The sequence below is a fragment of the Gossypium raimondii genome, chromosome 3 (assembly GCF_025698545.1).
Source record: "Gossypium raimondii isolate GPD5lz chromosome 3, ASM2569854v1, whole genome shotgun sequence".
NCBI lineage: Eukaryota > Viridiplantae > Streptophyta > Magnoliopsida > Malvales > Malvaceae > Gossypium > Gossypium raimondii.
Window position 1 is genome coordinate 31,476,156 of NC_068567.1, and position 66,889 is coordinate 31,543,044.

The 66,889-nt window shown below is 33.9% G+C and overlaps 1 protein-coding gene and 2 non-coding genes across 3 annotated transcripts; 1 reads left to right on the top strand and 2 right to left on the bottom strand.

Annotated features, from left to right (window-relative positions):
• Positions 1-25,516: 25,516 nt before the first annotated feature.
• LOC128040113 (small nucleolar RNA R71) lies at positions 25,517-25,622 on the bottom strand. The gene has a single exon (XR_008194773.1). It is a non-coding gene; the product is annotated as a small nucleolar RNA R71 (small nucleolar RNA).
• A 10,375-nt stretch (positions 25,623-35,997) lies between these two features.
• Positions 35,998-36,104, bottom strand: LOC128040248 (small nucleolar RNA R71). The gene has a single exon (XR_008194906.1). It is a non-coding gene; the product is annotated as a small nucleolar RNA R71 (small nucleolar RNA).
• A 15,097-nt stretch (positions 36,105-51,201) lies between these two features.
• Positions 51,202-51,579, top strand: LOC105795815 (uncharacterized). Its single transcript, XM_012625472.1, has one exon. The coding sequence runs from the start codon at positions 51,202-51,204 to the stop codon at positions 51,577-51,579; it is 378 nt and encodes a 125-aa protein (XP_012480926.1).
• Positions 51,580-66,889: the final 15,310 nt, after the last annotated feature.

The window sequence follows — 66,889 nt, forward strand, 5'->3', positions numbered from 1 at the left end:
AAAATTTCATGTAACATAGTCTATTTACTAGCTCGTTGAACCACTTGGAATACTAAGGATACTCGGGTCTTCTATCTGATAATAGCATGCCAAAGCCATGTCCCAGACGTGGTCTTACAGGAGACCTCTCATCTCGGTACCAACGCCATGTCCCAGACATGGTCTTACGTGGGACCTTTCATAACCTCAATAATGCCAATGTCATGTCCTAGACATGGTCATACATGGGGTCTCTTCCCCCTAATGTCATGACATTTGTATCCGATACATTCCTAATGTTTCAACGGGACTTTTTAACACTGATTCTCTATGATCTCATACTTGAGTCAACATTAAATAATTTCATGAAATAAGTACATAATTGCTGGAAACTAAAAACATTAATAATAAGTATTGAAATATTGCATTTATTTACCGTAAACTTACCTCGGTACAAAATCCGATCAAATCTAGTAACTTAGTCCTCAACCTTTTTCTTTCCCCGATCTAACTCTGGATTTTGTTCCTCTTGATCTATAATAGCAAATTTAGCTTATTTAATACTCAAATTCATCAAAACTGTCCTTGACTCGAACTTTGGCAAAATTACAATTTTGCCCCTAAACTTTTTCATATTTACGCTTTTGCCCCAAAGCTCGGAAATTAAACTTCATCCCTTATTCTTATGTCTTATGATATGCTGAACATCTTTCTTTTCTATGGCAACATCAAATTCCCATTCTAACATTTACTTATGAACATTAGGTATTTTTACCGATTGTGTCATTTTACTCGTTTTCACTTAAAATCACCTAGCAAAAGTTGTTTAACATAATTCAAACTTCATATTCTATCATAAAACATCAAAATAAACACATTTCACCTATGGGTATTTTTCCAAATATGAACCCTAACATGAATTAATGGTAGAATAAGCTAAACCGAGCTACGATGACTCCAAAAACGTAAAAAAAATTAAAAACGGGGATTGGATGCACTTACTATGAGCTTGAGAAAGTGAAGAAACCTTAGTTGTGGAGTCCCTTGAAGTTTCAGCCCTTATGGAAGAAGATGAGCACATTTTGCCATCTTTTTCCCTTTTAATTCTTTTTATTACCAAATGACTAAAATTCCCTTCATTAAAACTTTAGTTATTTTTATCTATGCATGCCCATTTTTGTCCATAAAAATATAATGGTCTTATTACCATTTAAGGACCTCTACTTCAATTATGCACTTCAATTAAATCCTTTATCATCTAAAGCTCATATTTACCCACTTTTGCAATTAAACCCTAATATGCAATTCAGACATGCAATCGCTAAAATTTCTTATCGGTATTCTAACACATGAATCCAATCAATCAATAAATCATAAAAATTAATCACAATAAACTTTTCTATCTCAGATTTGTGGTTTCACAACTACTGTTCCATTTAGGCCCTATTCCAAGATGTTACATTTCTCCCCCCGTTAGGGATTTTCGTCCCCGAAAATCTTACCTGTAAAGAGATTTGGGTACTGTTTTTGCATAGCCTCTTTGGGCTCCCATGTAGGCTCGTCTACCCCATGCCTATTCCATAATACTTTCACAAGTGCAATACTTTTGTTTCTTAGTGGCTTGGCCTTTCGAGCTAGAATCTTTATCGGTTCCTCACCGTAAGTCATGTCTGGCTGAATCTCAACCTCTGTCTGAGAAATCACGTGTGGCAGATCTGAACGATAACGACGTAACATAGACACATAGAATACATCATGAATCTTCTCTAACTCAGTCGGCAAAGCTAACCGATATGCTAAGGGCCCAAATTTTTCAGTCACCTCGAATGGTCCAATAAAACATGGACTTAGTTTGTCTTTTTTTCCAAATCTGAGAACTTTCTTCCATGATGATACTTTAAAAAATACCCTGTCACTAACCAGAAACTCAATCTCTTTTCTTTTCAAATCTGCATAGGATTTTTGTCTATCTGAAACTACTTTCAAGCAATCTCTAATGCCTTTTACTTTCTCTTCTGTTTCTTTGACTAGATCAACCCCGTAAATCTTATTTTCCCTAAGCTCTGTCCAATACAAAGGCGTACGACACTTATGCCCATACAAAGCTTCATAAGGTGCCTTCTTCAAACTCGACTAATAACTATTATTATAGGCAAACTCTACCAACGTCAAATATTTCTCCCAACTACCTTGAAATTCTAAAACACAACATCTGAGCATATCCTCAAGTATCTGAGGGTGGAAAGCTGTACTGAAACTCAACTATTTTTGTATCACTATTTATGTCTGCTCAAGTATCTGAGGGTGGAAAGCTGACTCATCTGAATTAACCCGGATAATATCACTATTTTTGTATTTCAACTCAATGTATTTCTTTTCGCAATTCAATATCACATCATGGGCAGTCAACCAATCCATACCAAGAATCACATCAAATTCATCAAATGGCAATAGCATAAGATCGGCCAGAAAACAGTGACCTCTAATCATCAAAAGGTAATTTTTACATACTTTGTTTACTAACACATACTGGCCTAATGGATTCGATACTTTAATCACAAATTCGGTAGATTCTATAGGCATGTTCATATTAGGCATCAATCTCATGCAAACATAGGAATGGGTCGAACTCGGATCAATCAAAGCAATAACACTAGTATCATAAAGAGAAAATGTACCCATAATCACATCGGGGGAGGATGCCTCTTCGTGAGTGCGAATAGCATAAGTCCTTGAAGGTGCTCTAGCATCTGGTCTAGTTGCTGAGTTTTTGGACGTACCCCTGTTACTTGCTTCAACTCCCAGATTCCTCTTTGGTCTGCCTCTAGTGGGAGCATTTCCTGATCTTACATTCGGTATTACTTCTCTTTTAACTGTTTGGAGACAATCTCGAATAAAATGATCTAGTGCACCACATCTTAAAAAGAATTTTCATTTGCTCGGTACTCACCGAGATGACGTCTACCACATTGAGCACACTCTGGTCTAGGTGGTCGAGTACTACCCACACTTGCGACTGTAGTAGTCTGAGCTCTTGAACCCGCAAATCTTCTACCTCGGATAGGATAACTGGCTGAAAAATTTGATCTAATAGAGAACTCTCTAGGCCTCTTCTTCGTGTCTTGAACCTCAATTTCAGCTTTACCCTTTTCTTTTTCTTTTAACAACTCCTCTGCCTTACAGGCTCTTTCAACTAGAACAACAAATTCTTTTATCTCTAGAATGTCAATTGACAATCGGATATCATCATTGAGCCCATCCTCAAATCTTTTGCACATGATAGCCTCCGTAGACACACACTCTCGAGCATAATTGCTGAGTCTAACAAATTCACGTTCATACTCGATTACAGTCTTCTTACTCTGCTTTAACTCAAGGAACTCTTTTTTTTTCTGGTCAATAAACCTCTGACTGATATACTTTTTACGGAACTCCTCCTGAAAGAAATCCCAAGTAACTCTCTCGCTCGGTACGACACAAGAGTCTTCCACCAATAATAGGCTAAATCTCTAAGGAGTGAGGCAACACACTTCATGCATTCCTCAGGTGTACAGGATAACTCATTAAAGACTCCTATAGTATTCTCGAGCCAAAATTCTACTCTCTCTACATCATCATTTTTAGTAGCCCGAAACTCTTCAGCCCCTTATTTTCTGATCTTATCAACTGGGTGGCCTTTCTCTTATAACTGTACTTGTGACTAGGGAGCTACATAGGGGATCAGAGAATCATGAGGGGCAGGAGGTCTAACAGTCGGATTCGTACGAATGAACTTGGCAAACCAATCATTCATAGCTTGGAAGAAGACTTCTCGAGCCCCTCCTCCCTGATTAACTATAACGGGCCTTTCACTACTATCTGGTGGCACCGTCCCTTTTGCGGGAGTAGGCGCGTTACTCTCTACATCATCTGCACCAGTTCGTTCGGGATCCATAACTATAAAAGAAAAACATTTTAAAATCGTCAAGAGTCATCACATTATCAAAATACAAGTATGACATGTATAGCTATACTCTTATTCATACTGATTATTTTGAGAACCGAATAAAATCTTGCTCTAATACTAATAAATGTAACACCCCTTACCCGAGACCTTTGCCAAGATCGAGCATGAGGCGTTACCTAACTTAACTTACTAGTACGGAGCATAAAAATTTGCTTTTAAAATTAATTCGCTCACATTCAATCAATATGTCACTAAAAAGGGCCCTCGAGACCCTAAAACATGCAACGAAAATGGTTCGGGTCCAAACCGGAAACATAAAAGATTTTCTGAATACTTAAATAAATTAAAATAATTTATTTCACTATTCACAATAAAACTGCCCACTTGCGTGATAGTTACTAATTTAATTATAACTCGAGTTACGAAACTTGAAATTTAGATTCATAAAATTTTCCTAAAACTAGACTCATATATTTTCTTATCATAAAATTTCTAGAATTTTTGGGTTATCCAAATAGTACAGTTAATTCGTTAAAGTCTCCCCTATTTCACTGTCTGATGGTTCTAACCTCTATTAACTAGAAATCAATTATCTCATTGTACGAGCTTCATATGGTGCTTTCGCTTGTTTCTATTAAAAATAGACTCACCAAGAATCTAGACATATAAATTATGACTCATAATTCTTTCTGTACAATTTTTAATGATTTCCTAAATTTAGAACAGGGGACTTCAAAAACCATTCTGACCCTGTCTCACTAAAATTAAAATATTACAAAATATAAAATTCTTTTTCCTACAACGTTTCTTTCATGTGAAAATAGACTCGATAAGATTTAATTCTATATCTCATTCACTCTCTAATTCCATTTATACTATCCTTGGTGATTTTTCAAAATCACGTCAATGCTGCTGTCCAAAAACTATTTCATTACAAATTTTTACTCTTTTATAATTTCTTTGTATTAACTATCATTTAGACATACATAACACCAAAACATGTTCTTAAATAGCCATTCCAATAACTAATCATTATCGAGTATTTACATGCTATTTATTAGCCATATCATAAGGGCACACGCACAAAATGACTAAGTCCCTATACATGCCATAACTTAAAACGTTTCGAATCACAAAATACCGAGATGGTTTGTTGATAGTGTGAAACGATCTCCGACGCCCTTACGATCCCCGAATTGGCTTGGTGATACTATAAAAAGAAGGAAAGTAAAGGGGGTAAGCATAAAGCTTAGTAAGTTTACAAGCAAATAAATAACAACATTTATCATAAATAATTATAGTCATAAATTATCATCAAGTATCATGATCTTTACTTTCTTCTTTACTTACTCTCTTACTTGTTTACTTACTTGCTTACCTAAATAATTCATGATTATAACTTACTCCTCCCGTGCTGAATTTTTTTTCTTAACTGATAACTGAGATATTCTTAACCCTTATAACTCACCTGAACCTATTTGTTATGCTTTTACCTGAACTTTCATGTAACATAGTCTATTTACTAGCCCGTTGAACCACTTGGAATACTAAGGATACTCGGGTCTCCTATCTGAGAATAACATGCCAAAGCCATGTCCTAGACATGGTCTTACATGGGGTGTTTCCTTTACTACAAATGCCATATCCCAGATATGGTCTTATATGAGAGTTCTCATATCGGTGCCCATGCCATGTCCCAGACATGGTCTTATGGGGGACCTCTCATCTCGGTACCAACGCCATGTCCCAGACATGGTCTTACGTGGGACCTTTCATAACCTCAATAATGCCAATGCCATGTCCTAGACATGGTCTTACATGGAGTCTCCTCCCCCTAATGTCATGACATTTGTATTCGATACATTCCTAATGTTTCAACGAGACTTTTTAACACTGATTCTCTATCATCTCATACTTGAGTCAGAATTAACTAATTTCATGAAATAAGTACATAATTGCTGGAAAATAAAAACATTAATAATAATTATTGAAATATTGCATTTATTTACCGTAAACTTACCTCGGTACAAAATACGATCAAATCTAGCAACTTAGTCCTCAACCTTTTTCTTTCCCCGGTCTAAATCTAAATTTCGTTCCTCTTGATCTATAATAGCAAATTTAGCTTGTTTAATACTCACATTCATCAAAACAGTCCTTGACTCTAACTTTGGCAAAATTATGATTTTTCTTCTAAAATTTTACATATTTACACTTTTTCCCCAAAGCTCGGAAATTAAAATTCATTCTTTATTCTTATGTCTTATGATATGCTGAACATCTTTCCTTTTTATGGCAACATCAAATTCCCACTCTAACATTTACTTATGAACATTAGGTATTTTTACCGATTATGTCGTTTTACTCGTTTTCACTTAAAATCACCTAGCAAAAGTTGTTTAACATAATTTCAAACTTCATATTCTACCATAAAACATCAAAATAAACACATTTCACCTATGGGTATTTTTCCAAATATGAACCCTGACATGAATTAATGGTAGAATAAGCTAAACCGAGCTACGATGACTCCAAAAACGTAAAAAAAACATTAAAAACGGGGCTTGGATGCACTTACTATGAGCTTGAGAAAGTGAAGAAACCTTAGTTGTGGAGTCCCTTGAAGTTTCGGCCCTTATGGAAGAAGATGAGCACATTTTGCCATCTTTTTCCCTTTTAATTCTTTTTATTACCAAATGACTAAAATGCCCTTCATTAAAACTTTAGTTATTTTTATCTATGCATGCCCATTTTTGTCTATGAAAATATAATGGTCTTATTACCATTTAAGGACCTCTACTTCAATTATGCAGTTCAATTAAATCCTTTATCATCTAAAGCTCATATTTACCCACTTTTGCAATTAAACCCTAATATGCAATTCAGACATGCAATCGCTAAAATTTCTTATCGGTATTCTAACACATGAATCCAATCAGTTGATAAATCATAAAAATTAATCACAATAAACTTTTCTATCTCAAATTTGTGGTTTCACAACTACTGTTCCATTTAGGCCCTATTCCGAGATGTTACATTTCTCCCCTCTTTAGGGATGTTACAAAAGGAGCCATTTAAAATATAACGTCACTTGACCAATTCAACAGCAACCATCAAAGCATTAAAACGCCAAAAGTTCATCAACCAAAACACCACATTTACAAGCCAAACATAATGACCATTTCATCAAACACAATTCACATATACATGCCATTATAACCATTACTTAAAACATCAAATCTACCGATATAGTCGCTGGATAGTGTGATAAGTCTCCGACGAGCTTCCAAACCAATCGAGCTTTCGTTAATCTATAAAACATAGAAAAGAACGACAACGTAAACATATAATGCTTAGTAAGCTCGTAAATCATGAACAAAGCTTACCAATTCAATGCATAATCATAAAAAATGCACATGAATCAATCCAACACAAACTTGGCACAAGCCTAAACATCACCAACAACACAAGTTAGTGCTTAATCACATATCTTAGCAAAAATCACCACATGGTAATATAGCTTTCATGAATATAGCATATAAGCATTCATACTTTTCATAAACATGGCTATACACACTTTGATAATCAACAATTCATACCTTTCCATAAATTCATTACATTGCCAATTGAAACACTTATTGTTCCTTCCCTTTACATCCCATTAAACCACTTAGAATAATATTGGATACGTGGGAATCTCACACAATGTGTGCTAACATATGTTTGAAGCCATTACTTTCCTTTTCCTTTACATAAATGATCTCTCGAGCCATAAATGGGTTTGCTCACACAAGCTGTCGGTTGGAACGTGGCTACACGGTACTGCTCACACAAGCTATCGAGTATCCACAACAAATGCTGGAACCCAACCATCGGTAGGACATTCAGGACTAGCACCCGAAATATGGTAACTCTAATGACATGTCATTTGTATCCTATATATTCTTAAGGTTCAAACGGGGCTTGATAGTCGTTGAAACGTCGTTGGATTTCCGTCGTGACATGGTATGATAAATAACATAATAGCATTTAAATCAAATAACATTAAAATGCTATTTAAACATACAAACTTACCTTGATCACAAAATGATGAAATAGGATCGACTAGTCCAACACTTTATCTTTCCCTCGATCTAAATCCTTACGAGGCTTAACTTGATCTAAATAATCAAATTCAATCCATTCAATAATCATTCCATTCAATTCAATAAAAAAATCATATTTTTGAAAATTACACTTTTTCTCCTATTATTTTGATTTCACTACAATTTAGTCCTCAAGCTCGTAATTTAAAATTCATGCAATTTCATCCCTACCCAAGCTAGCCAAATTTCATATAGGTCCATATCAACTCATACAATTCATTATTTCACAATTTTCACCATTTATTTTTCACATTTTATAAATAAATCCCTAATTGATAATTTCAACAAAATTACTTTCTGAAGTTTTTATTTATCAACAAGGATTTATTTTCTTCTATCAAACATAAAAAATCACATGAATACATTCATGACAAAACCCTAACTTTTTAAAAAATTTTAAATTAGTCCCTGGGTTCCAACATTTTTGCGGATACTCGACAGCTTGAAACCTCTTCAATAGAGTTTCTAAGTTTTATTGTCGGTGGATGAAACCTTGTTTGGAAGACATCATTTTGTTATTATTTATTTCACTTAGCTTATTTATTAATTTACTTATTTATCCTTTGATTTTAACTTAAAATTATCTTATTCATGCCCATAAATGTCCACTCATATTTCAAATAGTCTAATTACTATTTAAGTACTCTTAATTTAAGGTGCTATAGCTATTTAATACCTTTAGCTACTAGAAATCTACTTTTGCACCTTTTACGATTTAGTCCTTTTTACTTAATTAAGCATGCAAACGTTAAAATTTCTTAACGAAATTTTTATACGTCTACTATTATACCATAGAAATTAAAATAATAATAAAATAAATATTTTCACATTAGATTTGTGGTCCTAAAACCACTATTCCAATTTCACTAAAAAACGAGCTGTTACAGATAATTTGGCCTGATATTCAATTAAATTACTTTCCAAACTTCAGGATGGGCTTGTGGGCATCTTAATGGGCCATTTTTTCAAGAACTTGTTCTTATGATTCTTTTTCTCTCAAAATTGGCTTGTTTAAGCTCATACATGAAATACAAGGCACCTTGGCTGCAAGATTTCTTGGACCAAGATTTCCAAGATTTGAAATCTTGATTTTCTTGATTCTTGAAATTATCTAAAACAAAAAAATTGGACCAAGATTTGATTTCTTGAATTTCTTGAAAATAAGAAAGTGAATCTTGATTTTCTTTTTCGATAATGTGCGCATCTTGGGCCTTGGTAACGAAGTCTTGGATGGTCCTGTTCAATCTTGCTCGAATTTGCTTGTCCTTCGACCTTGTTATTGGGCCTTGAGGAAATTTGAGCCATCACGTTCATGAGCCTGATTTTTGTCCTTGAGACTCACATCAATAGATGTTATTATAAACTAAGGAAATTATAAAAAGAATAAGAGAGAATGGTAGAAAAATGAAAAGATAATTCAACTTTTGCTTGGGATTTTATAAAACTTATGCCTGCCCTCTATTTATAGGGTCTCAATTACCATAAGTTAAAAAAACAAAAATAAGAGAGTTGAGATACCTTATAATTTCTTTAGAGGTTACAAGCGAATAAATTCTTAGGGGTTTGAAGAGTTATATGGATACCCATTTACCAATGGATTTACAACACTCCTGCATTAGATGTCCATCAACAAAAAAGTGTCTCATTAAAACCTAAGAAAGGAAAAAGAGTACACAATCTCCTATTACAAGTAGCCTTGTTAAAAACCTTTACTAGAAAATCCAATGAAACAAAACCTTAATTAAAGGAAAAAAGTATAGTGTGTTTTAGACTCCCCCTAATGGCAACATCACAATACACCTTTGAGTCGATGCATTCCAATATTGTATATTAATGTTTTAAACATTATGGTTGGCAATGCCTTGGTAAAAAGATTAGCTAAATTATCATTATAATGAGTTTGTTGAAATTCTATATCACCTTTCTTCTAAAGATCATGAGTGAAGAATAATTTTGGTTAAATATTATTCATTCTATCACTTTTGATGCTAGCACCCTTCGATTGAGCTATACGTGTTACATTAGCTTCGTATAAGATAGTTGACATCTTATTTTGTAGAGGCAAATCACATATCTTCTAGACATGTTGGATCAACAACCTTAACACACTCTCAACTTGCCTCGTGCATTGCAATTATTTTTACATGAGTTGAAAAGGCGACAACTGATGTCTGTTTTGTTGAACGCAGTACCTCTATACATGTAAATAAATATCTCATTTGAAGCTGACCATTATGTGGTTCCGATAAATATCTAACATCGATATAACTAACTAATAGAGATCTTGAATCACTTTGAATAAAATACCCCATACTAACAATTCCAATGAGATATCTAAATACATGTTTAGTCCCATTCCAGTGTCTACGTGTTAGAGAAGAACTAAATATTTTTGACAAGCTTACAACGAATGTTATATGAAGTCGTGTGTTGTTTGTAAGATACATCAATGCCCATATGACGCTTACATATGGTGCATCAGGACCAAGAAACTCTTGTTATGTTTTGCAGGGATGAAATTAGTCTTTATTCACATCTAATGATCTTACAACCATCAGGGCACTCAATGAATGTGCTTTACCCATGTAAAATTTATTTAGGATCTTTTCTGTATAAGTTAACTGATGGACATGAATTCTATCTTTTAAATGCTCAACCTACAAGTCGAGACAAACTTTGTTTTTTCAAAAATATTTCATTTTAAATTCTTTCTTTAAATAATTTACTGTATTTTAAAGCTCTTTGGGAGTTCCAAAAATATTTAAATCGTCAACATAAACAACAATTATCACAAAATTTGACTTTTTTTTATAAAAATGATGGAAAAATTGGATCATTTTATAACCACCTTTCAACATATATTCACTAAGACGATTGTGTTACATATGTCCAAATTATTTTAATCCATATAAGGATTTCTTTAATCTAATCGAGCAATTTTCTCGAGAAACTCTATATATTTCTATAATTTTAAATCCTTTATGGATTTTCATATAATTTCACTACCAAATGAGCCATACAAATAGGTTGTAACAACATCCATTAGATACATGTCAAGTTTTTCACGTACTGCCAAACTAATAAGATATCGAAATGTGATTGCATCCACCATAAAAAAATGTCTTTTCATAGTTAATGTCAGACCTTTGTGGAAATCCTTGTGCTAAAAGACATGTTTTATATCTTATGACTTCATTTTTTCTAATTTTGTTTTTACACAAATACTCGTTTATATCCTACTAGATTTACATATTTAGGTGTTTGGACTACAAGTCCAAAAACCTCGCGTTTAGTGAGTGGCTTCAATTCTACTTGAATTGCATCTTTTCAATTTGGCCAATTTTTTCTATTTCTACATTTGTCAACAAATTTAGGCTTAGGATCCTTGTTCTCTATTTATATTTCAATAACAACATTATAAGAAAAAAATGTTACCGATAAATATATTTTTTCAATTCCATCTTTTTCCTGAAGTTACATAATTTATCGAGATTTCTTCATTACCAATATTTTTAGGTACTTGAGCCTCTTTTGGGGGATTCTTGATTAGTTATTTCCTTGGCCTCTTCTTGGACACTTTGCCTCCATAATATGATCATCTTGAATGTTTGCTCTTATAGTTTTATGAGGATTTTTCTCATCTTAAGGCATGTATTACATTCTTTGGCATTAAGGGCACGTTTGGTTCGCTGTAATGGAATAGAGGCGTAATGGAATAGAGACGTAATGGATTAGAGGCATAATGGATTAGAGGCGTAATAGCAATTCAATTGTTTGGTTGAATGTAATAGAATAGAGGTGTAATAGTATTCTTGTGTTTGGTTGAATGGAATAGAGGTGTAATAGCATAAGGGAAAAAACTAAAATGACTAGAATACCCTTAGCAGAAATTTGTTTAGGTAAATGATTATTGTTATTGTTATTAAATTTTAATAAGATTATTAATATCAATAATAAATAATTTAATCATATTTTAACATAATTATTTTTAAATATATTTTAATTAAAATATATAATTTAATAAAATTCTTAATAATCAATATTCTTATCTGAATTTACTAAAATAATAATATATGATACTATAAAATATATTTTAACATAATTATTATTAAATATAATTTAATAAAAATATATAATTTAATAAAATTCTTAATATTAAATATTCTTATATGAATTTTCTAAAATCATACTATATAATACTATAAAATATAATTTAACATAATTATTATTAAATATAATTTAATAAAATTCTTAATATTAAATATTCTTATATGAATTTAATAAAATTATAATATATAATACTATATAATATAATTTAAAAGAATTATTATTAAATATAATTTAATAAAATATATAATTTAATAAAATTCTTAATATTAAATATTCTTATATGAATTTTCTAAAATCATACTATATAATACTATAAAATATAATTTAACATAATTATTATTAAATATAATTTAATAAAATTCTTAATATTAAATATTCTTATATGAATTTAATAAAATTATAATATATAATACTATATAATATAATTTAAAAGAATTATTATTAAATATAATTTAATAAAATATATAATTTAATAAAATTCTTAATATTAAATATTCTTATATGAATTTAATAAAATCATAATATATAATACTATATAATATAGATTAATAATGTAGATACTTGCTAAGAAAACATGGATTAAACAAATGTCATGCATAGGCTTCTTCCAAAAAATTTTCTATGAACAATCATATAGGCATAAAGCAACCATGGTAAACTATGAAAAAAAAGATCTATATGTTATCAAGCGACAAATTTGTGTTTGTAATTACTAATATGTATTCAAAATAATAATGTGTTTTCCATTTGTCAAAATTTGTGGTAAAGATCTAAGTTCGCTCTAACACCTCCACCTCCACCTCAAACTCAAATCTTTCTTCTTTTCCAACCCTCTAAACCCTCCCCACTATAAAGATTATTTTTGCAACGTAAAGAATCAAAGACAAATCGGTTTCAGATGTGAAGAAGAAAGCGTAAACTTCAAGTTAGGTGAGAAATCCTTCTTAGCTCAAGATCGTAAATTTTATGACATTCGCCTTACCACAAGCCAATAGCCTTCCACCGGATGCCTCATACTCAAAGCTAGATTATAATATTCACCACCAATATCGAAACCATATCCCCACCATTTTGCTAGTGGTACATAGCCCGCCCATAGAATACAAAAGGGATCCAATTCCATAATGAGTAATGCCTCCCATTAGGTTGGAGAGGAATGATAGAACAAGGGCTCCCAAATACGATGGAGTGCCCAAAGCGGTAGCCACAGACAAGAAGGTCAAAACATGGCACCAATATGAGCAGCTCCATTGGCAAAGAAGTAATGCAGTAGAAATAGAGAAGAACCGAATGCCAAATGACATTTGCCATGAAAGACCTAATCCACCTACGACACTGTAAAATGAGTAGATCATTGACATGAAAGGCAATTCCAAACATCTGAATTTTAATTTCCATCGGACACATGCTACAAGCTTCAGAAAAAGGTTCCTAGTGTGATTACCAAAGCGAAGCATTGAATACAAGCAGATGTCGAACAACTTAGCCTAAAAGAAAAGGAACATCCTAGGGCATTGTTTAATAAGACTCAAATGGACACGCCAAAGTAATATGAAAATATTAATAGAACATGAAAACAGAACTAGAGAGAGACAAATAATCATACTGACTAGATATATATATTACAATGTAGAGCACAAGTAGTTCAATAGTTTGCATTATTTAAGACAAGATATAAATAGCCAATGGTATTCTGGTTTTTCCTTTCTATTTTCCTTTTGAGAAAACATGTGATCCCAAGTATTTCCAGAAAAAGCAAAGCACCGCATGTAGATTATGGTGATGGCTCTTTGGTGATTCCATAAAAAGTTTTAGTAAAATTGGACATGGCAGAGAGAAAATAAGACGAAAGTACAAGGAAAACAGGACAAACCTTAACAACGGTTTGACTAAACCATGAGATGAGACCATATTTGTTCAAATACCCAGCGATAGCGATGAGTTCTGCATGCATATTCTAGAGAAACAACTAGTATACAAATCACTTACCATACAAAAGTTAAACTAGAAAGCAGTAAACAGAGTGACATTAAAGTGAACTTGAAACAACCAACACTGACTCATAAAACAGATACTTAAGCCTTAGCAACAGCCTTCTAGTGACATTTACATGCAATCGCAAGCAATTGGCTTTGAGAAATGAAGTAGACTAGGGTCATTTCTCATTTACAAACATTATAGACAAACATTGCAAGTACTTCTTGATTCGGGTTTTCAGCTCTGGCACCAAATAACTAACAAAGTTAAACAACATAACAAAAAAAAAACAAACTATCATGATTTATCCAAACAAATATATACATATATCATGATTTAGTTTCCCTTCCTTTCTCAACAACCAAACAAATAATTTCCAAATAAAAAAAAAGTAAATTCTAGCAAAGAAGAAGCATAGATTAAATCCTCACTCAGTTCCTTTGTACAACAGCAATACATAGGACAGATGCATTTAGAAGCAAAATTTATACTAAAAGTAGAATTTGGATGCTATAGAATAGATGCCAAAAGATTTACAATTATAGGTTTTTCACTTCACTTGAATCTGAAAACACTTGCAAGCAATCAGGATTTTGAACTTTGCAGAAAAGCTCACCAATCTCACAAATAGTTTACAAAGTAATGGTACCATGAAAAAAACAACACACACACACACACACACACATCTTGTCGTCCGTATTTACGGTCCGGAATAGCCAACAAATCGAGCACATCCTGAACCAAAAACCTTTCTCGTTCTTTGGTGGTGCTGCCTTGATTTCCCTCTTGGCAACGAGATCAGCCATGAACTCAACAACAACCTAATGTAGAAAGAAGTTGAATGAGTTAATAGCTCATAAGAAATAAAAGTAGAGTCGCTCAAAAGAAATGTCTCATCCATACATAGAGCAAAAGAAAGGGAGGCAGAGAAAATAAGGTACTTCGCCATAGTTTTTAAGTTTATAAATGTATTACAAATAAATGGAAACAAGCAAACATAAAATCAAATCTAGTCACTTAAATTACAATAAAACAGATGGGAATTATGAGTATAATCATATGACTAGATATTGCAAAATGACAAAAATAAAAGTATGGTGCAATAAGCAAAAGTTGAAACCTAATTTTAAACATCAAATATTTCGTCTCATATCCAACAAATTAGCACAACGGATTAACAAAAGGCATTAGCTTTCCATTTTGCACTGTCACACATTTTCCATAGAGGGAAAAAAGAATAGGGGAAATTTTAGAACTTGATTGTAACTAAAAAGTATTCCAACATTTGTTATCCCCGTTACATATGAAGAATATAGAACAAGTGCAAGTGACCATAAATAGCTATGCATTTCAATGCATTTCAATGCCCAATTAGATAACCAATAATAAAAAGCCCATGTTTGACTGAAATTGAGAACCACTACCATATAAGGATATTTGCACAATCAAGAAACAAATTGCCAAGATAATGAGAAATTTCTTAAGAGGGGCCATTCAAATATTTCTGTTTCAGTAATGAATGTTCACCATTTTAAATGCAACAATGGAATACCAGAATATTTTAAACACAAACTTGGGCTCACAAGTGAAACATCATAAGTTTAGGTTTTAGGTGGCTTGTTGCTTAGCGGGTGAAGCACCAAAAGAGGCATCAATGTGGATCACAATCTTTTAGAATTACTTTCTTCTAACCGAAAAAAAGGTCTTTCTCTTGATAAATCACACAAAATCCTCAATATCACCAAAGAACATTCTACATTAAGATCATCTTACCCACATTCCCGGTTGAATTCTCCTTCACAATACATACCAAAAGCTTCAAGAATTACTACTAAAAGAGCAGTCAATATCTTGATTATCATCTCATAAGGAAGCATACAAATCTATTAAAAAGGAAACCAACAACAAAAAAAAATTAAGTATTTCATTTTCTTCAAGCTAAAGAGAACTTACATATTGAACAATGCCAAACTTGACAACTTGGTAAAACCATCGACCAAGTTTCCATGGTTTTAGGACATATTTCATAGGAAATGAGTGCTTAATAGTTCCTTTTCACAACTGTGTCCCAATAGTGGAGTTTTAGAATTTGCACGTCCCAAGATTCTCATGAAAGCAATTGTCCTCTCTTCCCCACCTTAAAGCGAAATTGAAGGAAATATTCCAAAAGAAAATAAATTTTCTCAACATCACCATAACTATAAACAATATTAACGCCGAAAAATGAAGAGCATTAGAAAATAAAAGGGAGAAGAACAACGCAAAATGAAATAAACATAATTTAGGTTGAAGATTCACCTTCTTCCTCTGGTTGATCGAGAAGCACGATCCAGGAAGAAGGAAGAAACAACAAGAAATAAGAAACTCTTCCACCAGAATCCAAACCTCTCAAAATCCTAAACTCTCTGTTTTAATTTCTAAGAGAGAAAAACTATAAGAAATACTAAAATTAAAGCTACGTCAACAATGGTATCATGAGAAAGAAAATTAAATATCCGAATTAAGTAAAAAGAGAGAAAATCTAAAGGAGAGACAAATAAGGGACAATGTTGAAGACAATGTTGAAAAATCTAAATGAGAGAAAATTAAAACAGAGAAAGCCAAGACAATGTTGAAGCAAAGATTCATACACAAAATCGGCCTCCGATGAAGACAATGTTGAGGATTTGTTATGAAAGCAGAAGAAATGAGGACAGAGCAATACCGATGGAAGAAGAAAAATCTGTGAGGGTAAAAAAAGAAATGAAAATAAGAAATGGGTAAGGATTCTCAAATCGGCGCTGGATGGGGGTATTATCTATTACGGGACCGGGTGTATTAGGGAAGGAACAGATTTGGGATGTAATGGCAAGACAACCAACCAAACAACGGATTAAGGGGGATTAAGTGGGGCCCACCGATTAGGGGTGTATTGGCATAGCCAATACACCCAACCAAACATGGTGTAATAGTTTGTCTTATAGGAACATCAATCCGTATTGGAGCATTTTCAGTTGGTATGTGAGATTCTGTAACTCTCTTTAGGTCAGTGAATGCATTTGACAGTTGATTGACAATATTTTGCAAATGTATTGTCCTTTGAACTTCATGTTCACTTTGACTTGTATAAGGACATAATTGAGATAACAATAACTCATTATATGTAATTTCTTTTACTAATTATTGTTTTCTCTCCCTTAATGTTGGGAATGTAGTTTCTATTGGATCTAGTACCCAAAGTATAGTATTTTCGTCTATGCATAATCGTAGTTTTTGACAAATTGGTTTAATAATATTCATTAATTACATTAATACCCTTATACATTTTCCTCAATGATTTTTGCATGCAAAGGAAATATTGACTTGCTAATTATCTAACGTTTAAATAATACTAAGCGGTATTACATGGTCGGATCGAAATACGAAAAGCCAACTTATATTAGTAGATAATCTAAACTATATTTTAGCACTACTTATCACCCGTAGACGAATGGACCATAATATGCTTCGAGCCTACGTAATTGATTTTGAAGCAGGCTGGGAACATTAGTCACCGTTGACTAAATTTATGTATAATAACATTTTCCAGTCGAGCATTCAAATGGCTCCGTATGAAGCATTATGCGGTTGAAGGTGTAGAACACCTATTTGCTGATCAAATTTGAGTGAAAAAAAGGTTATTGGGTCAGAATTCATTCAAGAAACAAAAGATACAGTAAAATGATCAGAGATAGATTGAAACAAAATTTTAATAGAAAAAAATTGTATGTGGATCTAAAACATCGAGATATTGAGTTCTCTGTGGGCGATAAAGTGTTTCTAAAATTTTCTCCGTGGAAGAAAGTTTTACGATTCAACTGAAAGGGAAAGTTGAGTCCTCGATTTATCAACCATATGAAATCACTGAAAGGGTTGAACTAGTTGCATATCAGTTAGCATTACAAGTTGAACTACAGAAAATACACGATGTATTTCATGTGCCGATGCTTAGGAGATATCATTCGGATCTGTCTCATGTTACTTCGATGGAAGAAATCAAAATTCAGCCTAATTTTTCTTACAAGGAAGAACTGATTGAAATTCTAGCTCGTGAAGTGAAAGAATTATGAAATAAACACGTCCCACTCGTGAAATGTAACACCCCTTACCCGTATTCGACACCAGAATAGGGTACGAGGCATTACCAGAACACATACACTTGTAAACGTATTGAACCGAGTTATAAAATTTCATCTAAATTAAAATTTTCAAATTATTAACATACTTTTATAATTCTTCACTATATATCCTCAAAATATTATATTCATAATATATAGGGCCTACTAGACCCGATACATACTCATGCAATTCAATGCTTAATTTCTTTTTCATTCATTTCACAATTTCTCATGCTTACAATTCAAATCATATCACTAGCAATTTTATTTTAATTCACTTACAATTCAATATCATTAAGATCAATACTAATATGTATTTACCATTTAACTCAATGTTTATCGATTATACCATTCATTAACACATTTATGAAATTCTCAATTTTGCAATGAAAATATCATTTTAGCTTAAATAACAACATTAATTCAACTCATCATCCTCTTTTTTCGTCATTTTACACTTCAAGTTTGAACTTATTATATCATTACCTTTCCACACTCGTCTCCTATGCTTATCACACAAGACATAAACATATCATTCAACCATAGTTGCAAGCTAGTGTATTGAAACATAATTCTTTTTGGAACTAACCATATGATAAACCATTTCACTAGAGATTACATAATTTAAACTTTACCTCCCCTTTCATGATCACAAGAATATTTTCATTTAGGCACTTAATATTTCAATGCATAACTTATAGATTTAACTTGGCATAATCCCGCCACAACTTGGCCAAAGCCTAAGCATGTATACCAAATATGCCAGCCAAATAAACATATAACATAAGCATTATAAGCATGGATGAGCACAATATTTATTCATGTATCAAACTTACTAACATGTGTTAACTCAATAGCCATTCATGACATTCCTTCATTCCAAATCATATACCAAATATACCATACACACATACTATGAAACTTTATTTTCCCACTTGAGCTTAAACCATGACCAATAATGCACAAATATATGCGTCATTTCTATTTCATCGTTTATCAATTATAATCGAGTGTATTACCAATTATACACAAATCATTCATATATTTCCAAATTTTTCCTCCACCTCCTCTCCATTCCTCATCCTTAATGTGTATAACACACTTAAACAACATTATACATACTTTCAATATTTTCCCATATGTATATTCAAGCTAACTATTTAAGTCAAAGTCAATGATTTATTTATATCTCGAGCTATAGAGCTCAAAATTAAGATTCGTTAATTTTTCCCAAAACTAGACTCACATATATTCTTACCATAAAATTTTTAGAATTTTTGGCTTAGCCAATAAGTACAGTTTATTCTTTAAAGTTTTCCCTGTTTCACTGTTCAACAGTTCTGACCCTTCTTCACTAAAAATTAAATATCTCATTGTATGAATTAAGATAATGTTCTAGTTTGTTTCTTTTAAAAGTAAACTCATTCATAATTCTAAAATATAAATTTTAGACAATAATTATTTTTGTACAATATTTAACAATTTTCCAAAGTTAGAACAAGGATTACGAAATCATTCGAACTTGTCTCACTAAAATTCAAATATCTCAAAATATATAACCCTTGTGCTTATATCTCAAAATATATAACCCTTTTACTTACTCTATTTCTTTTTATGTGAAAATAGACTCATTCAGATTTAATTCCACATCTCATTCAGCTTCTAATTCAATTTCCACTATTTTTAGTGATTTTTCAAATTCACACAACTGTTGTTGTCCTAAACTGTTTTGTTGGTAAATTTACTCTTTCATAATTTCATTATTTCATTTCATTATACCAAAGGGTCGATTAAATATCAAGCACATTGTTCATCACATGGTCTTATTCGATTACACTTAATCGTTATGTGATCACATTTATTTTCATTTAGCCAATTTCCTGATGATCACTTCGGAATAATAACCGTTACACGGTGGATCAACATATAGCACCACCCTTATAATCAATTATATTCGATGGAATAAACACATAGCAACCACCTTTATTTTTAATGACTTCCGGTGGAGTCAGCACATAGCAACCACCTTTATAATCAATGGTAACCGGTGGAATCAACACATAGCAACCACCTTTATAATCAATGATACTCAGTATACGTAGAAGCCTGCATATAGTACTACACACATGACAATTACTATCACTTTCACATAGTGGGGCCTGCATACAATCCGTGCCACACATGTGATCATTACTGTCACTTCATTTGTATCTTTTCTATTCCGGAGGTTCAACGGGGACATTTTTTTCACTTTTTCTCACTTTTCTTTTTCACTGATCAAAGTCAATTTCTCATCTTTCTTGATTTATAATCACACATTAAAGTTATAAACACTCACATTATTCAATCTACTCCAAAAATCAAACTTTGGAAAAATTATATTTTTGCCCCTAGAGTTTCACAAAATTATGATTTTGCCCCTAGGCTCGTAAAATAATTTTTATTCAATTTCGTTGCATTTTAGGCCCAGCCGAACCATTTTCATAACTATAGTAGTCCACAATACTCACTTATTTACACACTTGTGACATATTTTATAACTTTTACAAATTAATCATTTTAGGCATTTTCATCGAAAATCACTTAGTAAAAGACGTTCATCACACCCCAAACATTCATATTCTTCCATAAAACATCAAAATACATGCATATCATTCATGGGTAAATTTTTAAACACAAAACCTAGTTCAAAATAATGGTAGAAATAGCTAGATCTTGTTACGAGGATTCAAAAACGTAAAAATCATTAAAAACGGGGCTAGAACGGACTTCCAATCGAGATTGGATGCTTGAAAAACCCTAGTCATGGTTCCTTCATGCAAAATTTTTCCATGTCTTGAAGATTGACAAAAATTGGCTTTTAATTTTGTTTTTAATTCATTTTAATAACTAAATGACCAAAATACCCTTAATGAAAAACTTTGGAAACATGCCTAACCATGTCCATTTTGTCCACCAACTTAAACAATGGTCTAATTACCATATAAGCACCTCCAGCTTAAAATTTCATAACAATTGGACACTTCTAACATGTAGAACTCAATTGTTGCACTTTTTACAATTTAGTCCTTTTTATTGAATTGAGTGCCCAAACGTCGAAATTTTCGAACGAAATTTTCACAAAAATATTTTGTGAAATTATAGACCATAAAAATATAATAAAAATATTTTTTTCCTCGTTGAATTTGTGGTCTCGAAACCACTGTTCTGACTAGGCCCAAAATCGGGCTGTTACATGAAAGTCTTGTCGTGTAGTCATATTAAGGAAAAAGTGACTTGGGAACCGAAGGAGACAATAAGATCCCAGTATCCCCACCTCTTTTTAGGTAAATTTCGGGGATGAAATTTCTTTAGAGGGACAATTGTAACGACTCGAAAGTCAATGGTGTTGGAAATTATGGTTCAAAACCTTTTTTTTTGTAAACTAGACTTGGAAATATTTTTATTAAATATTTACTGAGTTATATTAGAATTGAATTAAATTTCGGTTAGGTAATTTTGTTGAATTAGTGCTTAAATAGGGTTCAATGACTAAATATAAAAGTGTCAAAAGTTCAATTCTTAAGGAATCTTTAATTAGAATTCAAGTAATGGGCTTATATAGCAATTATACCCTTAGATTATATATAGTGGTTGGTTGAGGAATTAAAACATATATGTTTTTATGTTATAAAACATTAATTAAAAAACATAATAAAAATAAAATAGAAATAAAATATGATTAAACAAAGTGGGTGGAGAAAGAAACATTTTATTCCATCTTCCTTCATGCAACCGAACTAAGGGAGGAAAAACAAGAACTAAAAGCATAGCCTTAGGGTTTTCCATTTTCAAAGCTTTAATTGGTTAGTTTAATTTAGTCATTTTCTTATAATTTTTATGTTTTCGGAATTCCAAGAGCTTAAGCTAGCTGACCCATATAGTATTTTTCGGAACTATTAGAGATTGGGGATGTTACCATTGATGAATAGTTGAATATTTAGGTGTTAATTTGATAAATTTTAATTTTAGAGTTGAAAAAGGGTTAAATTGTAATGTCAATTGATGGTTTTGTTCAATAGGGACTAAAATGCACAAATTTCAAAATTTATGGTAAAGGTGAGAAATAGGAGGTCCAATAAGGACTATAGTGAAATCAATATTAAAAATGAGGGTTAGAATTAAAAGTTATGTTAGTTTTGATTTTAGAGACTGAATTGAATAAAATGGTGAAGTTGCTTACATTAGTAATTGAATGTGAAAGTGTTTGTATATTGATAAATTTTTATGTTTGTCTTAATCCGTAGCTAATGTCGACCCATATTCCTCAAAAAAGAAAGGAAAAGCCAAAGTCATCGATGAATAGTTTAGAGTTTACGATTTGTGTTTCTATAATTCGAACTACTTGTAATTGCTGCATATTGAATTGTTTGTGCATGGGAAGAACATAAGGTGAGACACTTTGTTATAACGAGTTGCATTGGATTGATTTGAATTGAATATTGTTCATGAGGACTAAAGTGAAACTATGTGAAAATGTGTAAGGTTATATAAATGTGACATTGAATAAATATTAAGATGATTTATGCTGTTGTATGTATGGATAAGTGATTTCATGATGAAAATTCATTTAAATTGAAAATTGGTTGATAATGAAATGAGTAGTGAACAACCTATTAACTGTTCGGGTAGATATGGATATAGTTGGTGTAAACTCTAAATTATATAGAGTTTTTATAGTTCTTTACGACACCTTTTTACTTAAAAATTATGTTAATCCTGAATTTTTGATAATTAATTGGGTGAATTTTGTTTATATTGAGATAATGAGCATGATTTAATAAAGCATGCGCTTTATGCTTTATGTATTAATTTTTTCATAATTTAATTAATTCATGTTACATATTAATTTCCTCTATTTAATTATTGTAGTGGGACCATAGAGTTAATAATTTGTGAAGCTTATTTTAACTTTGCATGGACATGAGCTTTATTCTACCTTAGTTGGATGGCAAAGGCATGCAAATTGGGTCAAGAGGAAGTCACTTTGATCTAGTTAAAGATGATTTAATCAAAGGACAAGTATGACAGCTAATTGGGTCACAAAATCGTCTAAACAAGGGGGAAAGAAGCCCAATTCGGCAAGGGCATATGAGCAACCCAAAATTAGCTTTTGGGAGAATTATTCAGAGGTCCCTACACTTAGAAAACAATTAAAAATCACCACACAACTTTTACCCATGAAACCGTCCACCTCCTTGCTTGATTTATGCATGAAATCAAGCATGAATCAAGCAACCAACAACCTCCCCTTTCCACAATTCATGGCCGGCCAAGAGTGAGAGAAACCTAAGGGAATTTGAAACTATTTTTAGGAAACCTATTAGTTATCCCTCAAGTATAAATAGACCTCCTATTCACCTTTCATAACATATCTCATATCTCATCTCTCATTTCCTCTCATCATTCACTAACTTCTCATTTTTCTTTTCACTTCCATTTCTCTCTCATGCATAAATCCCCCATTTAACTAGCAATTCCTTAAAAAATTCTCTCTTGGCTAGCCACCTTGAGGAGCATCTTGCAAATGAGCTATTACGAGGATCAGAAGAAGCCACCGTGATCAATTTCGGAGGACTACCAAAATTACTTCAGAGTTTCTTCTTCCTTAATCTTTATTGTTGTTCAACATGTTTGCAATTTGCTTTGATGTTTTTTCATTAAAGGTGATAGCTTAATTTTGTTTAGCTAGAATGATTACATTAATTTGATGAAGTTTATTTGAATTATTTTCATGATGTTTTGTGCCTCAATCGTTCATGCTTTCAATTAAAATCATTCATGTATTTCATTCATTAATATGTGATTTGATGCATTAAAATTAGTCGATCAGTCCTGGCCAGATGGCGATTAATGGACGCAATAATTGGAAGGTGCATGCTTAATTTAGATCATGATCTGATTAGATTAAAGGCTCGTAATAACTCAGGAGAACTCTATTACCTTGCATAACTTTTAGGGTATTGTGATTAAATTGTTTCAAACTTGATTTGTCCCTGTTGCTTCACATAAACTCTAAGAAACCCTTAGTTAAATATGATCATGGTAGTATGCATGTTTTTCTAAGTAAAAGATTCCGAAAGGACTTAATATTGGTTTCAAAGTTAATGAAAGATCGAGTTGCCATGGAATATTTTTGGGAATATTATGAACATGATGAAAATGAACTAAGTTAAATGATGTAATTATTCTAGCCTATTCATGTCTTCGTTTTTGAAATATTTTGAATTCTGCTGCTAAATCCACCTTATACATTTTAATTGTTCATTTCATTTGCATTTAGGTTAACTTGCATCTAGGTAATTATTTTACTTAACATCAACGAATCAAAATTATTGTGTTTTTCTTAACAAATTGTTAATATTAAGTTTGCAAAATATTGATTAACATATACAGTCCCTGTGGAGACGATAACTCTTATACTTATTGCTTGATAACGACTGTGTACACTTGCACAAACCCCATCGTTACAAGTTTTTGGCACTGTTGTCAAGGACTATTGCCTTAATCATTGTTCTGAAATTATTCTTTGCAATTTGGTTTTTATTTTTCTATTTTAATTCTAAATTTACTAATTAAATTTTTTATTTGTTATTCTTTATTTTTTTTGTGATTTTATTCTTAGGTGTTTATGAACATAGATTGAATCATCGATTTATTACTTGTAGACCCTAAAATCGATTAGACATTTAGACAAAGAATACAAGAAAGATTCGCCCAAAGACAATCTGCGAAAATGGACCTTGGAAATCAAAATGATGTTCAAGGGAATGGAGCCGCTAATGTTCACAATCCAATCCTTATTGCTAATGATAGGGATCAAGCTATAAGGTAGTACGTTGTGCCCCTTTTTAATGAGTTAAATCTGACAATTAGGAGACCGGAGATTGAGGCATCATAGTTTGAACTGAAGCTTGTGATGCTTCAAATAATGGGCCAATTTAGTGGAATGCCCACAGAAGATCCATACCTTCACGCTGGACTATTCATGGAGGTGAGCAATTCTTTTAAGATAGTTGGTGTAATTGAAGACACATTTAGGTTGAAGTTTTTTCCATACTCATTGCAAGATCAAGATCTAGCACAAGCATGACTTAATTTGTTGCCACCACATTCAATTTCAACTTTGCAAGAATTAGTTGAGTGCTTTTTGGTAAAATATTTCCCACCTAGCAAAAATGTTAAGTTGCGAAATGAGATCACTATTTTTCAGCAAATGGATGATGAGTCCCTATATAAGGCATAGGAAAGATTCTAGGAGTTACTTTGTAGATTTCCTCACCACGGGATTCCACATTGCATCCAATTGGAGGCGTTTTATAATGGTCTCAACGCACACACAAGGTTGGTGGTAGATGCTTTTACGAATGGTGCTCTCTTGTCAAAGTCTTATAATTAGGCTTACGAGATCATCGAAAGAATAGCCAGTAAGAATTACCAGTGGCCGACAAATCGATCAATGTTAAGAAGATGAGTAGCTAGAGTGCATGAAGTAGATGCCCTCACTTCACTCTCAGCCCAGGTATATTCTATCTCTTCAATGCTGAAATTGTTTACTAATAACGATTTTAATCATGTTACAGCTCAGCCACTGAGTCAATTCAATATTGTTTCCTGCATATATTGTGGGGATAGCCATTCTTTCGAGACCTGTCCATAAAATCCTGAGTCTGTTTACTAGGTAAGGAATCAACACCAAAATAGAAGTGGACAAGGACCATAGTCCAATTTTTACAACCTTTCATGATGAAACCATCCAAAATTTTCTTGGAGTAACCAAGGAGGAAGACCGAACAACACCCATATGCAGTATAGACCAAATCAATCCCAAGGGTTTAATCAACAAGTTTAAAAACCACCACAAGTTGAATCATCTAACAATTTGGAGAATTTGTTGAAGGTGTACATGGAAAATAATGACGCGTTAATCCAAAGGCAAGAAACAACGTTGAAAAATTTTGAGAACCAAATGGGTCAGTTAGCTACAGAGCTTCATAATAGATTGCAAGGAGCCTTGCCGAACGATACAGAAAATCCAAGAAATTTGGGTAAGGAAGATTACAAGGTAGTTTCTTTACGGAGTGGTAAGACTTTGGAACTCAAGGAAGTAGTGGTTGAAGATGGATCTATTGAGAAGGAGGAAAGTCAACTAATAGTTGAAGTTCATGTCTCAGAGTAGCTAGAACTTATAAAGTTTGATGAGGTAAAATCTAAACTAGTGAATTTTGATAAGCTAATATCTTCTTTAGATACATATTTATCTCCTTAGAAAAGTTGTCTAGTCCAAGCCAAATTTTCATCACCTCCATATCCACAAAAATCTAGCCACATACGTGGAAACAAGAGGTGCAATTCAAGAAGTTTTTGGATGTTCCAAAGCAACTTCACATCAATATACCATTGGTGGAGACTTTAGAAAAAAATGCCCAACTATGTCAGGTTCATGAAGGACATTCTGTATAAGAAGAAGAGACTCAGTGAGTACGAGACTGTAGCACTAACGAAGGAGTGCAATGTGTTCATATAGAACAAACTACCTCAGAAAATGAAGGACCCTGTAAGCTTTACTATACCCTGTAATATTGGAGAATCTTACCATGGTAAAGCTTTATGCGATCTAGGGGCAAGCATTAACTTGATGCCCAAGTCTATTTTCAAGATGTTGGGGGTAGGTGAAGTAAAATCCACAATTGTGACACTTCAACTGGCGGATCGATTTTTAGCATACCTAGAAGGAAAAATAGAGGATGTTCTGGTACGTGTAGATAGTTTATTTTTCTTGCTGATTTCATTGCCTTAGATTTTGATGTAGATAAAGAAGTGCCGATCATCCTGGGGAGACCGTTAGTAGCAGAACTAACGAAACACCAAGAGGAGCAGCTGATTGAAATTTTAAAGAAATTTAAAAAGGCGATTGGTTGGACTATAACTAATATTCTAGGAATAAACACGTCCTTCTGTATGCACAAAATTATCCTAGAGGAGGGTGAAAGAGGTAGAATCAATGAGCAAAGGAGACTCAATCCAATAATTAAAGAGGTAGTTTGAAAGGAAGTTATCAAGTGGTTAGATGAGGGAATTATCTACCCCATTTCAGATAATTCATGGGTAAGTCTGGTACAGTGTGTACCAAAGAAAGGTGAAATCACGATTATTGAGAATAAACGTAATGAGTTAATCCTGACAAGGATGATCATAGGTTGGAGAATTTGTATTGGCTACAAAAAATTGAACAAAGCCAAGCGGAAGGACCATTTTCCGCTACCTTTTTATGGATCAGATGTTAGACCGACTGGTAGGTAACGAATATTACTGGTTTTTTAAATGGATATTCGAGACATAATCAAATAGTTGCAGCCCCGAAAGACCAATGGAAAATGACTTTTACTTGCCCGTACGATACGTTTGCTTTTAGGCGAATGCCTTTTGGTTTTTGTATTGCACCTACTACATTTCAGCGATGCATGATGGCAATATTTACTGATATGGTATTAAATTTTGTTGAGGTATTCATGGATGGTTTTCTGTTTTTGGTAATACTTATGATGTTTGTTTGAGTCGTTTAGCTAAGGTACTAAAAAGATGCGAAGAGACAAATCTTGTCCTTAATTGGGAGAAATACCATTTTGCAGTTTAACGTTAAAAATACAAAAATCTGACAAATAGAACAAAAACCAAAATAAAGGCCAAAAACAAAGTTACCGTCCAAAAATTCCAAAATAGTTAAAAACTTAAACTATCTTATTTAATTAACCAAGAACCCAATCTAAGCTTCCGTACGCCTACCGATCTTATGATTTCTGAATACTTGAGAGGGTAAAACAAAAGGGTGAGCTAACAAGCTTGGCGTGTAACTAAACTTAAATAGAGAACACACATAACACAATAAACAAATCAAAGTATTGCAGAGAATTTTCTAACGATCAATTGACTAGAACTGAGAATGCATCATTATGTCAATGCAGTATTTTTTAGAAAAAACATAATGAAGATTTTTTAGAAAATTTCCTACACATTCTGCTACACATCAAATCTGACACATACAGCCACATTGCCCAAATAACCCAGACCGTGTGACACACACAATCTGACACATAGCCGTGTGGCTTATGTAGTCTGCCATACGGCCGTGTGACGTCGACAGTGCACTTTTCGGCATCGCGTCGTTCGCTATTTTTTAAGTTTTTTGATACACACCTGATCGTTTTCTAATACACGTTGCTACGACACACTTAGAGACTTCTAAACGACAATGTCAAAAAGATTAATTAGCATGATTTTACCAAATCCGATTCACTAATTTATCACAATCAAAGGCAATCGAAGCTAATTACAGAAAAATCAGCCCCTAACAACGACGAACAAACACTTACCCTTGCACAAACAGCAGCTAACGACAATCAATTCCATGGTGGAATATTCGTCTCCAAACTTCCACCTAAATAGAACCAAAATTAAACCATAATATAGCAAGTTCCCCATCCAAAAATGTAAAACCCTTCAGCAAAATACCAAACTTAAAAAAATCCTTACCACCCACGATTAACACTGGCCAAAATGAAAAATGGCACTAATACATGTTAAGTCAAATTGAAAATGAAGAAGCAGTAAAGTGACAGAAATAATGATAGTTAACAAAAAGAGAATAGCACCCAAAACACTACGACGGAGGAAGAAAATCTATAGAAATCAAATAAGGAAAATTGAGAAAAAGAATTGACAAAGAAATTTCAACAGCAAAAGCAAAACTAATGTTCAAGAAATAAGGGGGAAAAACAAAATGGGAAACAATGGAGAAAGTGGGGAACGACAAATAGGGAGGGACCTTTTGTGTTTTTTTTAAATGATATCACACAAGATTCAAACATGGGACCCCTGAAAAAGTTAAGGCCTTACCACTGAACCAACAAGCTCATTATTTCTAACAATTGAGCGAAATGAATTTTTAAGCTAGATAGTCAAAGATAAGGGGTTTAGGCAAGAATAACAAAAATGAAAGGAAAATGATTCAAACTCAGAACCTCTCACACACAAGCACAACACTTAACCACTAAAGCAAGTCAATTCACTTGACAAAATTTTCACAATCTTAACTCAAAAACGGGATGTAACCACTCTTAGTTTCACTAACCCGGTTTTTGGGATGTGACAATATTGATGTTGTATTATTATATTTTTTATGGAAAAGTTAATTTTTTAAGAATATCTTGACATTTAAGAATATCGAGTTTAGGGTAATACTTTAATTTACATGTATAGCATCTCGGCCCTAAAAACATATTCTAAAATGTATATTTCCCATAAAATATAATAATACTAAAAAATAATTCAAATTATTAATTAATAATGGTAACCTTACTTTAGGAATTTTTTCTAAAACATAAAGGAGAAAATTTGATATAATGTTGGTGCAAAGTCTCATGCATCATGAGTGAATAATAATATGTCACCTCATCATTAAATAAAAAAAATAGTAACAACTTAATTTAATTATAATTAAATACTAATAATTTTATTTACATATAATTAATTATAAATAAATTTTAGAACCTTAAACGTGAGAACTTAAAACTTAGACCTTAAACCTAAAATTCTAAATTCGAGAGTTATCAATTTTTATTTATAATAGTTAGGTTTAATGTTTAATTATGTTTAAATAAAATTATTAGTATTTATTTACAAGTCCTCTATATTTTTGCTTCATTTAATAACGGTTGATATAAGGAACTTATACACCGATAATGAAATCAAATATTTAAAAAAAAATCAAAGTTTTGATGGGAATGGATACGCACATGGACTTGTTAGAAGGCAAAATTCAATCCCAAAGAAATAAAAGCCACTTACTACAATTTTCACTTTTCAACTTTAAACATTACTATACTTTTGTTTTGTTCAACAATACATGTTTTGTTTTCCCTTTATTATTAAGGCATTAATGTGTTTGAACAAAAAAAAAGGAAAAGAAGCATTAATGTCTACTTTATGGACGTAAGCCTACCTAAGTATATGTGGGACGATTCCATAAACAAATGCCATATGCGGGATGACACATTAGTCATCAGTCAACATGCATTTTCCAATTAGCCGTTAGTATATGCTATATTTACAATTTAATTATATGCCTACTACCACATATGCTATAGATAATAAGAATATGAATATTCGAAATGGGATGGAATGGAATTTTTTTAAAGAAACCATGAATCAAGAATTAATGACATGTTTGATCTTCTAGATAAACCGGTAAAATAAAAGAATATTTTATTATTTATTGAAATTAATTATCAAAATAAAAATTTATAAAATATTTAATCAGAACAAAAGGGAATGAATAAAAGTAATTTTATTGTTAGCGTATTGATCAGAGTAATCATCTTACAATTCAAAGTTGTAAGAATTTTTAACTTATGATGTCTGTATTGATAAAATTTACTTTTATCTGTAATGTTTGAGTTGTAAAAAGTGAGATGGATATAAAAGACAAAGATGGAGACTTGGAGATAAAAGGACATTGTTGAATTTTGAGATAAAAAGTGGGGTTTGCATTTTGCAATAATATTTAATTTGTAAAAAATTAGGTAAACCAAAAAGGTGAGAGAATTCTTGGTTAGTGACTGAGTCATAACCTGACAAAGCGCATATTGTAACATGAAATGATGATAAATAAGAGAACACAATGGGCAAATTGCTACTTAGTAAATAATCCAATATTGGTACTTCCTTTACGTTATGCGTTTTTATAAAATAATAAATGTAATTATAATCAATAATAATTATAAATAATACAATTCGAATAACAATGAGAAAGTAGAATCAAATTTGAAATCGAATATTTATAATTCATATATTTTGCAACATTTCAAAAATCAAGGACTAATAGAATTAGGTTTGTGAATCGAGAGAGAGTGGTTATGTCCTAAATTTTTAAAATTATCTGTGCATTTTTAAGAAGTAAATGATGTATTGGTTTGTTGGTTAAGTGTTAGTGAAATGTTCCTTAAAACCCAAATTTAAGTCCCTTCTCTTGCATCATTTTTATTATTTTGCAAATTTTGCATCAAACCTTAATATGTGACACGCCTTGTTTTTAAAATAATTATTGCAAAATTATTTAAATAATGAGGAAATAGCCTAGTGGCTAAAGGAAATATGAAAAAACATGGAAATTATATTAAGGTCTTAAGTTCAAATCTTTTCCCTTGCAAAATAATTAAGTTTTGCATACCCTTGAACCCTAGGCATAAATACAACTTTTTATTGTATTTTTCAACCTTTAAGTCAAAATTTCCCTACCCCAAATGTAACATCCTATACCCAGCCCGGCTGTCGAGCTCGAATACTAGGACGCTACACCACCGTCTCGCATCATGTTCATATCAAATTGTCATGTTATTACACATGAATCTTTTGTTGTTGTTGTTGTTGTTGTTGTTGTTGTTGTTGTTGTTGTTGTTGTTGTTGTTGTTGTATTTATTAACATAGCATTCACATGAATTGTATGTCATACATTTACTTTTTATCGATAAAACATGTCAATCATTCATTAAATAAACATAAAGTAAGTACTAAACTTGCATTAGATCCACTTAGCAAAATTTCCCAAAACTGTTACGTAGGTATCGATACCGAAAAGGAGTGGGTGAGCTTACCAAGTCGTTATGCATCAACAAAGCATACATGCAACATAATCATAACATCTTCTACTCTTATGTCATATTTTACACGTTTAATCATCTTTCATGAATATTTCCACACTAATCACATGAATATTTTAACATATATTACAACACATATTAATCACATTTACTCACTTTTAGTCATGTTTTATGATAGTTTGGCTCTTGAGATTATGAAACATAAAGTGGACTCTATCACCACATATTGGATACTTGGATCTCCAACACACCAAAATGACTCAAAGAGTTAAACATGTCCCATAAGTGAAGCATATAGCTAACACTCTCCAACACACCAAACACATATCCCGGTGAATGGAGCTTGACTCACATTCTTTTATCTCTCCAAAAACTGTCCCTACGCCTCAACGCCCCAGATATTACAACACAAAGATGAGTAATCACAATCCTATGGCATGTCAACTATATCCAACGATCTCATAAGACCATAAGGCCAAAATATCCATATTATTATCACATATTTACTTATCAAATTTCCACACATATCTACTACATATTCACATTAGTAGCACAATAGAATCACTGTCACATGGCATGAATAACATACCCACATATTTACTTCACATGGCATGAACAACACACCCTTATATTCACTTTCACATCAGTCATCATAAGCTTATAGCATATGTCATAGCATCTCATATATGTTTATAATTTCACAGTTTCACAAGCATACCTATATCACATTTTATCATAACTGTGAGAAAACTTACTCTCGAAATTTAGAGTAGGGGTTTAGGCTACCTATAAATTTTTAATTACACAATGAATCATCTATGAGCAACTATTCCAAAACACCCACCAGAAATACGCTTCCACCAAAAAGCCGAAAGCTCAGACAAGCTTCCCTTTGCCTTTGTCTTTTCTCGTTAAAGGTCCTATTGACTTCGACACTTTAACAAGACAAACCAAACAAACACACAATCAAAAATCATCCATCGACTCACCTTAAACAATAAAACACAATAGCCTAAGCTACAATCATTATTAACCGAAACCTTTAACATGAAAAGCTTTAAATTTTAATATCTCAGCCTACACTTAATCTTTTCACATGAAAATAATTCCATTCATCTACATATTCATCTATGGCTAATGTCCAATCTTTAAAATACACAAAACTACACATTTTAAGGTATCGACATTTTTCGACAAGTTTTGGCCATTATGACGAAAATTCATTAAAACTCGAGAAATTCTTAACAAAACGTCAATATAACTTTAGAAACTTTCTAACCATGTTAAAACAAGTTGAAAAACACTTTGAAACCACATTTTAATCCATAATCTTAAAATTCACCATTAACAACCAACTTTTCAGCTTTTAGTTAAAACATGCGTTTTAATGGCTAAAAATTCAGTTGAAGAGACTAGATATCATTTAAACTAATAGGAGAATGAATGGTTACCTTTAATGGAGGAAAAATGAGTTTTGATGCAAATCTCAGAAAACCCATTCTTGAAGAAGAAGATTAAATTAGTGAGGTTTTTGGGGTGTTTTCTTGGTTTCAATGGCGATTTATAGTTCAAGGGATTTTGGAAATCAAAAGAGATTTGGATTTGGAGATCAAAAGCAATTGGAGGAGAAAAAGAAAATGAAGGGACGACAAGAACACAAGAGGAAAGTTTCAATTGTGAAAACAATTTGAGGAATGGGGGTTTTTTAGGTTGATTTTAAAATTCTAGGTAAATTGCTTCATAAAAACTCTCAGTTTTGACTCTTTTACAAATCAGTCCTATTTTTAAAATTAAAAGTATTTAAAACTCATTTTTAGAAATTGACTTAATTTCCTAATAGCCATTGTTGAAAATATTATCGATTACCAACCTTACAAAATTCCAAGCACATATAAGCTAAATTTCCTAAATTACCTTCGAAACTTCTAGGCCCAATTTTAGGGAGTTACAATTCTCCCCCTTTAAAAAGAATATCGTCCTCAAAATTTACCTGAGCTAAAAAAAGAAGGATATTGATGTGAATTAATTGTTTGTAATTAAGTAAATATGTTTGCATTTTTAGGATATTTTTAGAACATTGCATAACAAAGCTTGGATTGTGCTATAAATTTTATTATTTGTTACTTTTATTATCGGGGAAGAAATGTGTTGCTTGTGGTTAGGAACAGGTACAGGATGAAAAAGAGAAGAGAGAATAGAGTAGGAAAATTAGTAAAATGCTAGTTGGATTTCCAACAAGAATGCCATGGAAATTCTAGGAAGAGGACGCAACACTTAGTCCACATCACTCTCAGCCAGTTGTACTTGTACCAGATAAACCACCCTAAAAAATAGGAAGCAAAAGCTGCGTACTGAGAGGGAGGGACCTACCCTATAAAAGAAGAAAGAGAAAATAAAAGAAAAGAGGATTTTTAGAGAGAGAAGAATTAGAGAGCAACTTTTTCTCTCTGCATCAAATTCTCATGAAAAATCTCAGAGAAAAAAGAGGAGAGGGTAGCAGCTTACAGAGCAGAAAACTCATAAACGCAAGGAAGGGTAAGAGAAATCTTCCCTGGGTTTTGCATCAAATCTCATTATTAAAGTGAAAGCTGGAGTAGCAAGAGCTTCCTGCAGTTGTTTGGGTGAATTTTTATTATCTTTAATAGCCATGGTATGATTTTGAGTAGATTATTGTTTCAGTCGATTTTGTGATTATTTTAAATACATGCATGAAAGTTTTAGACATAGATGATTGTATGGTATGTTAGTAGATCTAATTTAATTATGAAAAGATTAAATAGATTGGATCATTATCAGTTGATACAGGCAAGTATTTGACAAAATGTTTGCAACACTCTAAATATAGAAGTTGTGATCTATACAGGGAAAGGAAGAACAATCTTGATATCATTCTTGAGTTCTGTAGACATCCAAAAAACTTGGAATGGTAGCTCAAAGTCTAGCTTTCAAGAGAAGCAGACTGCAGTAGTGAATCCTTAAATAGTAGAATGGTCAAGATTTTGCTATGGTATTATTATAGTATAAGAATAAAGCCTGAGTAATTCCAACCTTTATCATTCAACAGTACAAATCCTCCCTACTTATTCTTTGAGAATTGCCACAACATTTCAATTGCCCTAGCATTTTTTTCACTCATAATTGATTTTGTTAATCTATTCATTAATTCTCTTCATCAATTTGTCATATGTTTCTTTTACACAGTTTAATTAATAAATTTCATAAGTAATAGCATAACCAATTATTTTAATCAATTCTGATCCCTGTGGGGATGATACTCACTCATCACTTTATTACTTGATTCAACGTGTACACTTGCACATTCGTATTACACATTTACATGCGACAAGTTTTTGGCGTCGTTACAAAATTTAGTGTGTTATTACCTCTTTAATTTTTATTAGTTGAGCTTTATTAGTTGTTTTGATTTTTTTTTTGCTTTTCAAGATTTATGTTGGTGCATCAGTAGAGATATTTTTGCAATTGAAGGGTATTCTTTTGATCCTGAAATTGAAAGAACCTTGAGAAGAAGGAGAAAAGAATTGTGAGAAATGAAAAGAATTAGAAATGATCAAGTTAGAGAAGAGCCATTACAACACGATAGAATGGATGCTAATATTTCTTGTATAATAGATGATAGAGACAAACCCATCAGAGAACATGTAGTGCCGATCTTACATGATCTAAATCCAGGGATTTTTAGGCCGCATATTCAAGCTTAAAATTTTAAGTTAAAGCTGATGATGTTTCAAATGTTACAAACTGTAAGGCAGTTTAGTGGGTTGCCTACTGAGGATCTATAGTTGCACTTAAGACTCTTTTTGAAAGTCTGTGATTCATTCAGGCATCAAAGTGTTCTTGAAGATGCCCTGAGACTGGAGTTATTCCCTTATTCATTGCGGGATCATGCCAGAGCATGGTTAAATGCACTACCACCAGGAACGGTGACATCTTGGAATGAACTTTGTCAAAGGTTTCTGCTAAGTTATAATGCTCCAACCATGAATGTCAAATTGAGGAATGATTTTATGTCCTTTAGGCAATCTGAGGATGAAACATTACATGAAGCATGGGAGTAATTCAATGAGTTAATTAGAAAATGCCTAATGCATGGTTTTCAACATTGGACGCAAATGGAAATGTTTTACAATAGACTTAATGGGCATACAAGGATGGTGGTTGATGCATCTGTTAATGGGACTTTGCTCGATAAATCATATAATGAGGCATATGAAATTCTAGAGAGGATAGCAAACAACGATTATCAATACCCCACTAAAAGAGTAGGGATTGGTAGAAGAGTTGCTGAAGCAATGGAACTTGATGCAATTACTTCCCTAAAAACTCAAGTATCATCTTTAACGAATATGATTAAAATACTCAAAAGACCAATTGCAGTATAGGAAATGAAAGCAGCTGAGTTAACATGTATTTATTACGGAGAATATTATGTTTTCGATGAAGCCCATTGAATCCAGCCTCAATTTATTATGTGGGGAATTTTAACCGCAGCAACAACCCATATTCCAACACATATAATCCAGTGTGGAATTAGCATCCCAATTTCAATTGGAGTAATCAAGGGGTGGGAAATTCCATCAATGCTATTCGACAAAATGTTGCAAGTGCACCACCTGGATACAATCAACCCATACCACAGCAAAATGCTCAGCAAAATTCAACTTCGAGTTCTTCACCTATGGAAGATCTATTAAAGGAATATATGACCAAGAATGATGCTATCATTCAAAGTCAAGCTGCATCTTTAAGAGATTTAGAGAATCAAGTGGGGTAAATTGCCAGAGCATTAAGCTCAAGACCGTAAGGAACACTGCCAAGTGATATCGAAAATTCACAATATCAAGGGATGGAATAGTTCAAAGCCAGTATACTCAAAAGTGGTACACATCTACCAAGAGTTGTTAATGATACCACTATTTAAGAAATTAATTTAGATTTCACAAATATGAAGAATTCAGAACCAGTACCGGAACAGGCTACAATAGAAAAGAGTAACCAGTAAAATGTTGAAGTAGATTCATCTTGTATTTCCAATAACAATGCCACTGCAAAAAAACCTCAACAATTGAAAGGAAGGCCACCGCCACCTTTTCCTCAGCGTTTCCAAAATCTAAGATTTTCAATTCAAGAAATACTTGGATGTCTTGAAGCAATTACATATCAACATACCATTGGTGGAAACATGGGAAAAATGCCCAACTATGTGAAATTCATGAAAGTTATCTTATCAAAGAAGAGAAGGTTAGGGGAGTTTGAAATTGTTGCTCTCACTGAAGGGTGCACAACAATGCTAAGAAACAAATTGCCACCAAAACTGAAGGATCCAGGAATTTTTACTATACCTTACTTTATTCGAAACCATTATGTAGGCAAAGCATTATGCTACTTAGGTGCAAGTATAAATCTAATGCCTTTGTCTATTTTCAAGAAGCTGGGAATAGGGAAGGCGAGACCTACAACTGTCACATTACAATTATCTGATTGTTTATACATACATCTAGAAGGTAAAATAGAAGACGTGTTGGTAAGAGTTGAAGAATTTATTTTTCCAACAGATGTTATTATTCTGGAATGTGAGGCTGATAAAGAGGTTCCAATCATACTTGGGAGACCTTTTCTAACAACTGGTAGAACATTAATTGATGTACAAAAAGGTGAATTATCTATGAAAGTTAATGATCAACAGATAACTTTTAATGTTTTTGATGCTATAAAGTGTACAGATACAAATGAAGAATGACATGCTGTTTAGATTGTTGACACAATAGTTCAGGAAGAATTTGCAGAATTTTATCACAATAATTTTAATGATGATGCAGACTCATTTGAGTTTATTAAAGCAGAAATGATTAAAGAGCTTGGTGAACTGATGGAAGCTAAGAAAATTGAGAATGGATCAAGGAGAAGTTTCGAATCACTAAATTTATCAAGCTGTTCTTTTAAACCTCTTCGACCATCCATGGAAGATCCTCCTACGTTGGAATTGAAGCCTTTGCCAGTACATTTGAAGTACGCTTACTTAGGAGATAACAACACATTACCTGTAGTTATTTCTACGGCCTTGACATTAGATCAAGAGGCTCAATTGTTGAAATTTTTAAAGAAATCTAAGAAGGCATTGGGGTGGACGATTGCGGATATCAAGGGAATCAGTCTAGCAATCTGCATGCGCGAGATATTATTAGAGGGTTGCCATGGCAAATCTATTTAGCAATAGAGAAGACTGAATCCCATTATGAAGGAAGTTTTCAAAATTGAGATTATCAAATGGCTAGATGTTGGAATTATTTACCCAATTTTTGATAATTCTTAGGTGAGCCTGTTCAATGTGTACCTAAAAAAGGGGGTGTCACCATGGTAAGCAATGATAACAACAAACTTATTCCTACTCGTACTATCATGGGATGGAGGGTTTGTATGAACTATTGGAAACTCAACAAAGCAACAAGGAAAGACCATCCTCTACCATTTATCAACCAAATGTTAGATAGACTAGCGGGGAAAACCTTCTATTATTTTCTAGATGGTTACTCGGGGTACAACCAGATTGCTGTAGCTCCTACTAATCAAGAGAAGACCATATTCACATGTCCTTATGTAATTTTTGTGTTCCGACGAATGGCGTTTAGATTATGCAATGCCCCTGCAACATTTCAACATTGCATGATGGCAATAATTTTAGACATGAAGGAGAAATTTTTAGATGTGTTTATGGATGACTTCTCGGTGTTTAGTGATGCTTTTGAAGACTGTTTAAAAAAATCTAGAGTTAGTTTTTTGTCGGTGTGAAGAAACCAAACTTGTTCTTAATTGGGAGAAATGCCACTTCATGATCTGTGAAGGCATTGTTTTGGGACATAAAATTCTGCAGCAAGGGATTGCCATCCACAAAGCAAAGATTGAGGTTATTGAGATTCACAGTTTTCTTAGCCATGTAGGATTCTATCGACGATTTATCAAAGATTTTTAAAAAATATCGAAACCCCTGTGTATATTGTTAGAACATAATAAATCATTCAATTTTGATGAGCTGTGCTTACAAGTATTTGAAGAATTGAAAAAGCATCTAGTCGCAGCACCAATAGTCATAGCACCAGATTAGACTTTACGTTTCGAACTTATGTGTTATTCTAGTGATTTATCCGTAGGAGCAGTACTTGGACAAAGAAAAGATAAGGTATTTCATGCTATCTACTATGCAAGTCGCACATTGACAGATTTTCAACTAAATTATACCACCACTGAGAAGGAGCTGTTAGCTGTGGTATTTGCCTTCTAAAAATTTAGAGTGGGCACCAAAGTTACAATTTATACAGATTACTCTGCTATTAAGTACTTGGTGGCCAAGAAAGATGCCAAGCCCAGATTAATTCGATGGGTACTACTACTGCAGGAATTTGATCTGGAAATTAGAGATAGGAAAGGAATAGAAAATAAAGTGGCTGATCACTTGTCTCAAATTGAAGCAAGAAATGAAGACAATAATATTCAATGCATTCAGGATGATTTCCTAGATGAGAAATTGATAGTTGCCATGGCATTACAGTGGTATGCTGATATCGTCAATTTTTTGGTTAGTGGATTGCTGCCATCTAAGCTTACAAAGTAAAGACGAATGAAATTATCCATGATGCAAAGTAGTATTATTGGGATGAGTCGTTTTTATTCAAACATTGTATAGTCCAGATAATTTGGAGGTGTGTTCGAGATGACAAGATTTAAAGTATTTTATATCATTATCATTCAGCACTGTATGATGACACTTCGAGGGTATGCGAACTGTTCAAAAGTTCTCCAATCTGGTTTTTATTGGCCAACCTTATTTAAAGATACTCATGAATTTTTCCAAGTTTGCGATCGCTATCAAAGAACTGGAAATTAATCGAGAAGGTATGAATTGCTCTTGCAAACTATTTTAGAAGTGGAACTATTTGACATATGGGGAATTGACTTTATGGGTCCATTCCCACCTTCTTGGGGCAATGTATACATACTTTTAGCTATTAATTATGTCTTCAAGTGGGTTGAGGTTGTCGCTCTACCAACAAATGATGCTAAATTGGTACTGAAATTTCTACATAAAAATATTTTTACCAGGTTTGGTACCCCTCATTCTCTAATTAGTGATGAAGGTTCGCACTTTGACTGTAAATTAGTTGCTAAAGCTCTGGATAGGTATAAAGTTAAGCATAAAATTGTCACGGCATACCATCCCTAGAAAAATGGACAGTTGGAAGTCTCTAACAGAGAGATTAAACAAATTCTAGAAAAGGTAGTCAATCCCACTCGCAAAGATCGGTTATCCAAATTGGATGAAGCTTTGTGGGCATATCACACTGCATTCATGTAATAGCCCGTTTTTAGTGAAAAATTAGAACAGTGGTTTTGAGACCACAAATCTGATGTCAAAATATTTATTTTATTATTACATATTATTTACATCATGATAGTAATACCGTATAAAAATTTTATTAAGAAATTTTACCGTTTGCATGCTTAATTTGATAATAGGACTAAATCGCATGAAGTGTAAAAGTTGTGTTCTAGTAGCTAAAGGTATTAAATAGCTATAGAACCTTAAAGTATGAGTCCTTATGTGGTAATTAGACCATTCATGTTGATAGTGGAATGTGATGGCTTGGTATTTGTGAAAATTTTAATGTTTTAAAGGTTAAAATGGTAAATTGGTAAATAAACGATAAATTACATAAAACAAACCAAGTTATCATCTTTTTACACATTATTCAACCGAAAATCAAAGGGAAAAGAAGCCATGGAAGGTTGAACTTTCAACCAGTCCTATTTTTAATAATTTTTATGTTTTCAGGATCATTGTAGCTTATTCTAGCTAGCCCGGGGACTAAATTGTAAAAATGTTAAAAGTTTAGGGTTTTCCCATGAATGAGTGTGTATGATTTTTGATGATTTATGTAAGAAAATGGTTAGTTGTTGATAGATAAACAACTTTTGTTAAGTGATTTTTGGTGAAATTGTCAAATAGGGATTAAAATGAAAAATAGAAAATTATACATGGTGAAATTGTAAAATAAATGAAACATAGGGCTTCATAGGGACCTATATGCAATTTGAATATGATGGGTTTTGGGGAAATTGCATGAATTTCCATTTTATAATCTAGGGACTAAATTGAAAAGAAATCAAAGTACGACTTTAGATCGGGGCAAAGATAAAGTTTCAAATTAGTCGCCTCCGTATCTACGATTAATCATCGAGGTAAGTTCGTGTAATTAAATTGTGTTTATATGTTTTTAATTGAATTATACATGTATTGTAAATTGCCATATATATATACCGATCGCATATCCAATGATGTTACATCGACTACCGAGCCTCATTTGAACCTCAGGAATTTGTAGGATACAAATGATAGGTCATTAGGGTTTACATGATTCGGGTGCTAGTCTTGAACATCCTACCAATGGCTGAGGTCTGGCAGGTGTTGCGGATACTCCACAGCTCGTGTGAGCAGCATGATGTAGCTACGTTCCGACCCACAACTCGTGTGAGCATTCTGATTCAAAGCTCGTGTGAGCAGGCCCATTTTTACAGCTCGTGTGAGCATTCTGATTCATAGCTCGTGTGAACATATATGTAAAGAAATTGACGGATTACAATTATATGATTTAGCACACTTTATGTGAGCTATCCCGAGTATCCAACGATATTCTAAATGGTTCAATGGGCATTATACAAAAAGGAAATGGTAAGAGTTCGATACGAACTAAGACATGGACATATGTGAACTTTATTGAAATGGTGATACATGGTATATTGAGAGTTGAAATTGATGATATATACAACTGATACATGATTAAATGTTATGCTCATCCGTGATTATATTGCTTATGCTATATGATTAAATGGCTAACATGTTTGGTGTACATGCTTAGACTTTGGCCAAGTTGTGGTTGGATTATAACATGTTTAACTTACTTATTATGTATTGAAATGGTAAGTTGTGTTTTACATTATACGAAATTACTAAGCATTTATGCTTACCCTGTGTTATTTTTTCGTGTTATATAGTGATTCGAAAGCTCGTTCGGGTTGGAAGCTTGTTGAAGTTATATCACACTATCCATCGACTATATTGGTACTTTTGGATGATTGTAAGTTTTGTTATAATGGCATGTGTAGGTATTTTGGTTGTTGAAGTAGCCATTTTTTTTGGCTTGGGTTTATGACTTTTTGGGTGATGTTATGAAACTAGTTTTGGTATGTAAATATTTGGCTTTAAAGTGGTTGACATCTTGGTTCTTGATGCTTGAAAAATTATAGATGGAATGGCAATTTAAAATGCAAATTATAAATGTCTTGTGATATGTTTGGAATGTGGTGATTTGGTACATTTGTTATCAATGACATATATGGCTATTAGTGCTAGTTGTTGAATGGAACATTTGGAACTATTTGGTGTGTTAGTGATACGTAAATCAAATGGTCTGTGTTTGATGTAAACTTAGTTTGAAGTTAGTGAACATTTTGGCCAATTTGAGTATATGGTTATACATGTTTAGGTGTTGAGATTGAAGTGCCCTTTGGGCATATTTGTTGTATGCAAATATATCACATTTGAATAGCTTGATTATGCATGGTCTTGGTGCATTTTGACGGCTTGTTTATTTATGCAAATGTGATTGTAGGTGTATGCATGAATGGGTGAGAAAAGTGGCTTGGAAATGGCCTATTTTTCGTCCACACCGGTAGAGACACGGGTGTGTGTCTCAGCGTTGTGTGACACATGGCTTGGCGACACAGCCGTGTGTCCGTTGTAGTTTTCAAAGGGTTACAATTCATTCTGTTACACAGCATAGCACTTGGCCTGGCACATGGGCGTGTGAGGCCATTTCGAAGGGTACACGGCCTGGTACACGGGGGTGTGGCCTAGCCGAGTGACCTAAGTCAATCAGTTATACAGGAACAGACACAGGCTGGGATATAACCATGTGTCCCTACTTTGAATGTCCACACGGCCTGAGACACAAGCGTGTCCTCTCATACGGCTATGTGACCGCTACAGTTTTGAAAAGTTTTATTATTTTCTGAAAAATTCTATCATTTTCCAATTTAGTCACGACTTGTTTCTAATGTGTTTTTCGGGCCTAGAGGGCTCTTTTAAGGGATGATATGCATGTTATAGATTGGTTTGGCTATGATTAATGATATGAATTATATTGTTAATTTTTTTTGTTTACTTTGAAATGAAAACTCCAGTAATGCTCTATAACCCTATTTCGACGGCAGATATAGATAAGGGGTGTTACATTTATTTGTATCAGAGCTATGATTTAATCGATTCTCGGACTGAACGTAGCGTATTTGAGTTTAGCTATAAATACCATTATATAACCTGTGATAGTGTGATATCTCCTGACCATTTTAAAACATGTTTTCTTATAGCAATGACATCAAACCGAGCTAGCTCCAATGAAGTTGAGAGTAAGACTCAAGCCTCTATTCACAGGGTAGTGTCGAGTAGTGCAAGGCCCATATCCGAGTGTCGGGGAGGAGCGGCTAAGTAAGCCTTCATCTAGATGATGAGTGAATGGTTTACAAAGTTCATACAAACAAATCCGGCTACTCAACAACCTCCACCCCTCCTGTTCCCCAAATGGTCTCTGTTATTCCTCAAGGTTTGGAACCTTTACGAGTTAATAAGCCGCCTGCTGATAAAATTCGTAAGTACGGGGCTAAAGAATTTAGAGCTATTACTGAAGATGATCCTGAGAAAGTAGAATTCTAGTTAGAGAATACAATTAGGGTTTTCGATGAACTATCTTGTTCACCGACCGGATGTGTGAAGTGTGTGGTATCTTTGTTGAAAGACTCAACTTACCAGTGGTGGAACGCATTGATTTTAGTTGTGTCGAGAGAGCGTATAACGTGGGAATTCTTCCAAACCGAGTTTCAAAAAGAATATATTAGTCAGAGATTTCAAGATTAGAAACGTAAATAATTTCTTGAGGTCAAGCAGGGTCGTATGTTTGTGCCAGAGTATGAACGAGAGTTTGTCAAACTGAGTAAATATGCTCGAGAATGCATTCCAACTGATACTACCATGTGTAAAAGATTCGAGGAAGGGTTAAATGAAGATATAAAGCTTTTAGTCAGAGTTCTTGAGCTAAAAGATGTTGTTGTCTTAGTTGATTGAGCACATAAAGCCGATGAGCTTAGTAAAGAGAAAAAAAATGTTGGTTTTGACGCTAGAGACTCGAGAAAGAAATCGACTGAGAAGTCATATCAGTCATCATTGAAGAGACCAAAAGAACATCACAACCATTCCATAGCTTTAGTGGAGTATTCCAATAGAGACAGAGGTAACCGACGTTCGAGTCCAAAGCCTCAGGCTACATCTGTAGCAAGTGTTAGTAGTGTCAGAGATAATAGGGCCGAGTACAAGCACTGGAATAGACCACATTATAGTGAATGTAGATTGAAGAACGGAGCATGTTTCAGGTGTGGTTCCTTCGAACACTATCCTAGAGATTATCTAGAGAAGTCTGAGAAAGAAAACATTCAGACTAATAAATCGAGCAACACCACTGCGAGAGGTAGACCACCTTATAATCCCGAAAATGTGAGTGGTAGTCGTGGTGTAACAAAGGACTCTACTGTGAGATCTGAGGCACGAGCACTGGCTAGGGCTTATGTTATTCGTGCACGAGAAGAAGCTTTTGCACCAGATGTTATTACTGGTACTCTCTCTATTTTTGATACTGATGTTACTACTTTGATTTATCCGGGATCAACCCAATCATATGTATGCACGAATTTAGTATCTAGTAAAAAATTACCTGTTGAGTCCATAGAATTTGTGCTTAAATTTCGAACCCCCTAGGTCAATATGTATTAGTTGATAAAGTTTGCAAGAATTGTCCTTTGATGACTCGGGGTCACAGTTTTCCAGCTGATTTGATGCTATTGCCTTTTGATGAGTTTGATGTGATTTTTGGCATGGATTGGTTGACTCTACACGATGTTGTTATGAAATGTAGATTAAAACTTATTGTATTGAAACGTCAGAATGGTGAGACACTTTGGATTGAACCAGACAGTTTGAGTGGGATGCCTATTATTATTTCAGCTATGTAAACACATAAATATGTGAGAAAAGGTTGTGATGCTTACCTTGCATATGTACTGGATTCTAAAGTATCTGAGTCGAAGCTTGAATCAGTGACTGTGGTTTGTGTGTTTCCAGAGGAGTTACCTGGATTACCGACGATCAGAGAGGTTGAGTTTGATATTGAATTAGTACCGGGGACATCATCAATATCGATAACACCGTATAGAATGGCTCCTATTGAGTTGAAAGAGTTGAAAGCAATGTTGCAAGAATTGACAGATAGGGGTTTTGCTTGACCCAGTTTCTCACCTTCGGGTGCACCTGTTTTGTTCGTTAAGAAAAAGGACGGATCAATGAGATTGTGTATTGACTACCGTCAATTCAACAATGTTTCAATTAAGAATAAGTATCCACTACCGCGAATTGACGATCTGTTTGATCAGTTGAAAGGTGCAACAATATTTTCGAAGAGTGATCTTCGCTCTGGTTACTATCAGCTACGAGTTAAAGATTTGGATGTGTCGAAAACTGCATTCAGAACCAGGTACGGACACTATGAATTTCTTGTGATGCCATTTGGTTTAACTAATGCACCTACAATATTTATGGATTTGATGAACAGGAACTTCAGATTGTATTTAGACAGATTTGTTGTGGTATTCATTGACGACATCCTGATATATTCACGAGACGAGTCTGAGCATGCCAAGCATTTGAGAATTGTGTTGCAAACTCTGCGTGATAAACAATTGTTTGCCAAATGTAGCAAATGTGAGTTTTGGCTTCGAGAAGTAAGTTTTCTGGGACATATAGTATCGACCGAAGGCATTAGAGTTGATCTGAGTAAAATTTTAGTAGTTGTTGACTGGAAACCACCGAGAAAATCCGAAGTTAGAAGTTTTCTGGGATTAGCCGGTTATTATAGAAGGTTCGTTAAGGGATTCTCGATGATAGCTACACCGATGACGAGACTATTAAAGAAAGATATGAAATTTGAATGGTTTGAGAAATGTCAATAAAGTTTCAATCAGTTGAAAACACTATTAATTAAGGCACTAGTATTAGTTCAGCCTGAATCGGTAAAGAATTTGTGATTTTTAGCGATGCATCTTTGAATGGTTTAGGTTGTATTTTGATGCAGGAAGGCAAAGTAATAGCTTATGCTTTTAGACAGTTAACGCCACACGAAAAGAATTATTCGACACCATTTGTACGGCGCAAACTGTCACATCTTTACTGATCATAAGAGTTTTATGTATCTAATGTCGAAGAAAGATTTGGATTTGAGATAGCGTAGGTGGCTTGAACTATTGAAAGATTATGATTTGATCATTGATTATCATCCAAGTAAAGCGAATGTAGTTTCTGATGCTCTGAGTAAAAAGTCTTTATTTTCTTTGCGAGCAATGAATACGCTACTGACATTATCTGGTGATGGTTTAATCTTAGCCAAGTTGAAAGCTAGACCAATGTTTTTATAGTAGATTTTTGAAGCTCAGAAGTGTGATGATGGGTTACTAGCTAAACGGAAACAAAATAAGTCTACTTCTGATTAGAATTTCAGGTTGGACCTTGATGATTGCTTATTATTTAGAGGTAGAATTTGTGTATCGAAGAATCCAAAGCTCGTTCGGAAAATCTTACATGAAGCTCATAGGGTAGCTTGTCTATTCATCCAGGAAGTAATAAGATGTACAATGATTTGAAACAGATGTACTGGTGGTCGGGAATGAAACATGAGATTTTTTAATTTGTATTGATATGTTTAGTATGTTAGCAAGTTAAAGTTGAACATCAAGTACCTTCTGGATTATTAAAGCTAGTGTTGTCACTGGAATGGAAATGAGATCGAGTTATAATGGACTTCGTATCGGGTTTACCCCTACTCTGAGAAAGAAAGATACAATTTGGGTTGTCGTTGACTGTCTGACTAAGTCTGCACATTTTATTCTAGTACGTACTGATTACTCCCTAGATAGATTAGTTGAGTTATACGTTTCTAAGACCGTCAGATTACACGGGGTGCTAGTTTCTATTATTTCGGATAGAGATCCGTAGTTTACATCACAATTCTGGAAAAAGTTACAAGAAGCTCTAGGTACGCGGTTGCATTTTAGCACTGGATTTCATCCTCAGACCAATGGTCAGTCCGAGCGAGTAATTTAGATACTCGAAGATATCCTTCGTTGTTGTGTATTAGAGTTTGAAGGCAATTGGGAGAAATATTTACCGTTGGTTGAATTTGTGTGCAATAACAGTTATTAGTCAACCGTAAAAATGACACCGTATGAAGTTTTGTGTGGACGTAAATGACGCACTCTGTTGTATTGGACTGAGCTTAGTGAGAATAAGATTCACGGGGTTGATTTAATTCGAGAGACTGAAGAAAAATTGAAAGTAATCCGTGAAAGTTTTAAAGCAGCTTTGGATCAATAGAAATTGTATGCGGATTTGAAACATAAAGAAATAGAATTTCAAGTCGGTGATAGAGTGTTTCTGAAAGTATTGCCTTGGAAGAAAGTTCTTTAGTGTAGTCACAAAGGGAAGTTAAGTCCGCGATTTATCGGGCCGTATGAGATTATTAAAAGAATCAAACCAGTAGCGTATCGATTAGCTCTGCCATCAGGGTTAGAAAAGATTTATAACGCGTTTCACGTATCTATGTTACAACGATACCAATCTGACCCTTCATATATTATCTCACCTGTGGATGTTGAGATTCAGTCTGATACGTCGTACAGTGAAGAATTGATTAGAATTCTGGCTTGAGAGGTTAAAGAATTGAGAAATAAGAGCATAGCTTTAGTAAAAGTTCTTTGGCAATGACACGGGATAGAGGAAGGAACTTGGGAACCCGAAGAAGCTATGAGAAAGCAATATCCAAACCTCTTTTCTGGTAAGATTTTCGGGGACGAAAATTCCTTTAGGGGGAGAGTTTTAACAACCCGTTTTCAGTGAAAAATCAGAACCGTGATTTTGGGACCATAAATCCGACGGTGAAATATTTATTTTATTATTATTTTATTGCTTATTGCATGATAGTAGTATCGTATCAAAATTTCGTTAAGAAATGTTACTGTTTGCATGCTTAAATTGATAAAAGTACTAAATCGCGTGAACTGTAAAAGTTGTGTTCTAGTAGCTAAAGGTATTAAATAGCTATAGAACCTTAAAGTATGAGTGCTTATGTGGTAATTAGACCATTCATGTTTATAGTGGAATGTGATGGCTTGGTATTTGTGAAAATTTTAATGTTTTAAAGGTTAAAAAGGTAAATTGGTAAATAAATGATAAATTAAATAAAACAAAACCAAGTTATCATCTTTTTACACTTTCATCAATAAAAAATCAAAGGGAAAAGAAGCCATGAAAGCTTGAACTTTCAGCCAACCCTATTTTGCTTGCATGTGAGTATCGTTTGTCCCGTTCTTAATGATTTTTATATTTTCGGGATCGTTGTAGCTTAATCTAGCTTGCCCGAGGACTAAATTGTGAAACTGTTAAAAAGTTTAGGGTTTTCTCATGAATTACTGTGTATGAGTTTTGATGATTTATGGAAGAAAATGGTTAGTTGTTGATAGATAAACAACTTTTGTTAAGTGATTTGTGGTGAAATTGTAAAATAAGGATTAAATTGAAAAATAGAAAATTATAAATGGTGAAATTGTGAAATAAATGAAATATAGGGCTTGCTAGGGCTATATGAAATTCAGCTATGATGGGTTTTAGGAAAAATGCATGAATTTCCATTTTATGAGCTAGGGACTAAATTGAAAAGAAATTAAAAATATAAGAGCAAAATTGTAATTTTGCTAAAATATGAGTTCGGGTTAAATTGAATAAAATAAATATTGAATTGAGCTAAATTTATTTGTTTAGCTCAAGAGAAACCTCGTACGGCTTCAGATCGGGGCAAAGATAAAGTTTCAAATTAGTCACCTCTATACTACAATTAATCGTCGAGGTAAGTTCGTGTAATTAAATTGTGTTTATATGTTTTTAATTGAATTATACATGAATTGTGAATTGCCATATATATATATATATATATATATATATATATTGATTGCATATCCAACGATGTTACATCAACTACTGAGCGCTATTTGAACCTTAGGAATTCGTAGGATACAAATGACATGTTATTAAGGTTTTCATGATTCAGATGCTGGTTTTGAATGTCCTACCTATGGCTGAGGTTTGACATGTGTTGCAGATACTCCACAGCTTGAGTGAGTAGCATCGTGTAGCTATGTTCCAGCCCACATCTCATGTGAGCAGACCCATTTTCACAGCTCGTGTGAGCATTCTGATTCACACGAGCTATGAGCATACATGTACATGAATTAACAAATTATAGTTATGTGATTTAGCACACTATGAGTGAGCTATCTCGAGTATCCAACGATATTCTAAATGGTTCAACGGGTATTATTCAGAAAGAAAATGGTAAGAGTTCGATACGAACTAAGACATGGACATATGTAACTTTCATTGAAATGGTGATACATGGTATATTGAGAGTTGGAATGGATGATATATGCAAATGATACATGATTAAATGTTGTGTTCATCCATGATTATATTGCCTATGTTATATGATTAAATGGCTAACATGTTTGGTGTACATGCTTAGGCTTTGGCCAAGTTGTGGTTGGATTATGACATGTTTAACTTACTTATTATGTATTGAAATGGTAAGTTGTGTTTTACATTATACGAACTTACTAAGCATTTATGCTTACCCTGTGTTATTTTTTCACGTTATATAGTGATTCAGAAGCTCGTTCGGGTTGGAAGCTTGTCGGTGTTATATCACACTATCCATAAGCTATATTGGTACTTTTGCATGTTCCTAAGTTTGGTTATAATGGCATGTATAGGTATTTTGATTGTTGAAATAGCCATTTGTTTTGGCTTGGGTTTATGACTTTTTGGGTGATGATATGAAACTTGTTTTGGTATGTAAATATTTGGCTTTAAAGTGGTTGACATCTTGGTTCTTGATGCTTGAAAAATTAAAGATGGAATAGTAGATTAAAATGCAAATTATAAATTTCTTGTGATATGTTTGAATGTGGTGATTTGGTACATTTGTTATAAATGACATATATGGCTATTGGTTCTAGTTGTTGAATGGCACATTTTGTAGTATTTGGTGTGGTAGTGATAGGTAAATCAAATGGTATGTGTTTGATGTAAACTTAGTTTGAAGTTAGTGAACATTTTGGCCAACTTGAGTATATGGTTATACATGTTTAGGTGTTGAGATTGAGGTGCCCTTTGGGCAAATTGGTTGTATGCAAATGTACCACATTTGAATAGTTTGATTATGCATGGTCTCGGTGCATTTTGATGGCTTGTTTATTTGTGCAAAAGTGATTGTAGGTGTATGCATAAATGGGTGAGAAAAGTGGCTTTGAAATGACCTATTTTTCGTCGACACCGGTAGAGACACAGACGTGTGTCTTAGCCGTGTGTCTGGAGACACAACCATGTGTCCCTTGTAGCTTTCAAAGGGTTGCAAGTCAGGCTGTTGTGCAGCTTAGCACACGGCCTGGCACACGGGCGTGTGAGGCCATTTCGAAGGGTACACGGCATGGTACATGGGCGTGTGGCCTGGCCATGTTGCACGGGCACAGACATGAGCTGGGACACAACAGTGTGTCCCTATTTCGAATGTCCATATGGCCTGAGACATGAGTTTGTCCTTTGGCCTTGAGAGTCACACGGCCATGTGACCCCTGCAGTTTTGAAAATTTTTATTGTTTTCTTAAAAATTCTATTAGTTTCCAATTTAGCCCCAACTTGTTTATAATGTGTTTTTAGGGCCTCAATGACTCGTTTAAGGGACGGTATGCATGTCATAGATTGGTTTAGCTATGATTATTGATATGAATTATAATGTTTAAATTTTTTTTGTTTGCTTTGAAATGAAAACTCTGTTAATGCTCTGTAACCCTATTCCGGTGACGGATTCAGGTTAAGGGTGTTACAATTCAAGACACCATTGGGGATTTCACCTTTCTAGCTAGTGTATAGGAAACCCTTTCATTTGCTTGTTGAACTTGAACATAAGACATATTGGGGAATTAAGAAATTGAATATGGATTGGAGTTCTACTGGTACTAATCGCCTATTGGAGTTGAATGAGGTGGAAGAATTCAGATTACAAGCTTATGAGAATGCCAAGCTGTACAAAGAAAAGAGTAAACGATGGCATGACAACAAGTTTTTGCCACGGCAATTTGCACCTAGACAACAAGTCTTGTTATTTAATTCCAGGTTTAAATTGTTTCCTGAAAAATTAAAATCTCGTTGGTCTGGTCCATTTAAGATATTGCATGTCTATTCTCATGGAGCTGTAGTAGTCAAAGATGACAAGATTGGTTCTACTTTCAATGTCAATGGCCAACGATTAAAGCATTACTTTGGAGCTCCTATAATTCGTGATAAAAAGTCCATCATTTTTCAAGCTGCTTAATATTTCTTTCCTACATTGTTTTATTCATTTACTTTGTTTTTAATTTCTTTGTTTACTTTCTTCAATTAGTTTACTAAACTGTTATTTTCTTTTGTTGTAGGCACATTATGGCCTAGGTTTGTAGAAATCAGCCCATTTAATATATTAGTTAATTTTTGATTTAATAATTTGTCTATTATTTTTCTTTTTTCCCGCTCAAATTTTCTTTTTTCTATGTCAAGGCACAATCTCAGGTTAATCTTATCTCTCACATCATTGCTATATTTTCTCTCACGTTTTACCTTAATCGATTCACTTCTTTTTCGTTTCATCTTCTTCACCCTTCTCTATTGTTACTCTATAAAACTGTAAAGGTCTCACCATTTTCATTTTCTAGTCACTATTTTCTCTCAAATTGCTTGCCTAGCAACATCTTCTTCTATCTCTGTGCACCCGAAGACATTCTTTAGTAAAATCGCGGAAGAAAACTATACCCAAAACATATCAAAGAGGCTATTTTACATGGAAAAAGGTTTCCTTTTCTAAGTTGCCCCCTTTATGGGCTACTCTGAAGCGATCTCTTTAGTCATGGAGAAGCATGGGTGGCAAATCTTTTTATCTCCACCCGGATGACATTCTCACGAAGGTAGTGAAAGAATTTTATGCTCATCTCACCTCTTCTAAGGATACTTTTATATATGTGTGTGGTGTCTCGGTGATGTTCGATGAAGACACAATTAATGCACAATATGGGTTATCTGACGACTTTGATGAACATGCCGGAGTTTTCAAGACCATGAAAACTAAAGGACTCAACCAAGTTCTGACAAATTTATGTGTAGAGGGGACAAAGTTTACAGTTTCTCAAAATGATTGCTACACTATTGACCGTGTATCATTGAAGCCTTACAGTAGAGTTTGGTATCATTTCCTTAAAACTCGTCTCATCCCTTCTACTCACAACTCAACTATTTCAAAAGAAAATTTGTTATTATTGCACTCGATTATAACGGGCAGAAAGATCAATGTTGGAAGCATTATCTTTAGAGAAGTCCACCGCTGCTCCCAAAAGAACGTTAGTACCTTAATTTTTTCGTCGCTCATTACAACACTTTGTTAGAGGGTAAAGGTTCCTATTTGAGCAGATGAAGACACAATCCCCAACAAATGAGTCACAACAAATCAATTCACCTTGTGATTTTCTAGGGAAGAAATGCCACGACATCCGAACTTTACATCCACAACTTCTACTCCTATGACTTCTGATGCTGCCCCATCAATTTCTTACAGTGACTTTGAACAAAAAATGATTGATACTCTTGAGATGTTGCAACAACAATCTCGAATGCTGGAGAAACACAAACTAATGCTAGCCACTGATCTTGGCTGAGCTCAAGAGGAAATGGCTATATTTTGGGGTTATGTCCGACAAAGGGATAAGGCTATTAAGAATGCTCTTCAAAATAACTTTACTCGACCTATGCCTACGCTCTCTATTTTTCCTAAAGAATTGTTGTTGGAACCAGACGACGATGATGAAGATGGAGAAGAAGCCATTGCAGAGAAGAAGACTAAAACATAGAAGGAGAAGATCAGAAAACTGAATCTGTACATATTGAATCTAATAAAGATGATGCTGATGTGACTCAAACTACTATAACTGTTGACACTACCATTACACTGAAATCCACTACACCTATGACAGAGCAAGAACATGCGGTTGATCAATTGATTAATGATCTCACAAAGTTAGATATTGATGATGAAGATGAGGTGCCAATCAACTAGCTAAAAAAAAGCGCTACAAGCGAGCTGTTGGGAAATCAGTTCAAGATGATGCTGGTGAAGTGGACAGGCAACTGCATTACAAACGCGCTGCTAGAAAATCAACCTAATTAGAGTAACCCAATTCCTTCCAAGCTTTTTTTTATTTGCAAGCATTTTTTTTCATTTTATACCATATGTTTCATGCATTAATATTTAGTTGTCATGGCATTTTTTCATGTTTAATTGTTCATGCATTGAGGACAATGCATCCTTTAGGTTTGAGGTGTGTTGTGTTGTAAATATAACATGCAATAGATTTATGTTTTAATATTCATTCATATTTTCTTTCATTTTGCTAGTACATACAGATGGCAAATAACTGCCAGACTATGCTGAGTATATTGTTATCGGTGATGTACAATGAGGAGAATATCTCTTTGATTAATTTAGAAAGTTGTGATAGTTGATTAAGCATGTTTAGCTTAGGGTAGTTGTTTGAAAATTGATTCCTAAAAGCAGAACAACTTAAGTATCATTAAAATTAATAAGTAGTAGGGTTCTTTTAATGCATTTAGAATTTCTTGAACCTAAATTCAATAATTTGGTTATGAATAATAAGGAATACGATGGCAATAGTTTTACACTCCAATTTTTGAAACTGTTAAGTAGGTTAGTAATGCTTTGTTTGCTTTATAGTATTATTGATAAAAAACAAGTTTGAATAAGAGTGAGTAAAAAAATTATTATTATTTGTAATAATAATAATAATGATTTAAAGACACTCCACTGTAGTTCTAAGCTGATTAGCTAAGGAGGTGGTTGTTTGCTCCATCCATCTTCTAAGTTAAAAGCCTTAGCTCCATGAGTAAACTACATTCAAATTGTGGCATGATATGCTACCTGGCAATCTAGTGTATGATTCATTGAGATTTTTAAGTAAAGAAACCATGTGACAAGATGAATTCCCTAGAAAAAACAAATAATGTTTGTAATTAAAGTTTTGAAATAACGGAATAAGTGAGAATAGAGAAACTGAATTTAGAGGAAAGATAGCCTAAATACCTTGGGAGAGGTCTGCTATAGTCAAAATTGCATAATTATTTAGGAACTTTTATTTTTAGGAACATTTTCTTCACTTTATTTGCTAAAAAAGCTCATAAAACTTGAACAAATTGTTTTTTAGTAGAAGACTGTTGAGAATGGAGGTATAGAATTTATGGTAGATGGTTTAGTAGTATATATATGGAAATTTTGTGTTTTCGAAAATTCATGCATTCATATGTATTCATACATATGCAATGATTCAGGTTTGAGAGTGTGATAATTCTTGAATTAATTGTTTGTAATTAAGTAAATATGTTTGCATTTTTAGGATATTTTTAGAACATTGCATAACAAAGCTTGGATTGTGCTATAAATGTTATTATTTTTTACTTTTATTATTGGGGAAGAAAGGTGTTGGTTGTGGTTGGCAGTAGGTGCAGGATGAAGAAGAGAAGAGAGAAAAGAGCAGGAAAATGAATGAAGTAAAATATTGTCATGGAAAAATGCTTGTTGGATTGCCAACAAGAATGAAATGGCAATTCTAGGAAGATGTCACAACACTCAGTCCACGTCACTCTTAGCTAGCTATACTTTTACCAGATGAAAAATAGTAAGCAAAAGGTGTGTGCTGAGAGGGAGGGACCTACCTTATAAATGAGGAAAGAGAAGAAAAGAAGGGAGATTTTTTGGAGAGAGAAGAATTAGAGAGCAATTTTTTTCTCTCTGCATTAGATTCTCGTGGAAAATCTCAGAGAAAAGAGAGGAGATGGTAGTACCTTACAGAGCAAAAAAGTCAAAAACGCAGGGAAGGGGAAGAGAAATCTGCCTTGGGTTTTGCATCAAATCTCATTATTAAAGTGAAAGTTGGAGCAGTGAGAGCTTTCTGCAGTTCTACCTTTATTTTCTGATTTGAACTTTGTGATTCATGAACTTAAATGATGATGTTGAATGGTTTTGTTTTGGATTCGAATGTCCAATCCATGAGCTAAATCTCATTGCGTTGGAATTATTTGGGTAAATTTTTATTATCTTTAATGCCCATGGTATGATTTTGAGTAGATTACTATTTCATTTGATTTGTGATTATTTTAAATGCATGCATGTAAGCTCTAGACATAGATGATTGTATGGTATGTTAGTAGATCTGATTTAATTCTAAATAGATTAAATAGACTAGATTATTATCAGTTGATACAGGCAAGTATTCGATAACATGTTTGCAGCATTCTAGATATAAAAGTTGCGATCTGTAAAGGAAAAGAAAGAACATTCTTGATATCATTCTTGAGTTCTATAGACATAGAAAAAACTCAGAATGGTAGCTCAAAGTCTAGCTTTTGAAAGAAGTAGATTGTAGTAGTGAATCCTTGAGCAATAGAATGGTCAAGATTTTGCAATGGCATTATTATAGTATAATAATAAAACCTGAGTAATTCCAACCTTTATCATTCAACAGTAAAAATCCTCCCTACTTATTCTTTGAGAATTGCCATAGTATTTGAATTGCCCTAGCATTTTTTTCATTCATAATTGATTTTATTAATCCATTCATTAATTCTCTTCATCAATTTGTCATTTGTTTCTTTTGCACAGTTTAATTAGTAAATTTCATAAGTAATATCATAACCAATTATTTTAATCAATTCTGATCCCTGTGGAGATGATACTCACTTATCACTTTATTACTTGATTTGACGTGTGCACTTGCACATTCGTATTACACATTCACACGCGACAGCCTCATCAGTTCCTCAGTTACCCGAGGAGCCTCTTCCATTTTGTGGGTGAGCCATAAAACCTTAACCAAAGGAACTCTCTTGTTTCACAAAACCTTCTCTTCACAAGCTAAGATCTCTATTGGTTCTTCTTCGCAAGTGAGATCTGGTCGAACCTCGATCTCCTCTATTGGCACAATATGCAACAGATTTGAATGATACTTTTGAAGCATAGGCACATGGAAAACATTATGAATTCACTCAAGTTCCAGCAACAACTTGAGGCAATAAGCTACAGGTCATAACTTGAATCATAAAACTTGAGGCGATAAGCTACATTATGAATATCACTCCTAACTACCACTTAACTGAATCATAAAACTTCGCAACATATCTTCTAATACTTGAATTGCCCTATTAGATTAGCCATCAGTTTGGGGCTGATAAGCTGTACTGAAAGTAAGTTTTGACCCCAAAGCCTCTTGCAAACTATTCCAAAACCTTGATGTAAAACGAGGATCTCTATCAGAGATGATAGAAACCGAAACTCCATGAAGACGTACAATCTCCATAATGTACAACTCGGTCAAATTCTGCAAAAAAATAGTTGGTACGCACTACCAAGAATTGCGCACTCTTTAAAAACTGATCTACTATAGCCCAAACCAAATCCTTCTTCGATGGTGTCAGCAGCAAACCTGAAACAAAATCTATAGTAATCCTTTCCGACTTCCATTTAGGAATCGCAATCAGTTGCAACTATCCTGAAGGAAATTGATGTTCAGCTTTCACCTTTTTGACAAACTAAACATTGAGCCATAAAATTTGTAACATCATGCTTTAACCCAGGCCACCAATAAATCTCACGAAGATCATGATAGATTTTACCATTACTGAAATGCATAGCGTAAGGGCTACTATGCGCCTCAGTAAGGATCGCTTGTCTTAAATCCATATCTTGCGGCACACACAATCTAACTCGAAAATTCAAGATACCTTCTACAACAACATCAAATTCCCCCTTAACACCTTGCTCAACTTAACAAATCCTCTTCAACAAATCTCCATCTAATGGTTGTTTCTCCTTGATTTGTTGAGACAAAGTCGGCCTCACTTGTAGTTGAGCTAACAAACCGCCATCACTAGCTAAACTCAAGCATGCAAACATAGCTCTCAACTTCGTCATCAATTTTTTACTCAAAGTATCAGCAATAACATTTGCCTTGGTTAATATTCAGTCACACAGTCATAATCCTTTAAAAGCTCAATCCAATGCCTTTTCTTTAAATTCAACTCCTTTTGGGTGAGGAGGTACTTAAGTCACTTATGATCCATGTAAATAACACACTTTTCCCCATACAAATAATGGCGCCAAATATTAAGTGCAAATACCACAGCAGCTAATTCCAAATTGTGAGTAGGATTGTTGCGTTCAGTGTCTTCACCTGTCTCGAAGCATAAGCCGCAACTTTACCCTATTGCATGAAAACACAACCAAGACTCGAATACGAAGCATCACACTATAAACCACAAAATCTTTTCCAGGTTCTGGTTGAATCAACATAGGTGCCTTAGTCAACACTGCTTTAAGCTATTCAAAACTCTTTTGCCTTTCATTTGTCCATTCAAACACATCTTTTTGAAGTAGTTTCGTTAAAAGTGCCACAATAAGAGAAACCCCTTCAATGAATTTACGATAATAACCAGCCAAACCTAAGAAACTCTGAACTTCTATAACACTTTTAGGGGACTTCCATTCCAAAACCGTCTCAACCTTTTTAGGATCCACTCAAATCCTTTCTGCCAAAATAACATGACCTAAGAATGCCACTTGCGTAATGTCGAATTCACACTTACTTAACTTAGCAAACAACTGCTTATCCCACAAAATCTGCAAAATAGCCTTTAGATACTCACTGTGGTCCTCCTTAAAATGAGAATACACCAAAATATCATCTATGAAGACCACTAAAAACTAATCCAAGTACGAATGAAACACTCAGTTCATCAAATCCATGAATGCAGTAGGGGCATTAGTTAAACCAAACAGCATCACCAAAAACTCATAACGCCCTTACTGAGTCCTAAAAGTAGTTTTCAACACATCAGACTCCTTCACCTTCAACTGATAATACCTAGATCTTAAATCAATCTTCAAGAACACCGCCGCACCTCGAAATTGATCAAACAAGTCATCAATCTGAGGCAAAGTATAGTTATTCTTAACAGTCAACTTATTCAACTGCCTATAATCAATATACATTCGCATCGTACCATCTTATACTTCAAAAATAAAATTGGTGCACCCTATGGAGGTACACTCGATCTAATGGAACCTCTGTCCAACAGCTCTTGGAACAGAATCTTTAACTCCTTGAGCTCTTTTGATGCCATGCAATAGGGTGCAATAGACACCGGTGCAGTACCAGGATAAAGCTCAATTCCAAACTCCACTTCTCGACATAGGCTAAGTAAGCTTCATAACCTTTCCCTATAAGCTTCATAACCTTTCCCCATCATCTTTTCAGCCTTCATTACCGACACTACATTAGACAAAAATCCTGGTCTTTCACCAACCATAACAATTTTCACCCCATCATTATTCCTCAAGGTAATTTGCTTTGTCCCAAACTCTACGTTAGCCTTATGTTCTATTAACCAATTCATACCCAAAATAACATCAAAACCAGAAAATGTTAGTTCCATGAGATCTACAGAGAAAATGTGCCCTTGTATCATAAGGGGGCATCTACGATAAACTCTATTTACCATAACACTATCTCCAAAGGAATTAATTACATTCATACCCAAATCAATCATATCTATAGGAATCTCTAACATACAAGCTAATTCACTCAAAATATACGAATGTGTAGAACCAGAATCAACAAGATAAAAAAATGGAATGGATTGAAAAATGAAAGTACCTACAATAACATCAGTTGGATCTTAATCCTTAAGTTCCCTAACACCATAAACCCGAGCTGGACCTCCAGACTCAACTAGCAAAGCAACAGTGTGAGCAACAATTTACTGTCCAACGGGTCTCCCATTACCTCTACCATGACCTCGGCCCCTAGCAAGCACAGAAACATGTGCCTAACTCTGAGTCTGTGAAACCTCAACTCTATTCTGGCAATCACTCAGAATATGTTTCGAACCACACTTATAACATCCACCCATCAACTTAGGACACTCTCTAGGATGCCTATGTTCACAATGAGCACAAAGCGGACATCTAGAACCACCAGTTGAACCACAACCATAATGTTACTCTACTGTTTAGACTGACTCGATCGAGACCCACATTTTGCAACCCTACTGGAACTATAATTATCCCACCCTCTCTTGGGCGACTGTCTAGAAGCACCATCAGGAACCCTTTTACCAATAAACCCAAATCTCATGATTGAGCCCAAAAGGAAACCTCTTATAATGATCTTTCTTTGTCAAAACCATATCAGGAGCATACTAACTAAGTCGCACAAACTCTGCCTCATAGTCAGCCACAAACAAACCACCTTGCACAAGATCCAAGAATCCCCGTTTATGAGCCTCCATATATTGCTCTCGCCCATGAACTTCCTCCTATATAGTTGTACCTTTCTTGACAGTATTCCACCAATGATGAGCTTCACCGTCGAGTAAGGACACTGTGCAACCCAATTTCTCCCCGTTAGAGCAAAACATCTACTCGAGGATCCTTTCAATTCCCTCCAACCAGTACTCAGCTATGGTCAGATCAGTCCCTTTAGCTCCAGCAAACTCTTTAACACCCAATGCCCGAAGATTTTCAAGTGGAAACCAACGACTCACAAGTGCAGGATTGGCAGGTGCAAGAGTAGGGTTAGCATCAGCAATCCACTGAAATGCTCCAATTATCGATTCCATCAGAGGGCCTACACCCTTATCAAGTATTTTCTCTCTACATGGTGGCACAGGAGGTGCAGAGGATGTATGATGGCCTATGAACATCACAACAATAATGTGTAAGTGTACACTATCGATGCAAGTATAGTAGATAGATGTGAGTCTGTCAGATATCGATCCCACAGGGATGACTATCTTTTGTCTATTAATGTCGGTGCAATAGCTAGATAGAAACGAGATAAATTGTGAGGATAGTTGTCGGAGCGATATCTTAAAAACTATGAAATAAAATATGATGATGATAAACTGGGATCCCTAACAAGAATCTTCATCAGAATACTAAGTGTTCACAAGTATAAAAGGATAAGTGATTTTCGATGCAATAAATCATAATGTATATCTTACCAAGCGTCACTCCTCTATTTAATCTGAGACTTAAACATGCACACTAACCCTACTTTCTGATGACGACAATATGACACTATTAAGAACAAGTGGATTAAATTCCTCTAATCCTCAAGCAAAATCCGTTGTCATGCTTGTTAGCTCGAATTGTCATTGCACCTTCCAGTGTCAGTGATTGCAATAACACTTCCATGCTAAAAACATTCAAACGCATCGATTAAACAGTAGAAACCAAATTGAATAAAATAACATTTAACCCAGAAATCATGTGTACTTCCATAAAAACATGAAATATAGAATAATCACTAGCATTTAGAAAGAAATATAAAAGAAACAAGTGGAGAATACTATTCCTAGAAGAACTCGACTTGAATCTCTCTATTCGCTCTTGTGTCGCACTCAGGACTCCTCATCAAGAGCTGGCCTGCATCATTTTCACGTTGGCTCACCTGGAGGAGACTTAAACCACCATGGCATCAAGCTTCCCTCCAAGATAGTTTAAGGAAGATGATGGTCAAGAAAAAGCTCCCCTCTTTTTTTTCTTTTCACGTCAATATGCCCTTCCAAACAGCACAGGTGTCCCTTCCTCAGAATCATGTTTTCCTTGTATGTATAGGTTGGTTATACCAGATTGGACAGTTCACGCATTTTTGTTCGTATCTGGACAACTGTCAGATGCGGTAAAAATTCTGGACGCAATCTAGAATTACTCATGCAACGACATTAGTACCAAAATATGACAAAATTAAGGGTAAAATAGGCTAGGATCCACTGAGTTATAAAATCCAATTTACTAAACTGAAAATGCTAAAATATGTGCTAAGGATAACTAAATGGGAACAAATTAACCAATAAGTAAGGAGAAAACATATGTTCTTTCTAGTATTATCAATGTACCATCCTCTTGAGCAGTAGCTCCCACATTAACATGTCTAGGAGGATATCATACTAGTCTAACATACACAAACAAATAAAAAGGTGTGAGTGGCGGAGGAGATGATCCAAGTCTCGTTCTTACAAGCAAATTTTGGGATTAAAGGCAATCTGTTCCCATTCCCACCGCACATGCATCACAATAAGAGATATCTCACACAATTCAAACATTAAGAATAATTTAATTACTTGGATTTTTTAATCCATGGGTTGCGAAAACCCAATTAGCATAACATCAACAATCACCTAGATCCAAGTGTTATTGAACCTAGGCTCTGACACAACCAAATGTAACACCCTATACCCAACCCGATTTCTGAGCCCGAATACTAGGATGCTACACCACCGTCTCGTATCATGTTCATCTCAAATCATCACGTTATTACGCATGCATTTTTTTTTTGGTTTTATTTATTAACATAGAATTCACAAGAATTATAAGTCATACATTTACTTTTCATAGATAAAACATGTTAACCATTCATTAAATAAACATAAAATAAGTACTAAACTTGCATTAGGACCACTTAGCGAAATTTACCAAAACTGTTACGTGGGTATTGATACCGAAAAGGAGTGGGTGAGCTTACCAAGCTCGGTGAATACTCAAAATAACAACTATGTAAACAAGTCGTTATGCATCAACAAAGCATACATGCAACATAATTATAACATCTTCTACTCTTATGTCATATTTTACACGTTCAATCATCTTTCATGAATATTTACACACTAATCACCTGAATATTTTAGCATATATTACAACACATATTAATCACATTTACTCACTTTCAGTCACATTTTATGATAGTTTGGCTCTTGAGATTATGAAACATAAACTAGACTCTATCACCACAATTGGATACTCGGATCTCCAACAGACCAAAATGATTCAAAGAGTCGAACATGTCCTGTAAGTGAAGTATATAGCTAACACTCACATATCCCAGTGAATGGAGCATAGCTCACATTCCCTTATCTCTTTGAAAACTATCACTGCACCTCAACGCCCCATATCTCACAACATAAAGGTCAATACTCACAATCCTATGGCACACCACCTATATCCAACAGTCTCATAAGATTACAAGGCCACAATATCCACATTATTATTACATATTTACTTACCAAACTTTCGCACATATTCATTGTATATTTTCTTTAGTAGCATAATATAATCATTGCCACATGGCATGAATAACATAGGCGCATATTTAATGTCACATGATACGAACACGTACTCTCATATTCACTTTCACATCAGTCATCATAAGCTTAAAGCATATGTCATAACATCTCATATATGTTTATAATTTCACAATTTAACAAGCATATATATATATCATATTTTATCATAGCTGTGAAAACACTTGCTCTTAGAATTTAGAGCAAGGGTTTAGGCTACCTCTAAATTCCCAATTACACAATGAATCATCTACAAGCAGCTATTCCAAAACACTCACCAGAAATACGCTTTCTCTAGAATACCGAAAGCTCAGACAAGCTTTCCTTTACCTTTGTCTCTACTCGATGAAGGTCCTATTGACTTCGACATTTCAACAAGACAAACTACACAAGCATACAATCAAAATCAATCATCAACTCACCTTAAACAATAAAAAATAATAGCCTAAGCTACTTTCACTATAAACTGAAACCTTTGACATGGATAGCTTTAAATTTGAATATCTTGGCTACACTTAATCCTTTCACACAAAATGAATTCCATTCATGTACATATTCATCTACGACTAATTCCAAATCTTTAAATTACACAAAACTACATGTTTTAAGGTATCGACATTTCTTGACATGTTTTGGCCATTATGACGAAAATTCATTAGAACTAGAGAAATTCTTATCAAAACATCAATGTAACTTTAAAAACCTTCTAATCATGTTAATACAAGGTGAAAAACACTTTGAAACCACATTTTAATCCACAATCCCAAAATTCACCATTAACAACCCACTTTTTCCTTAAAATCCATGATGTAATCTTGAAAGATGCTATAAATTGAGTTTGACCTTCGGGTCTTTTTCCTTAAAAAAACCAAATTTTTGGCTTTCATTTAAAACATGTATTTTAATGGCTAAAAATTCTGTTTAAGAGACTAGATATCATTTAAAACCAATAGGAGGACGAATGGTTAACTTTAATAGAGGAAAAGTGAGATTTGATGCAAATTCGACAAAACCCACTCTTGAAAAAGATGAAGAAATTAGTGAGGTTTTTTGGGTGTTTTCTTGGTTTCAATGGAGATTTATAGTTCAAGGGATGTTGGAAATCAAAAGAGATTAGGATTTGGAGATCAAAAGCAATTGAAGGAGCAAAAGAAGATGAAAGGAGGAAAAGAACACAAGAGAAAGTTTCTATCATGAAAACAATTTGAGGAATGTGGGTTTTTAGGTTGATTTTAAACTTCTAGGTAAATTGCTTCATAAGAACTCTCAGTTTTGACTCTTTTACAAATTACTTCAATTTTCAAAATTAAAGGTATTTAAAACTAATTATTAGAAATTGACTTAATTTCCTAATAGCCATTGTCGAAAACATTAATGATTACCAACCTTACGAAATTCCAAGCACATATAAGCTAAATTTCCCTCGAAACTTCTAAGTCCAGTTTTAGGGTGTTACACTAGCCGTTCACCCTCTTCCTCTCCTTTTTTCTCTTTAATTTTATTTCTTTCTTTCCTTGTGTCCAGCTACCTAAGTCACCAAGATTCACCCTCAATTTCTCTAATTTTTACAATGGGTTCTTGTACCATTATTTTTCTCTTATTGCTGTCAATCATAAAATTTTCAGCCTTAAATCTGAAATTTTAGTCTAGAAAGTTTAGCACTCAAGATTGGCCCCCATTGATGCCCCTAAAGAACTCCATTGTTGCCCATTTCCCCTAGCTTGTGGAAAATCTTTCTTGATCAATCGACAATTTGGATTTGGCAATTTGGGAAGCGTAAGTGTAGGTGCTGACCCAAACACTCCAAATCAACAGTAAATTCGAAAGATGTTCACGCGTACAATTCACCTCAAATCAGTGTCAGTTTTAAAGTTTATTAGAGAAACCACAAGATTTGCAAGTGTACTGCGAAAGAGCGTAAAATAAGGTGTGGGTCCTGACTCAAAAAATTAAATGATAATAATGATTTTATTGTTATAAAGAATGATTTAGCTTGCTGATCGGTCTTGGTTATTTAGCTAAGTAATTAAATTTAAAAGTGGCCGAATCAGGTACGTTTCGAGCCCTAACCATTTGACATGGTAGTAATGTTGCTAGTTTGGTTGAATGATTGATTGTTTGACATTGTCATAAATGTTTGGTAATTTGATGTATGATTGGTTATATGTATAACATGATTATGAATGAAAACAAGGCTTATGCATGATATATTCGTACAAGTGGTTTGTTATGATTTGTTTGAAAGACTGTTATACATGTACACAGAAAAGTTGTAAATGTACATGAAATTGTGATTTGTTGAATGATACATCTTATTGGAAAATTGGAAGTTGGGATATTGATTCCACTCATTAAAATTATTTGATAATTGAGGGCGTGTTGAACATGCCAATTGAATGTAAAAGTATTGAATTATGGCTATGTATGAGACATGAATTATTGCATGTGCATTGGGGTGGGTAATTATTGTGGTTAGCGAAGGAGTTTCGTGGAACACCGGCGACATATTAAGCCCGCATTATTCGTAGTCAATGCACTACACTTGGAGTACTGAGGGGAACGACGATGTATCGCATTTTTACTAGCAGCTTGTCTGCATTATTATTGGCATAAGTTTTTTTGCATATTATTAAGCCGATACTATTTTAGAGTTCGAAAGACGGATTTTTGGGAACTCGTGGTGTGTTGCGGATGGTTTGGGTAGGAACCTTTTTGCATTACATCATGCTCACAACATATTTGGATGTTATTGATTTATGCTACGTGTTGTATTGAATGGTATTGAAATTAATGATTGTTATTCAAATGAATGCTGGCCCATGCCCATACATTGTTTGACATCGATTTGATGATGGCTTTGTAATGATATGACATTCCAATGATGGTTTTGTGTTCTTGTGTTCATGCTAACATATTTCACTATATTTGACATTTATGTTAGTTTAAATAACTATTTGACTCACACTGAGCTTTCATAAGCTGACCCCCCATAGTGTTTAACTGTTCAGGTAAACCTCTAAACTAGGACCGAACCTAGAATACGGAGAATCACCTTGGACCTCACACTATTTTTAATAAGTATTATAAAGTCTTTGTTGGTTTTGGTTTGTAATTTTTAATTCTTTTTGGTATGTGGCTTGGTAACTTGTCATTTGGGGAGTTTGGCATGCATGGATTTCTTAAGCATAAAATCGAAAAACGCATGATATCTAGCTTAAGTAAAATTTGACATTGATCCCTAATTCCCGCTGCAATGTAAAGAAACCAGTTTTGAAAAAAATTCGATAAGGTGACTAGATTTCCAAAATGACATGAATAATGTTTTTTCCACTGCATTAGTTAACGTCAAGTTTTTACAAAGTAAAGCTACGAACAATTTTTTTTTTAAAACAAAACCATCAATAATATGGTGAATACTAATTATACACGGTCTAATAAATGAGTGTTTTTAATCTAACTCAAAGTACAACTATGAATTTTCTCTAAAATGAGTTTACTTAAGGTCTTCAAAAGTAACGTAAGTTAGCTTAGCCATTTCGGTGGCTAATGTAGCCTTCTTAATCAACTTTTAAGAACTATCACCTTACACCACTAAAACCAATCCATCAAATTTTGAAGCTCATCATTGAAGGTACAAGGAAACAAAAACACACCCATACAATGTACTAGAATAGCCTAAGAAGTTGTTTTAAGAACAATCACCTTTCCCAATTCAATAAGCTCTTACAAAGCTACTATTTGATGAAAGAAAATATATGTTGTTCGTTCTGCCCCAGAAAGGAGGGGAAGCTCAAATACTGCCCATGATCAATCGGAGTAGTCATGCCTAGAATAGCCATAATGGATTCCTGAATAGATGTCAGTATGTTTGAACTAAATGCAATACCCTTTTTTGGGGAAATTGATAGCCTGCCCTAAGGTAGACTCGTAAGCTGTAACCACCCCTTTAACAATATTGCATTGAGTAATAGTAGCACGAAAAAAATAGAAAACTATCATCTACAAGCAACATATGTGAAACACTAGGCCTTCATTGGCATACAAAAATCCCATAAATTTCCCCATTCAACTCCACCTTGCATAGCAATAGGCTAAGACCCTTAGTACAGAAGATGAACAGATAGAGCGAAAGCGGATCACCGTATTGAAACCAAATAGGTCATGCTCATTACACAAAGCATCACCTAGTTTATCCAAACCTCATGAAATCCCATTTTACACTGAATGCTTGGAAAGATGCAAAATGACCAAATGAACAAATGGCAAAAACAAGAGTTAAAAGCAAGCATGCTAAACAACTATGCACTTAGTATCTTCAAATAGCATATCATGTTGATAAATTGGAACTTGTGAATATGAATATGTATACAAATACCTCACATTTGATTCTCAAATCTCCAACACACCATGAC

Bases quoted from the DNA above. Each gene is read 5' to 3' on its own strand.
- LOC105795815 (XM_012625472.1), top strand. From the start codon at position 51,202: ATGGATTGGAGTTCTACTGGTACTAATCGCCTATTGGAGTTGAATGAG.